General features: G+C 41.7%; 1 protein-coding gene across 1 annotated transcript; it reads right to left on the reverse strand.

Annotated features, from left to right (window-relative positions):
- Positions 1-20237: 20237 nt before the first annotated feature.
- Positions 20238-41877, reverse strand: MMAA (metabolism of cobalamin associated A). The gene is made up of 7 exons (XM_079703982.1): positions 41861-41877; positions 32715-33218; positions 29972-30094; positions 27005-27175; positions 24128-24213; positions 21796-21945; positions 20238-20537 (listed from the first exon to the last, which is right to left on the reverse strand). Exons 2-7 carry the CDS (start codon positions 33157-33159, stop codon positions 20250-20252), a joined length of 1263 nt encoding a protein of 420 aa, XP_079560108.1. The 5' UTR covers positions 33160-33218; positions 41861-41877; the 3' UTR covers positions 20238-20249.
- Positions 41878-72089: the final 30212 nt, after the last annotated feature.

A 72089-nucleotide genomic window follows, 5' to 3' on the forward strand; every position in this document is an offset into this window, starting at 1 on the left:
TAGTTATTATAAAATAGTTATAGTTATTATAAGATATTGGCTATATTTCCCATGTTGTGCAATATATCCTTGTAGCTTATTTTATACCTAATAGTTTGTACCTCTTAATCCCCACCCCTATCTTGCCCCTCCCCTTCCCTCACCCCACTGGTAACCACTAGTTTGTTTTCTGTAGCTGTGAGTCTGTTTCTGTTTTGCTCTATTCACTAGTTTGTTGTATTTTTTAGATATAAGTGATATCTTATTCCACATATAAGTGATAACAGTATTTGTCTTTCTCTGTCTGACTTATTTCATTTAGCATAATAATATACTCCAAGTCCCTCCATGTTGTTGCAAATGGCAAAATTTCATTCTTTTTTCTGGCTGAGTAGTATTCCATTCTAGATATATACCACATCTTCTTTATCCATTCATCTGTTGATGGACACTTAGGTCTGACAACCCAGTTTTAAATATATGAGTGAAGGACTTGAAAAAGCACTTTTAGAAAAGTTACCTAAATGGCCAATCAACAGGAAAAGGGGCTCAGCACCAGCAGTCACCAGGGACAGGCCAGAGTGAGATGGCACCAGGCACCCCTCCCCCCCCCACCGAATGGCTAAAAATTACAGGCTGTGGCAAGATGGCGCTCCTGCTGATGAGTCAAATCTACAATCACTTTGGAAAATCGTCTGCCGGTGTCTACTGAAGCTAAACCTGCAAACATCCTATGAGCTAGGGTGCCTCTCCTGGTATATACCCAACAGAAACGAGAGGCTATGCACACCAAAAAGTTGTACGAGAATATTCATAATGATCTAAATGGAAACCTACCATTGTCTGTCCGTAGTGGGACGGACAAACTGCATGTCATACAACAGAGTACTGCACAGCGGTGCAAAATTGCAAGCTACTGACCGCTCAATATGGGTCAGTCTCTCAGGATATGATGTGGAGCGCAAGAGGCCAGACCCCAAAGCATGCACCACAGGCTTCCATTTAGGTATTCGGGTAATATTGGAGATGAGGCAGAACTAGTCTGTGTCATAGAGATCAGGGCAGTAATTACCTTCAGGGCTTGGCATGGACTGGAAGGGGCCCAAGGAGCCACCAGGTCACTGGAACTATTTCACACCTTGGCCTGGGGGGTGGCTCCACAGATGTGGCCGGTTGTATTGTACAAAGACGGCTGCGTCCATTTCTCCCTTCCCACAAGGTTTTCACAACGTGGACCTGAGGCTCCTGTTGAGGTGCGAGGTGGATAGTCCCTCCCTTTGAACGTGAGCAGACCTTTGTGATCCCTCGATCAATAGAGAGAGGACCACGGAAAGACTGTGCGCACTTCCGCCTGGACGCTCCAGCGCGGAACCCAGCCTCCAGATGCCGTAACGGAGCCCAAACCATCCCGAGGAGGGGCCACGTGGAGAGTCCGCGTCAAGAGGTTCCGGCCGGTTCCTGACCCGCAGAGCCCTCACACCACAAAGGGGCTTTGTCCACCGCTTCTGGCGGCTGGTGAGGCAGCGCTGGTGATGGGACCGAGTGCCCACATAAAGAGTAGGTGAAATGTGCACTTGGGGTCTGTGCACTTAGCTCTGTGTAGGCTACAGCTCAACTTTTTAAAAAGAACCATCCAAACCCTCCTGAAGAATAAAAAGAAGGCAGTGAGGCTTACCCACCAGTTGAAAGGCTATCTGTAAAACTACAATCAAGGGTGAAGTGCGGTGACTTCCCTGGCAGTCCAGTGGTTAGGACTCGGCACTAGTGCTTCAAGGGGCATGGCTTCCATCCCTGGGTGGAGAACTAAGATCCCACGTGCTGCACGGTGCAGCCAAAAAAAAAAAGGGGGGGGAGGGGGTGGGATGAAGTGTAGTGTCAGCCCAGGAAGTGACACACTGGACAATTGAACAGGACACCGAACCCAGAAGGATACACACCCATAGATGGGCTTTGATAAATAAGAGAAGTGGCATGATGGATCCTTGGAGAAAGACATGCAATGAAAGAGGCAGGAAAACCCCAGGACAAAAAATTAGATCCTTTATTACACTCAAAAAGCATCTCCAAATGGATTAAGAAACAAAATGTCAAAAGCAAAAGTTTAAAACTTTAGAAGATACATGTGAATATCTATGTGACCTCGGGATAGGAAAGAATTTCCTAAACAACACACTCACAAACCTTAACCATATAAAAGAAAAGATTGATACACTTGACATTACAATTAAGGACTTTTACACAATAAAATATAACTTAATGAAGGTGAAAGGACACGCTGCAAACTGGGAGATAATTCTCACTGTACCCAAAACCAACCAAAGACAAATGTCAGAATTTACAAAGAATTCCTAGGGGTCAGGAAGCAAAAGCAAACAACCCAGCAGAAAAATGGGCAAAAGACAGGAGCAGGCACTTCCAGGAGAGCGGAGGGGCCCACAGACGTGGAGAGAGGCCCTCTGTGCTCACTGTCACTAAGGGACACGTGTCACAGTGAGATGGAATTTTGCACACATTTGACTGACCCAAAAAAATGTGTTGATAATTGAAAATGTCAGAGAAGACGTGCATCACCAGAACTCTTGCCAAGTTAAAATTCTGCGTTCCCATGATCCAGATTCTACTCTCAGCTCTCCTCCCAGGAGGGTCCCCTGGGTGTGTGGACAGGAGGCCTGTTTGTCAGAGCGAACGTGGGAGCAGCCCAAAGGCCCGACAACAAGAGAAGAGAACGGATAATGTAATGATGTAATCACACAACGAAAAATTCTACCATGGAGACATTCACTATCTACCGCTGCTCGCAGAATATAAACAAAGCTCAGGAATGTAATGTTGAATAGGAAAAATCAAGTCCCAGAACTAAAAACAAAATGAACACCAAGTGCAGAATCATGTTTACCTCAGATGGAGGCGGAAACGATTGAGGTACTGGCTGTTCCAGTTCTTGGACTGGCTGGTGGTGCAGAGTGTTCCTTATATTTTTACTATAATCTTAAAGGAAAAGAGCATCCAGCAGGGACCAATGCAGAGAGTGTGTGGCGAAGCACAGATTTCGATAAATCCAGCCTGTGCACGTGAGGTCTGGAATCTACTAAAATATTTGTTGCAAAGAGGGGGAAGGCTGAAGAGGCAGTGTACAGAGGGATTTTAGGGCCATGGAACTGCTCTGTATTATACACATCATCACACATTTGCCCAAACCCCAAAGTGTGCAACACTAAGAGTGACCCTAATATAAACTATGGACTTCAGGGGACAATGATGCATCAGTGCAGGTTCATCATTTGTGACAAATGCACCACTCTGGCGGGGATGTTGATGGTGGGGGAGATTTGCGTGTGTGAGGACAGGGCGTGTATGGGAAATCTCTATACTTCTGCTTCATCTTGTTGTGAACCTAAAACTGCTCTAAAAAATAGTCTAATAAAAAAATTTTTAAGAGAGAGGGCTGGGACAATTTACAATAGCCAGGTCATGGAAGCAACCTAAATGCCCATTGACAGACGAATGGATAAAGAAGATGTGGTGCATGTATACAATGGAATATTAACTCAGCCATAAAAAGGGACGAAATTGGGTCATGTGTAGAGACGCGGATGGACCTAGAGACTGTCATACAGAGTGAAGTAAGTCAGAAAGAGAAACAAATATCATATATTAACACATATATGTGGAACCTAGAAAAATGGTACAGATGAACTGGTTTGCAAGGCAGAAATAGAGACACAGATGTAGAGAACAAACGTATGGACACCAAGGGGGGAAAGTGGGTGGAGGTGGTGGTGTGATGAATTGGGAGATTGGGATTGACATGTGTACATGATGGATATAAAATGGATGACTAATAAGAACCTACTGTATAAAAAATAATTAAATAAAATAAATTTTTAAAAGAAGGAGAGAGAGAGAGAGAGGGCTGGGGAGAGAATTGAGGAGGAAGAAGAGTTGCTATTAAATATTTTATGTTGTTTGTGGCTTGACCAGCCAGCGTATCCTCCTCTCTAAATCACAAGTGCTGTCTGTGTCAGAGGACCCAGCTATATCAGGATCCAGCCCACCCACTCCAGGGAAGGGCACCTGTGAGACACGCCCAGCTGGTCCTCAGCACCAGGTGAGGGAGAACGTGGACCTGAGTGCCCTGAAGAGCCAGCCCAGAGCACATCCCGTGTCACACTGGTCCTCACAGCACCCACACAGCAGTTGTCACCATCCTACGCCTCAGCTGAACAGGAGAGCTGCCTCTGCCCCTGCCCTCACACCAGAGGGAGACACTTCAAGCTTGGTCACTTCACTCTCAATGAGCCAGAGTCCTGGAGGGACACCTAGCACCTTGGTTTAATTCCCAGAGCATCCGCCCTCCAGCTTTGCAATCAGGGCTTCCCGGGAAGTGGGAATGCAGGAGTGAAGGCCTCTGCTCAGCCCACCTCCCCTCTGGCCGTATGGGCCACTGTCACTGGGACATAAGGCCTTGCTGGAATCCCCTGGGATGGTCTGGCTGCGGCTGAAAGATTCTGCCCTGGCTGGAGGCTGCAGGCGACAGAGGCCAAGGCAGCCCTGTGCCCAGAGCTGCCCCCTGCACCTGGCTGCACTTCATCTGCCCCTGATAAGGGGCGAGGTCCAGGGGGTGGGTATTAATGGGCAGCTCTTGACCAGGCTTTTGTCTAAACATGGGCTGATTATTCTAATGAGGTATTAATAGGTATTAAATAAAAGAATTTCATGGTTAAGTAAGTTTAGGACAAGTTGGGATAAACATGTTTCTTTGCTGTAGGACTTTAGGGCCTTTAACATTTCAATGTGCATCGTGAATCTTTCCAAGGGGGCAGCATTTCCTAAACTTATTTGACCACAGAACTCCTTTTATGGGGTGGGGAGCATCTCTGAGTATTGCTGTTGTGTGGAACAGTCCAGGAAGTAAAAAGGCTAGAGGTCTCTATAGCTAAGACAATGGCTGGTCTATAAGTCTCTGGAATTTACTAGATCTTGACTAGATCTCTAGCCTAAACCAATGACAGCCTGGCAAGAGGGTGACTCAAGCAGTATTTTTTTTTTAATTGAGACGTAACATCAAACAGTAAAGTAGACAAATATACTTGACATACGTGTACATCTATGTAACTACCACCCAGATGCACCACTCTGTCTCCAGTCGAAACAGCACATACACACACACACACAGGTAACTACCATTTCGATTTTTATCACCAGAGACTAGATATGTCAGGCAGAAACTTACTGATGCCATTCCAAGACAAAACCCAGGGAGAAACCAAGTAATAGAAAGGCCAAAAACAAGCAGAATTCTCTTGAGAAAAAAGATCCCATTTGAAACTTAAGCTTCCATCTTAACAAGAATCTGTCTCCTGCCCATAAGGTGCCAAATTCTGGTATTTGGATGTGTGGCCAGCAGCTGACTGAGTGTACGTAATGTGTTATAGTTAATAACTGTTTGTCAGTTATAATAATATTAATTCTCAGTCCTTGATCTTGCAGTAATTTCTTCATGCTTATCAAGTGTAGCATTTGGAAATTTTAGTAACTTGTCAAAAACTGTGGTCTACAGTCTACATGGTCTACAAGACACAGAAAACAAGGAGCCAGCTGCAACCAGAACTGGATGGAATAAATGAAGGGTAAAGTGCAAAGGAACAGGAAAAGGAAATTGATAAAATTAGGGAAGAGGAGCCTAAAGGGAAGGATCATTTTTCTTTCCTTTCCTGAAATTTATTTTTGGTTATGTTTACTATATGAAAACTGAAACTGCTTATAAAGTGTAAACACTGTAACCCAAATTTTGTTTAATAAAAAGTATATGTATGTGTATGTATTTATAAGAAAAGGCCTAGGGCTTCCCTGGTGGCACAGTGGTTGGGAGTCCACCTGCCGATGCAGGGGACATGGGTTCGTGCCCCGGTCCGGGAAGATCCCACATCCCGCGGAGCGGCTGGGCCCGTGAGCCATGGCCGCTGAGCTTGCGCGTCCAGATCCTGTGCTCTGCAACGGGAGAGGCCACAACAGTGAGAGGCCCGCGTACCGCAAAAAAAAAAGAAAAGGCCTAGTGGGCTCTATACAGAGATGTTAATACTTATAGCTGAGTAGGAGGATTGCATGTGATTTTTATATTTTACATTCCTTTCTTTATTTTCCAAATGTTTTACAATGAATATATGTAACTCATAATCAGAGCCAAGATGCTATTTTACAAAAATGAAAACAAATGGAATGCATCCATATATAATCAATCTCCCTAATCTTACAAAGAGTCTCTTTTGAGTTTACATTTATTTTTCTCTTCCAGTTCTCTCTGGAGTCTAGGCCATAAAAACAAAAGCAAACAAAAAACAAAAACAAGAAACTCTATGGCAAAAAGGCTGGAGTCAGTTCAATCAAATATGATGCTTCTTAGACTTTTTCTCCCTCTAGTTCTGGGTCCATAATCAAGGGAAAGGAGAAAATAAAGCACAAGGTCTTCAGGGGTGTGTGTGTGTGTGTGTGTGTGTGTGTGTGTGTGTTTGGTGGGGAATAGAGAATAGGGAAATAGAAATAGATCAGGTATATTGTGGACCCCAAAGTGAGGAAACTTGAGTTAATGGATGCTGTTTTCCAAGGAAGCCCTGTCTGAATTGATAAAGGAAGTAATCCACAAATTGTGTCTCACACTCTCAAAGAAACAAACAAAAAGACTCACAATAATTGTAACTAAAAAAATGAGCCATAATAATGGTCGAGGCTTTTGAGATCTCATAGCAGGTACCTCCTGGGATAAACAGCATATAGCAAGCAATAGCTGATTTCTTTGATTCACTCAAGGTGAGTGTTGGGGGAAGTAGACCCCCAAGCTGAACAGGCCCATCTTTCCTCTATTATAAAATTAAGCCATTGCCATACCATTCTGCTTGGACAACACTCTTCATCTCAGATAGAACCATTATTAGTATAATCAAAAGTCATTTAGAAGAATATCCTAAAAGGTATTTCAAAGTCCTATTCTTGCTCAAGTAACTTGAATCTTGGGAGAGTTCTCATGTATAGGATAATAATAATTGGTGACAACAGAAGCAAATATTTATATGTTCTAGGTACTCTTCTAAGCCCTTTATATACAATAACTCACTTGATCCTCACAACAACAACCCTGTGAGGAAGGTACTGTTTTTATCCCCATTTTACAGAGGAGGAAAGTGATCCACCAAACGTCTGCCCAACATCACACTGCCAGGAAGAGGGAAAACTGGTGTTGAAACTCAGGCAGTGTGACTGCAGAGGCTGGACTCTTTAGACTATTAAAACTACTGCATCTTTAACTTGCTTTACTCTCCTTATCTGTCATCTTCCCCCATCTCTCCCCAATGCCCGCCCCGCACCCATTGTCTGGTCCCACACCTGCTGGCTACTGCCTTCCCCATCAACCCAGTCCAAAAGCATCCCCAACAACTTACATAGTAATAATTTTCATATTCAGAGAAGCTTCTAATCGATGACCTAATAAATGTGCCCTGCAGAAAAGACCAATGAGTTTTAGTTTTTATTTTTCTAAATGAACAACTAATTTGTGTTCCCAAGCTGAGGTCCGTAGACTTGTTTATGAGGAAAGAGGTATACGGGCCTCCTGTTACACACATCATTTAATACTTTGAAGATTCTGAGATCAAGTTTAAGAATGATACATCAAATATTGTCAATTAAATATTAATATGCAAAACGCTGGCCACCCCCGAAATTTTCCAAGATGAGAAGAGAGATTCTAGGAAGCCTATTACCCATGCATAGTTCCTAACTGGGATTCTAAAAACAATTCTCTGTTAAAAAGAGATCAATCTCTTTTTTCTTTTTTTAAATTTATTTATTTTTGGCTGTGTTGGGTCTTTGTTGCTGCGCGCGGGCTTTCTCTAGTTGCAGTGAGCAGGGGCTACTCTTCATTGCAGCGCACAGGCTTCTCGTTGCGGTGGTTTCTCTTGTTGCGGAGCACGGGCTCTAGGTGCACGGGCTTCAGTAGTTGTGGCACGTGGGCTCAGTAGTTGTGGCGCACAGGCTTTGTTGCTCTGCAGCATGTGGGATCTTCCCGGATCAGGGCTTGAACCCGTGTCCCCTGCATTGGCAGGTGGATTCTTAACCACTGCACCACCAGGGAAGTCCTTTTTTTTTTTTGTATTTTATTTTATTTTATTTTTGGCGGTGCTGCGTGGCTTATGGGATCTTAGTTCCCTGACCAGGGATTGAACCTGTGCCCTCAGCAGTGACAGTGCAGTGTCCTAACCACTGGACCACCCGGGAATTCCCCAAAAAGAGATTAATCTTAGTGGATTAGAGTTTCTAAATGCTTGAAGACAGATAATAGGTAGATGAACTCCTCATCGCTTTAAACAAGTTGAATCCTGCCTGGAGGTCATGGCGGGAGTGGGTGGAAGGCATGAAATAAAGTTGCTAAAATGTTCAGTTAATGCATGTTTTATTGGTGAGCAAAGACCAGAAGAGAAATCCTAGGATTTAACTGACAGACCCTTCATTCTCTCTCTGGTCTCCAAGGGGGATTTATTTGCCTATGTGTTGTCTTAGTCAAATAGGAATCTAAGTTCTACTTCCTTTTTTCTGTTACTGAGTCACACCACATGCTGATTTGGGGTCCACAGGTTTAGGGATGCACAGGAATGAATGTGCACAAGACCTGGGAAAAGGCTACCCTAGCCCTAGAATGATCAAGATTAATACTCCACCCCACCTCCTTTGGACACTTAATCTGAACGGCGGCACATTTATAACGTGCACAGGCATTTATAGGCCTGTTTCTGCATTTCCGGGGTTACGCCTTGAGCTAAGAGACATTCAACCACATTTTGTCTTACAAAATTGTAGGTATCCCAATAAATGCAATTTTAGGGTGCTCCGGAGAATTGGATTAATTCAATGTATTCATGCCCTTTCATGTGCCATTCTTTGTAAGGACGGTTCAATATGTAGCTATGTCTCTTTGTCCCTGTGGCTATGTATGAGTTTTGCTCAGAATCTGTTCACTCGTCCATTCATTCAATAAATATTTATTGTGCATCTACTCTGGGCCACTGAACACCACCACTTATTATTTTGCGCCACATTAGCCTACTTCCTACAAATACAATGATGTATGATATACCGATGGCATTTTTCCTGCCACCCTGATTAGGATTCGTTCACTAATCAAGAGCTATTTAAGTAGAGAACTGTGTAAAAAGGCAGCATAAACAGCATACAAGTTTAATTGGGTACACTTCATAAATATTGGGAAGTATGCAAACCACATACAGTGAACTAACTTTTGTTGTTCTGAGATGCAAATACGCAGTACAATTTTTCAGCAGATTATTCAGGTGAAATTATTTTGAGCTAAAAATTCATATTGCAAATACCATATGATAGGGCATGATGCTAGAAGCTTAATGCACATGATAAAAATTTGAATAGAACCAGAGTGAGTTTATAAGGGCACAACACTTTTATATACTCCAGCCCTCCCACACTTTCTGGGGGGTTTCACACATTCTCTCCTCCAGGCAGAATACCCTGGAGCAGCCAGACATTTCACGATCACTTTACTGTTGCTCATGGCTAAGTGTTTTAAGTTGCCTCTGTAATATCCCTGCTCCCTCTTACAGGAAGCCCGCCACACAGACCTGTACACTCTAGGTCCTTTGGGATAGTCAAAGCTGGATACTGAATTCAATGCCAAGATGTGGTAGAAACTGTGGAATGTAAACCGAAGCAAGGTATCTTGACAAGAGAAACACTAGGAATCTTTTGTGTTCCTTTCATTTTATGCATTTTCATTGTATTGAGGGAAGGCAGAATTGGAAGGTCAAGGCTATATTTTTATCTGAGTTGGAGGGGGGAGTGCAGTAAAAGCTTTGCAGAACTTTCCCTCTTTGTGTTAGGCTCAGACAGCAGTTGACGATTATATTAGTTTGCTGGGGCTGCCTTAATAAAGTACCACAAACTCGGTGGCTTAAAACAACAGAAATGTAATGTCTCAGGTCTGGACGCTGAGTCTGAAGTCAAGGTATCAGCAGGACTCAGGCTCCTTCTGCTTCTGGAACACATAGGAGGATCCTTCCTTGCCTCTTCTAGCTTCTGGTGGCTTCCCGGGGATCTTTGGCATCCTTTGGCTAGCAGCTGCGTCACTCCAGTCTCTGCCTTTCTCGTCACGCAGTATTCGCCCTGTGTGTCTTTGCCTCCACGTGACTGTCTTCCTAGGAGGACACCAGTCACATTGGATTGGGGCCCATCCACCTCCGACATGACCTCCTCTTGGCTAATCACACCTGCAACAATCTTATTTCCAAATAAGATCACATTCTGAGATGCTGGGGGTTAGGACTTCCAAATACCTTTTTGGAAGGACGCGATTCAAATCATAACAAAAATGAGGGTGTATGATAGATACCGCAGGGGCAATAAAATGTTCTGAGAGTCACTGAGTAAAATGGTGTCTGTGTTCTCTATTATGCCAAGGGCCCCATGTGACTGGAGCTAGTGGGAAGAAAATTTCTGGAACCGGCAACGGCACTGGTCTTAAAAAGAGGTGGTGTGACTTCTTAGATTTCTATCCTAAATAAAGATGTAGTATTGCAGCAGATCGTTAGTAAATAATGACATTTCTAGAATTAAAAAGACTGATAACAGTCTAAGGAAGAGCAGGAATAATTTAAAAGATGATGTTCAAGAGGCAGTATATTTTTCTTAATCGCTTGTTTCTAATCCATGTAATAGATCACTGAGTAAAGAGTTAGTAAGAGGTAGGTTTGAGTCTTGAGTCATACTGGCTGCTTCAGCAAATCACCTCACCCCTCTGAGACTCCTTTATCCACCTAGTAATTTGTTCTATAGTGGAAGTATACATCATGGCCTACCCCACCCACAAGCACCAAGAAACAGTGCCTTACTAACTGTCCTTGCTGAGTAAGAAGGAACCATATTTATACGTTATTCCACCCTCTGAAACAAAGATTGAGGTGGGCAACTGATTCTGGGAAGCCCACCCAGAGACTTCCTTCAGTGACTTCTACTGCCTCCAAATGATGAACAGGCCAATCATAATTCTGTCAAGAATGTGAAATTGGGAAACAAGAAACTAGGAAGTGTTAAAGGAAGAACTAGAGCTGTAAAATAATGAGATAAAACTGGAGCTAGAAAGGCCTTTGATGGGGCTTCCCTGGTGGCGCAGTGGTTGGGAGTCCGCCTGCCGATGCAGGGGACATGGGTTCGTGCCCCGGTCCGGGAAGATCCCACATGCTGCGGAGCGGCTGGGCCCGCGAGCCATGGCCGCTGAGCCTGTGCGTCCGGAGCCTGTGCTCCACAACGGGAGAGGCCACAACAGTGAGAGGCCCACGTACCACAAAAAAAAAAAAAAAAGAAAGGCCTTTGATGGTCTTCATGGAAAACATTCATAAAGTCTAGAATGGTGCAGAGAAAAGAGAAAAGCAGAACTGTCATGACTGAAATTTCCTGGTTGGTATGTGAGAGTTGCCTCCATTCTTTTTCCCTTTGGTTTTCTGCAGTTTGAATATCATACGGCAACGTGTGGGTTTTTCTTTTTGTTTTTGGTATTTCTCCTCTTTGGTGTTGTCTAAGCTTCCCAGATCTGTGGTTTGGCTTTTGTCGTTAATTTTGGATAGTCCTCGGGCATTAGTACTTGAAATAATTCTTCTCTCTCTTCTTCCAGTATTCCGATGACTTGTATGTTTCATCTTTTGAAATTGTTCCACAGTCCTTGGATGTTCTATTTCTTCATTCTTTGTTTATCTTGAATTTCAGTTTGTGAAGTGTCTAAGGGCCTATTTCCAAGCTCACTGATCCTTTTTCTTGGCTGTGTCAAATCTACAGATGAGCCCACTGAATGCACTCTTCGTGTCTGTTACAGTGTTTTGATTTCTAGCAAAATTCTTTGCTAGATTCTTTCAGAGTTTCCATCTCTCCACTTACATTACCCATCTGTTCTTGCCTGTCATCTATTTTTTCCTTTAGGGCCTTTAATATATTAATCATAGTTATTTTAAATTCCTTGTTTGATCATTCCAACATCTGTGCATCTCTGACTCTGGTTCTGATGATGAAGACTATGTTTTTTGGGGACTTCCTTGGTAGTCCAATGGGTAAGACTCTGTGCTCCCAATGCAGGGGGACTGGGTTCGATCCTTGGTCAGGGAACTAAGATCCCACATGCCCAAGTGGCACAGACAAAAAATAAATAAATGAAAATTAAAGAAATAAAGTAAGACATCATTAAAAACAAAAAAGACAATTTTTTGTCTTGCCTTTTGGCCTCCCTTGTAATTTTTTGTTGAAATCCAGACATGACGTATCCAGTACCAGGAACTGAGGTAAACAGGCCTTTAGCATGAGGATGTAAGCTAATCTCAGGGTTGGGGTACATGTAATGGTTGCTGGAAGTGCCAGAGGCTTCAAATCCCTCTAGCATCCCTGCTTTTGTCTCCCCCCTTGACTTTGGGCTTCCCTGAGTAGTCCTCCTCAGAGAGTCTGTGTCTTGCGACTCTTTCAACTGTAATCTCGTTATTATATTGGAGCCCTGTTAGTGTGACGGTCACGTGTTGGGGAAGGAGAATTTTATAATCTTCTGATTAAATGTCAGTCTGTTAAGTGGTCCTGCATCCGTGGGCTTTGATCTTTACAAGCCTTTCTCCAGCAGTGCAGCTTCTCCCACCCCTACTTCTTATTCCATTCACTGGCTACAGAGTTTCCAATATGTTCAATATTTCCTTAAAACCCTGACGCCTGTTGACGATGTCCCCCTCCCCACTTTAGGTGAGAAAAAAAGCACTAGACGGGATGGAGTGGGAGGAATGCCCTGGCCCCAGCTGGGATAAGGCGTTAGCAACGTCCTTTTTCCTGCAGAGTCGGTCTTACGGAGAAGGCTCTGGAGTTTTACACATGATTACTCTTCACCGGCTCCTGCTCGGGTCATGAGGGGTTTTTCTTGCATCTTTGCTTCGTGACAACACGGTTTCTGGAGGTAAAAGCCCACGCAAGTGGGGGGCTCCCGTAAGATCGCGGCCCTCAGGAGTTTCTCACTCTCGTATTAGTTCACACTCAGACTTCAGTAGTTCTACAAAATAACCACATTAGTGTCCCTACCAGTTTACGGCCCCAAAGGTTTCTGCTCCAGGCAGGCAGATCTCAACTGACTCTCTGGATGCACATGTTTGTCCAGATTTGGGGGTGGTGGTTTCTCTACGAGTCCAAGAAAAGTCATTGACTCTCAATTTGGCTTTTTCTAAGTTGGAAGGATGGGAGTAGAGATTCCCAAGTTCTTTACATGTCAGAGTTTAAAATCAGAGTCCTTATTGTCTCCATTCTTGAAGTTTGACTCCTGCCTTTGGATTTTCAGGAGACCTCCACATTTCAAATAAGTCTGTCTTCTCTTGAGTTTGTCTTGAGTAGGTCAACCATGCAATCAAAAGACCTCTGTCGGGCTTCCCTGGTGGCGCAGTGGTTGGGAGTCCGCCTGCCAATGCAGGGGACACGGGTTTGTGCCCTGGTCTGGGAAGATCCCACATGCCGCGGAGTGGCTGGGCCCGTGAGCCATGGCTGCTGAGCCTGAGCGTCCGGAGCCTGTGCTCCGCAACGGGAGAGGCCACAGCAGTGAGAGGCCCGCGTACCGCAAAAAAAAAAAAAAAAAAAAAAAGGCCTCTGTCACAGCCCCTCTTCCTCCTCTTACCCACTCTCCTCCTCCTTCCTCTTCTTTTTCTGTATAAAAGGGGTGGTTAGGTTAAAATAACTCTAAAATATCCTATTAATCAGCTAGACATAAAAGGGAAATAATACCTAAACAATACCATACTTTGTTTAACCATTCCTGTTTAGGCTACTGATCTTTTCCTGTTTTCAGATGCGTCTTCACTATAAGGAAGGGTAAAAATAACCTAGGGGAAATATTTGGAAAACTGGATTAGGGAAAGATATTTTCAATAAATAAGAGTGTTAGAGTACTCACATAAGTTTGAAGATAAGTGACAGCTGGCTGTATGAACTTCACTTGTGTGTTCAGGTGGTATGTTAATAATTAAGTAATTAAACCTTTTCATGAAGATCACACTTTACAATAATACATCAATAACACTCATTTATTTATATCTCACTTTATTCAAAAACAGATTAAAGCATGTTTAGTAGACATCTGTTTTGTCTGCCTGGCATTCTACTTTATTCTGTGACTAACAACTCACTTATCTTGGAGAATGGGTCTTCCCCTAACTCCAGATGTTTCCAGTCAGTCATAACACCGTAACACCCCACACCACTGGCCACGGAGACAGACCTATGACTTGTCAGGCAGGCCAGTCTGTTTCCCCAAGACTCTCAGAACTGGATCTCTGGAGACAGGGGAAGTCCTTCCCCTGGACCTGAGTGCTGCTGGTTGCTAGTTCTCCAGCTACGTGGAGAATGACGTCAAAACACAGAGAGGGGGGCTTCCCTGGTGGCGCAGTGGTGAGAATCTGCCTGCTAATGCAGGGGACATGGGTTCGAGCCCTGGTCTGGGAGGATCCCACATGCCACGGAGCAACTAGGCCCGTGAGCCACTACTACTGAGCCTGCGCATCTGGAGCTTGTGCTCCGCAACAAGAGAGGCCGCGATAGTGAGAGGCCCGCGCACCGCGATGAAGAGTGGCCCCCGCTTGCCACAACTAGAGAAAGCCCTCGCACAGAAACGAAGATCCAACACAGTAAAAATAAATTAATAAATTAATAAACTCCTACCCCCAACATCTTTAAAAAAAAAAACAAGAAAAAAAAAAACACAGAGAGGAAGAGATGGAGAATCCTAGCTTCATTTGTGGCCCTGAAGCTTGCTGCACCCCTACGCTTCTCCCTGAATGATTAAATGAGCCAATAAATTCCTCTTTTTGCCCAAGCTAGTAGGTTTCTATCATTTCTGGACAAGAGTCCTGACTAATACAGAGCTGACGTTAAGTTTTGTTTTGTAATGTCTAAAATATTATCTTCAACCATAAGCAGAAAAGTCTACTGGAAAAGAAATACCTTGAGGCACCATTCCCCAAAAGAGCAAAATCTAAGATATATGAGGTTACAGAGAAGAAAGGTCTTAAAGATAACATACTGAGCAGGATCTTACCATCTGAATTATGTACAAATTCCTTACCCATTCTATACCACAGAGGCATCCATAAATAAAGATAATACCTGAACTATCTTATGCAAAGTATGAAATAAGGTTCATAAAGTACTCTGAGCAACTGGAAAATAGTATTTTTTAAAATCTAATGTATATAATGTATCACATTTAGGCTCAGTGAATTCAGACAAATTTCTTAATATTCCTATTGCTCAATTCCTGTAAAATGGGAGTCATAATACCTTTAAGGGGTTGTTGATAGAATATTAGCAATCATATATATGTGAAGCTGGGAGATCACGACTCAGCTGAAGATGATACTGCCAGACAAGGAGAGACTGCCAACTACCCAGGCATCTTTGCAGGGGTTGATAGACATTTTGAAAAGGGGGCTTGTGTGGGGGAAGTTTTCTGCAGAGATTGTGGGCTTGTATGCTGGGGGAAGAGACAGGAGAGCTGAGCTCAATGAGAGATGCTGTGGTAGCTGGTCCCGACCCCAGCCCTATGGACCAGCCCCTGTGAGAGGAGAGGCAGGGATCCTGTGCTCTGTGAACACAGCACTAGTTCGGCAACTTAGGAGTTTCACAGTTTGGGACCATCTAAGCAGGGCAGCGTTCTCCTACAGGAACAGCAGCAGCTAAAACGGTGGAGCCCAACAGAAGCCTGCGGGGAGTAAGCTGCACCCAAGAGTTAAGCTTGTTGGTGAATCAGTGAGGAATCCCTAGAACTTCCAAAAATACTTGAGGGGTCTGTGGTCCTGCCTGATGTGACGGAATCCTGAGTCAGCACAATTTGGGTGTAAAAGTGACTTTATTCGTAAGAAGAGAGTGTTGATCCTTGAATAGTTAGGTTCTATACGTAACAAGATTTGGCACCAAAATATGGGCCCAATAAATGGCCTTAAGATATCATCCTAAGATATCCCTTTGTAGAATTCTAACCACACCTCAAGTTAGCCAGGTGGACGGTACAGAGCTTGGAGGACGAGGTTGCATGATTGCCTCTGTGTTGGTTAAAAGCAACATCAACTGATTAAGCACTTAAACTTGCTGAGAGTAGAATAGTTACCGACTTAGATGTGCCCTCACCTCGTTCTGTCAAGAAGCTGAGGGGGCTCAGCAAAATTACCTGCCCCCAGGGTACCTCTATGCATCAATTTTCAGGTAAATATTAATGTACTTTGACTCACAATAGCATCATCTACATTTTACATGACCAAGTTGAATTTTTTCTGGAATCAAAAAAAAAGCATCCAATATGGTATAACAGCTTTTGTGCCATTCTAATATCCTGTTATCAAACATACCACTAATGACCATAAAGTGTACTTACATAAACCTCATGGGGCAGGAATTACAAATTCATGTTGCATGGGTTTTAAAAGTTCATAAATTTAGTAACCAAGTCACCAAAATACTACAATGAAGGAAAGAAAACCAAATAGTCTAGAGTCTCATTCTGAAGTTTCTTCTTCAAGGAAAATTTCGACTTGCTCATCATTTTCCAAGTCTTCCCTGAATAACGATGCTGACATTGAGCGAGTTTTCTAACACACGACATGCATGAGTCACAGTGGCACCCCAAGATGTACCCCTTAGGTGAGGAGAACTGGACTTTATGAGGAGTGTCATAAAGTTTGCCTTAGGAAGCATTTGTGCTTGTGGAGCCCCACGTGGATTGCTCCAGGCGCAGCTGAGCTCCACCATCTGCATGGATGTATAGACCACAGGAGTTGCTTCTCTTCTCGAAGCCCTTGCAGTTTACCAGCTCTTGGCAGGAGCATCGTGACTTCTATGATGGCAATCTACTGGGTGAGTGCAATGGTAGAACTGTTGTCACTGATTCTTCCTGTTTTGTTTTTTTCCTGCATTAAAGACTGAATTACATAAACACTGAGGATCCCATGTATGTTGTTCATGAGCTTTTGTCTTCACTGTATACTGGGTAATAGCCACAAGAGCTTAGGGAAAGAGGTAATAGCCATCCTGGTGATTATGAAGAGACAATTCCCTGCTAGGTTGCACTGGGATAGCTACTGTTAACTGCGGCTGTACCTATACAAGAAAGTGCAGTCATTTTATTGAAATTTGGTATTGTTTGAGCAAAATGTCTGTCAATTTTGGAGCTCAGTTTGGAACACAGCACATTTTTACCCACCTACGGAAATTAATGGTAATTATGCTTTTGACAAAAGCGAAGTCAGGTTTATTTTCAGAAAAGAATTATCCTTTTAAGATAGAAGAAGATGAACTCATGTAATCCTTACAACAACTCTAAGAGGTAGCAACTCTCCATCGTTAAATATTTATTTAGCACTTACTACGTTCAGGTACTCTATGTGTATTAACTAACCTAGTCATTTCAAGAACTCTGGGTGAACACCACTGTCAACCCCTTTAATAATAAGGAAACTGAGGCACAGGGAGATTAAGTAGTCTGGCCAAACTAAAATTAAATGACCAGAATCTGTTTTGTAAAACAAAGAGTGCTTACTGTAACATTTCTAACAACACCTACCAATTACTGAGTGCCAAGCAATTTGAATACAGTATCTCATTTAATTATTTCAACAACTCTGTAAAGCAGCTATTCTTACTCTAATTTTACAGATGAGGAAACTGGTGCATACAGAGGAGAAATAACCTGCCCCCGAATCATATGGCTGGTTAGTGCCAAAGCTGAGATTTGACTCTGCGGGTATCTAAACCTGTGCTTTTGACCAGGTCAGGGGTCCAGCACGGTAGAATTACAGGTGGAAAGGAGCGATGGAATTTTTTTTTTTTTTGCGGTACGCGGGCCTCTCACTGTCGTGGCCTCTCCCGTTGCGGAGCACAGGCTCCGGACGCGCAGGCTCAGTGGCCGTGGCTCAGCGGCCCAGCTGCTCCGCAGCATGTGGGATCTTCCCGGACCGGGGCACGAACCCGTGTCCCCTGCATCGGCAGGCGGACTCTCAACCACTGCGCCACCAGGGAAGCCCTCACCTTTCTTTTTTTTTTTTTTTTTTGCGGTACGCGGGCCTCTCACTGTTGTGGCCTCTCCCGTTGCGGAGCACAGGCTCCGGACGCGCAGGCTCAGTGGCCATGGCTCACGGGCCCAGCCGCTCCGCGGCATGTGGGATCTTCCCAGACCGGGGCACGAACCCGTGTCCCCTGCGTCGGCAGGCGGACTCTCAACCACTGCGCCACCAGGGAAGCCCAGGGGCGATGGCATTTTTGAGCTTAATAAAAGGGAACATTAAGTTTTTTTTAAGGCCACAAATATTTTACTATATTATACAGCTTCCAGTGTAGCAAATAACAGAAATAAAGGTAAATAATGCCTTGGAAATCGGTCTCTATATCATAGCCAATGGTACAACAACAACATAAGAAACACAAGGGAGGTTTTCTAATGCTTTTTATGACTATATTTATAACACTTAAAAGCAGTTCAAACTGAGATGAACTGCATAGAAAAATTTAGGGCTAACAAATGCCACCCTTTCTCTGCCTTGTTTGTAATACAGTGCGCGTGTGCCCCACTGTGGCTTCCATTGTACCACAAATGACAGGTTTGTCATTCCCTGTAACGGCTTACTAAGGGAAATTATGGAATTCCTTCTCTGATTCTAAAAACAGTTTTTCATCTGATAGGGTGGCTTAATAGTGGTCCTTTTTGAAATTAGATGAATTGACTGGATGACCTTTCCAAGTTTCTCCTAATCCTCAAATATGAGGTAGGTATGCCAATAACACAAGCCTTTTTAAAAAAAGGTTAAAAATAACCTAAAATAATCATCAAGAAATTCGATTCTAGATAGGAGGCTTAGTTGCAATGAAAGCTGACATACTGTGTCAAATATTCTCAGAATAGAATATGTTTGAAAGTTCTAGAATGACATTTTGTGCAATGGAGAAATTTTATGGTTAGAAATAATTTTATTCAAATGTACACAGTTATAACTACCTTCAAATAGTGTAAAATATATTCAAAGAATTAACTAGAATGGGTGCTTTAAAGACTATCATAAAATATCACAAGAGCATGATGGTAGTAATAAGCTCATGGGAGAAAACTGAACCTTTTATAAGGTTTGTACAGCTTCACAGACTCGTAACTTTAACATAATAATAATAATGGCAAGAGGACTCTCAGTATTTCCCATGTACCATCATGACAGCAAAACGAGTTTCCTGAGTTATCTCATTCATCCTCATCAACCCTATAAAGTTAATATGTCAATTCCATTTTACCAGGGAGGAAACTCAAGCTGAGAAAGGTAGGTTATTTGTCCAAACTCACACAGCCAATAAGTACTTGGTCTGGGTTTAAAGTTTAAACCCACCAGTCCCAACGCCAGAACCCAAGCCCTTAATCACTGTGCCACGCTTCCTCCAGAGGACAAAACTTGTTCCTCACCATCGACAATAAAGGAGATTTTTAAGATGCTAATATGAAGTCAAATGCCCAAGAAGGAAGAGAAGCAAAAACCTTTGATTACAGCTCACATTATTTGTGGCTGATTTCCCCAGTTCCCTTTGGGCTCTCCTACCTATCACGGGGAGTCCGCAAGTCTAGACGACAGACTGTAAAACTGTGCTCACATCTCTACACATTCCAACTGTTTTGTTACTCGTGTACATGGCCATTTCAGAAATTCCTAGGTAGTCTGGCATACTAAATGTCGATCACGATTTTCACCTCTTAGAAACCCACTGTGTATTATTCTAGCCTCAAGTAAGACTTCAAAACTGTGGTCACTCTTGCTTACATTTTGTCTGGAAACTCAGAGAATAGAGAATCAAAGAAAGCGTTTTAAGGTACATGACCTTTTTCTGTCCTCCTCAGCTTTCTCTGCTCATGACTGATGAGAAGACACCATCCTACAGGCCACCGTATAAGAACAGAAAGAAACGGAGCTGAGTAACGTACAGCAGTTACCTTACAAATGCTGCTGACTGCCTGACCTTTGCCATCCGTATCTAACGCTCTTCCACTTTCCAAGCGCAGTTCACAGATAAGGAGGCCGAGGGCACCACAAGAGAATTACTGAAAATATAAGCAAGCAAGTGACTTTTAATATTAAAATACTTTATTAAAATGAAGTGCATCCTATCCAGTAACTTTATATGTATGAAAAGATATATAAAGTTATTGGATAGGGTGTACTTCATTAGTCTCTGCTTTTAAAAGCTTTCAACAACAGGTCTGCTGCTAGCCCTGGGGACAGGGCGCCGCTGAGAACCCTTTTTTCCAGAAGAGGAATCTGTTCCCGGACTCTGGGGTGGGTCCTGAAATGTTCTACCACATTTTCCTGAATGAGGTTCCACATCCAAACTTTCTGCTGCTTCTGTCTCTTGGCAGTCAGCTCCCCACTGGCAAGCATCACATCCTGGAATTCTTTCATTGTATCCCACATTTCAGTGATGCCCTCTCCACTTCTGGCAGAAATACGAATTACCTGTTGAAAAGGGAAGAACCAGAACTATTTCACTTAAAACGATAGAAGACATTGTCATGGGGACTCTGGCATTGGCCAATTAAGTCTTACAGTCTATGGCAATAGGTAGGCGACAAAAATGAGACCTTTTATCATCCTGTCAAAGTAGACACACTGAGAAATATACTAAGGTAACTTACTAAGGTTACTAAGGGCCAAGCAGAAATAAGACACTGATCCAAGGTCGTATTTTTTAGCTCAGAGGTTTATTTTGACTGGGGATTGCTCGAATGGTCTTCAGAGACCACAGGGATGAACTGGGAAATGGTCACTAGGATGAGAAGGGCAATGCTACGTAGGCTTCCCTGAGGCCTGAGAGCAAGAAAATGAAACTGAGCTGAGAGAATAGCCCCGTTCCCTCCGTCAAATTGCCTGGTTCAGCAGGTGCTACGAGCATGGGTATCTGCATGGACAAGACAGCTCCAGACGCAGCACAGACAACGTGCCAGGAGCCGACAGCAAGACGCGTTGTTCTCGTTATAGTGATTATAGGTTACTCTTTTTTTGTTGTTTTTTTGTTCTTTTTGCGGTACGCGGGCCTCTCACTGTCGTGGCCTCTCCCGTTGCGGAGCACAGGCTCCGGACGCACAGGCTCAGCGGCCATGGGCCCAGCTCACGGGCCCAGCCACTCCGCAGCATGTGGGATATTCCCGGACCGGGGTACGAACCCGTGTCCCCTGCATCGGCAGGCGGACTCTCTACCACTGCGCCACCAGGAAAGCCCTAAAGGTTACTCTTTAATAACACAGGGCCCTGTTACAGATAAAGCTTCCGCATCGGTATTACTGCATCACTTACTACGGGGTTTTTTTTTCCTTATCGAAAACATCACCCGACAAGCAGAAAGTGAAGGAAAGTTACCACATCAAAAGCCTGTTCTCTCTTACTCAAACTCTAACCTAGATAATCAAGCCATTAATTGCGCCATAATCTTCAGGATGGTTCCTTGCAGAATGGATTTGTCATCACATCCAAATGGCTCGAGCCAAGCATTAAGCAATCAAATGTATCGCCTCACATCTAGTTTTTGGCACCTAGTGGTTGAAGGATTATACTTAAAATCATAACTACACACTCTGTGGCTTTGCCACAATTTTTAAAATTATACTCTCACCTACAAGCAAAGATTTATTATATGTCTAGCTTGGGACTCACATCCTCTCTCCTAACAGGCACAGGCCACTCAGGGTGAAAACTGCAGAACAGAATGCAAGCTGACCTTTGGTCTCCAGACTCCTGAACGCCTGCGGAGTAATTTCAGCGCGCTCACATACTCTGCTTGTATCCTTCGAGCTGGCACGACCAAGTCTCCATCAGATTTGGTTATAGCCACCAGATCTGCCATCTCAATTATACCTCTTTTAATACCCTGGTGAGAACAAGAAAAGAAAGTGATTCATCTGAAACATTTCATGCCATCAAAAATGGGACACCAGTTACTGCTAAGGTTTTGAGAGTCATAACACTCTTAACTTTTTCTCTGCACCCTCCCAAGCCCTGGGTCCTAGGAATCACAAGTATTGACAGAAATTACTCAAAAGCACTGACTCTTGGGATTATGGAAGTCATCTGTAATATCTCTTTCAAATTTGGAGACTAACACGCTGAAATACATTCAGAATTAGAGTAAATATATCATCCAGACACAATATGATTGAGTGGCAGGAGACAGTTCTCACTGCCTGGTGATAGATTCCACTTCTCCGGAGCTAACCCTGCAGGATGCAAAGCCATCCATCATTCAGGTGCTTAAAAAAGAAAACACCCTCGTCACTAACATGTTCATTTCCAGAAACAGAGTCTTTGAAGTTTTCCTTTAATGTATGTAGCAATTTTTTTTTGATTTGCATTTGAGGAAAAAAATAACCTGATGGCGAAAAATGCCTCAATCTCTTGATTTAAATTATGTTGCATGAAAACAATAGAAAAATCCTAAGGCCAAACCTTATTTGGAAAATGAAGATTTTGCTATCTAAGATTAAAATTTCTTTTCAAATATTTTAAAACGTAACTTTCAATGGTTAAATTCTAATAGTTAATGTTTCTAAACTGCAGCATCCAGAGTCTGATGTCACTAGTTTTTCAGAATTTTTCAACTGAAGGAGAGGTGTTGTATAATATAGAATTTGGGGACTTCCCTGGTGGCGCAGTGGTTAAGAATCTGCCTGCCAATGCAGGGCATACGGGTTCAAGCCCTGGTCCGGGAAGACCCCACATGCCGCGGAGCAACTAAGCCCATGCGCCACAACTACTGAAGCCTGCACTCTAGAGCCTGTGTGCCACAATTACTGAAGCCTAGAGCCTGTGCTCAGCAACAAGAGAAGCCACCGCAATGAGAAGCCCACGCACCGCAATGAAGAGTAGCCCCCGCTCGTCGCAACTAGAGAAAGCCCGTGTGCAGCAACGAAGACCCAATGCAGCCAAAAATGAATAAAAAAATAAAAATAAAAATAAAGCATTTGTCCAGTCTTTATCCAAGGTTCCTGGGAGGAAACTGCTAAATCCTTGGAGTTCCCTGAGTGATAGGAGTGACCTTTTTGTTCGCCATGGGTGCCTGGGACCATACCTGGGTTTATGCAAGATCACTCAGAATGGGGGCTGACCACAGCAGAAGAACAAACCACGTGATTAGAGGGTTGGGCCTTTTGAGCCATGCACTAGCAGCCTGACCTCCTCTGGAGAGGGCGGGGGCTGGAGACTGAGTTCAATCATGTGGACAGTGATTCGGTCAATCATGCCTGCATACTAAAACCCCAACAAAAACTGCAGACACTGAAGCTCAGGAGAACTCCTTGGCTGGTGATACACATGCATGTGCCAAGAGGGAAATGTGTCCTGAGGACACAGAAGTTTCGAGTTTGGGACCCTTCCAGACCTCTCTCTCTGTGTCTCTTCATTTGGCTGGTCCTGATTTTCATCCTTCATAATAAAACTCTAACTGGTACCGCAGTGCTTTCCTGAGTTCTGTGAGTCATCCTGGTGAATTGTCGAACCTGAGGGGTAAGTGGGAACCCGCACATCTGCAGCCAGTGAGAGGCATGGGTGGCTTGGGAACCCCCGGGCCTGCTGCTTGTGTCCAGAGTGAAAGCAGTCTTGGGAGGATGGTGCCCTCAGCCTGTGCAGGCTAAGTCCAGGGAGCTAATGCCAGACTGCACTGCAGGAGGAAAGGAAGAACCCTTTCTACAGCACATAAACTACGACAGAGGGATCCCAGTTAAAAGCAAAGGAATATCTCATGAGGACCTTTCAACCAGCTGTAGCACAAACATCCATGTAACAGTGGTCTCTTGGCTGGAGCTATCCCCCCATGTTGCAGGTGGAAAGACTAAGTTGTGTCATTAGCTCAAGGTCATAAGTTCTACTACTATAAGTTGGGGGAAAAAAAAAATAGAGAGTTTGCCTTTGACTCGGGTATTTTAGCCAACGTGAATGGTGTTTCTTTCCCTACACTAATGTCAACTTAATTTACAAAAAACCCACAACATTGGGAATTTGTACTTTCAGAGATGTACGCTTTGTGTTTTGGGGGGTGAAAAAGTCAAAATAATTACCTGCAGTTCATCTCCTCCTGCTGGTGGCAGTAGTAAAACAAACATGTCAACCATGTCAGCGACAGCAAACTCCGACTGCCCCACACCTGGAATTTTAAATCACGCGTGAACACTGAAACACTCACAGGAATTTGACCTCCTCGACTCCCCTGACCGCCACCTCCACTCCAGTCCGTCTGCGCAGACTCGCCATCACACACTCGACCTGATCCCACTTTAACCACCACCTCTGAACAGTGTATTAAACGCCACTGCCTCACCTGATGAGCAAAGCTGTGGTCCTCCCCACCTCTCCCCGGCCCTCGTTCCCACCAGCTCAGTCTCTGACCGGATGGAGAACGTGAAGACCTGCGCTCCCCCCTTGGTCTCGCTGCTCTATCTCGGCTTCCCTTTCGAGGGCGAGCAGCTTGAGCGCCTGATTCTAACCTCAGACCATGTCTGGCAGCTTCCTTGCCTTCTCCTCCTTCTATCACCCTGCAAAGCCCACCCGTGGATCAGTCCTACTGCCCGTGTCTCTCCTCCGTTAAGTGTCCTGGAGAAATCCCTCAGCTGTGTGGACAGGCGCCACCGGAGGGTCATGGGCTCCAACATCGGCTACATCTTCCTCTTGGTACAGGAAAAGCGATGCCCCTGAACGCCCTCGGGCAGCTTCCTTCCTGTTTCCCACAGTGGCTACTACAGATGCTCACTGTCCCATAATCTCCCCACATGACGATGACGGGTGACCGCGGCACCTGCTTCACAGCCAAACAGATGCAAGGACGTCCTCAGCCTCCCCCCGCGACCCCACAGAGAAGCAGAAACAACACTCACCCCGCCCTGCTGCCTCCTCGCCAGGCCCAGTGTCAGAAGCACCGACTGAAGACTGGCCTCTCCTTCCTTCCCACCTCCCCTGGGCTCTGGCTCGGCTTTATCTCCAACCTCCCCTTGTCTACAGGCTCCCGTCCCTCAAACATCCCATGAGTTGGGCTCAAGTCTTTCTCATCTGAAAACCAAGCACAACCAGAAAATAAGAAGACAAAAACTCCCAACCTCCTGCCATCATCACCGCGTTGTTCACTTTCTCTTGGTAGCAAAATGTCTGGGAAAAAGGCAATGCATGCCCACTGTCCTCACGCGACTACTTCACATTAACCGCAATCCACTTACATCTGACTTCCACACGCCCCACTCCACTAAACCGCCTCTGCAGCTCTCTCCTTCCTTGGTGGGGCAGAGACTTCTGCTCGCCCACGCAATGTTCATTCTTCCCTATTTCCTCCCCCCAGGTTCACCAGGGGCATCAGTGTCCCAGGTGAAGGACCACATCACCAGACCCCCCCGAGACCCCCCACCCCACATCACCAGTCAGCCAGAGATGTTAATGTGTGAAAGCAAAAGTCACTAGATGGCGTTTCCAGGAAAGGTCTTTCAAGAGGGCAAAGCCAGCCAGGAGGTATACGGCTTCCGACCCTTCCTTATTCCCCCTTCTTACTTCCTTCCTTCTACCTGGAACAGGGAGGTGAGTTAGAGCTTCATCAGCCGTCTTTTATCCATGGGCAACCCTGAGGCTGGAAACTAAGTGCTGAGAATGGAGAGCAGGGGGAGCCCCCCCCACCACCCGGGGCTGTAGCACCACCACGTCCTCTGGGCCTGCCTGCCTCCAGGCTTCTTTTATTTACAAAAAACACAAATACACAAAGAAAACCCACCCTCTTCCTTGTTTGAGTCAGAGATAGTTTGAGTCGCTGAAACACGCAGCCCAACACAACTTTCAGTTAGTATGTGTGATTTTGTGGTCCTCTTCCCCCTTGATTCTCCTACCACTACTCAGGCAACTTTTCCTCCATCTGCCCTTAGGCGATGGACTCCTGGACTCTAGCCCACGTCTTCACTCCCTGCCTTCGTGCTCCACGCTCTAAGGATCCTGCACAAAATGCAGCGCCCTGACTGGGCCACATTCACTCACTCTTGTGTGTTTCAGTCAAGGCCCCTTAGCCCATACTTTACTTAACTCCAACCCTCCCTTCAAAACTGAGTTCAGGGGCTTCCCTGGTGGCGCAGTGGTTAAGAATCCGACTGCCAATGCAGGGGACACGGGTTCGAGCCCTGGTCCGGGAACATCCCACATGCTGCGGAACAACTAAGCCCGTGTGCCACAGCTACTGAAGCCTGCGCACCTAGAGACCGTGCTCCTCAACAAGAGAAGCCACCGCGATGAGAAGCCTGCTCACTGCAACGAAGAGTAGCCCCCACTCGCTGCAACTAGAGAAAGCCCGTGCGTAGCAACGAAGACCCAACGCAGCCAAAAAAAACAAAAAAACAAAAAAACACTGAGTTCAACTGTCACCTCCTCCCTAAAGTCTTCCCTGATCCCCCAAATCTGAGTCAGGTTGTGTCACAAACATTGATCACACAGTAATATAACAAATTGTCTCTCCACGGGAATGTGAAGTTCTTGGGGTTTCCTTTTCAGTATTTTCATTGTGTGTAACCACGTGCTAGGGATATAAAGGTGAAATAAAACATGAGGTGCCCAACTACGCTAATCTTCTTAGTGAATACTGCAGACATATGACTCTGCTTAAATAAAATGGGTGTTATGTTAAAGCGGTGTTTCCATAGGTCATCCTAAGGCTGACAGTTCTCCTCCAGCACTGAAAACGTACCACCTTGTATAACAGTTATCCAGACGCAGGGCTCACCTTTCTTTTCGTTAAGGGTAAGGATTATAGCCTATATACTCATATCTCCTACAGAGTCTGAGATAGCTTATATTTAATTACCTCTTTAGTAAGTATCTGCTGAATGAACAAAATGAAACTAGCCGTCATTCATCTTTATACAGCATTCATTTTAAGAGTATTTTATTGTTATAGAACAGAAAATCACACTCACCCACGGTTTCAATAAGAATTATGTCATATCCGCCTCCTTCGCACAACAGAATAGCTTCGTTTGTGGTCCTTGTCACGCCTCCTAAAGTCCCTCTAGTAGGAGATGGCCTGATGTACGCGTTCATGTCTCTTGATAACTCAGTCATTCGGGTTTTATCACCTAAGAGTGATCCTAAAACACACAGTTACATTTTATAATCGTGGAACACCTATAAGGGCCAATTATCAATCAGCCAATTCCTAGGGGAAGTGCTTTAGGACATTTCTCCCCAAACCTCAAATTGTATTTCATATTGTTAAGCTTTTTTCCAACACCATGTATGTAATGATGCCAAGTTAATCTATTTAACGTGTTAAGCCCCTCAAAACCTATAATGGCTCCCACTGGCGAGAGGTTCAAATCTAGATTCTTCAGTCTCGCATTGGAGGCCCTCAGAATGCAGCCTACCTTACCTGTCCCACTTCAGCTTCACTAATCCCCAAATCAATCTTCCATTCCAGTTGGGGTGGTTTCTTTACTGTCCTCTTAACGTTGCTGTGTTTACGGTTCTCAGCTGGGAGTGATTTTTTCCCCCAGAGGATACTTAGCAAAGTGTAGAGAGATTTGTACTTGTCACAACTGGAGGGAAGGATGTTCCTGGCATCAGGTAGGTAGAGAGCAAGGATATTGCTAAGCATCCTTCCATGTGCAGGACAGCTGCCCACAACAAAGAATGTCATTAGTGCCAAGGCTGAGAAACTCTGCTTTAACTGAGTTGCTTGTCTATAGGACCGTGTCTTACGTATTTTGTACACTGGATGCTTGTTCCCAGTAGGCAATTAATGTAATGCCTGTGGAACAGAACCGTTGCTGCTTCCGTGTGTACTGCAGTATTTTGGCAAACATCAGTACCTGCAAATTCTAGAAGACTGAAAGCCCTGGAATTAGTGAAATTACCTTTACCTTCTTTCCTTTAGCCACGTAGTAACATTTGAAGGTGTAGTGCTGTTCTAACCTGAATTTTAATTTCTGCTCAAGAGCTAACCTTTCTGAAGCTGCTGCTAAACACTGAGGAGTCCCTTAAAGATATGATCTTTTCCCTGATGATTCCAGTTTTGACTTCTCATAGGTTCTAATGCCCCAGCATATACCTACCACAGACCTCAACTACCTTATTTACTGTACATAAAACTTTGTTCTAAAGTAATTTTCTGGGTGGAATCATCTCTGTGTAAGTCAACAATCTGCCAAAGCTACACTTTAAATTATTATCCTATAGACCGTAACACACCGAACTAAACATTTATGAAATTACTCTCCCATATAATTGTCTTTGCCAGTGAATCTAAAACTGGTGACTGCAGAGCCTTAGGGAGGTCTCCAAGCTCCCACTGCAGGGGGCCTGTGAGTCCAAAGCACCACAAGGATTGACTACAGGCTTGTCAAACTTCAATGGAAAGCTATATTCAAATGTATCTACTGTTACAATGAAAAGGTAAGAGTGTCCTGTTTATCCTTGCATAGTTTTTTCTTTCAGAGTCTTTGTATTTTTACCTGAGAAAAGGGCCTTCATTTTTGGTTTGAGAAAGGTTAGGAACCACATAGCTATGTAACTTCAGTCAGGTTATCTTATGTCACCATTTCCGCTACTCTTATCTCAAACTATTGTTTTCTTTTGCTATTGCAAGTATTCTAGAGTATTATGAAGGTGGGGGGAAAGTCTCTGCACCTGTGTGAAAATGAAGGTCACTATAAATAAATTCTTTGTTCAAGTGCTTACCTTTCACAAAATTCTTATACTGTAAAAAAGGATAATACACTGACATGGATTTAATCTTGAACTTTGCGAGTATAAATTTTACTTTACGGTTAACCCTTTCATTATACTGAATCAAAAACTGTGAATGTTCTCAGCTAAATTTCTCAATGGATGGTAACAGGAATTGTTGTCCACCTCTCTACTGACCTAAAGCCCCTGAAATATGATATCATATTTATTTTTTAGCATTAAACCCACAGGATATAATCCAAACCCTTCCACAAAGCACCCTGTATTTCCCCCTTCACAACACACATCACATTGTAATGGCCTGAGTGCACCTTCTGTTTCCCTCATGAGATATAAAGCTCCATAAGGCCAAGAGAACTGCATCTTATTCAACATTAAACAACATAGTACCTTTTTTGTACAGGGCCTCACCTACGATAGGTGCTGAAATACTTGTTAAATGAATAACTGTCATGTGAGATGCTTCAATCATATAGAGGGGTAAGGGAAGAAAAAGCTTTCCTGAGTATTTATATAGTATGATTTATGTTTCCCTTAAATGATCCTTTGGGGAACTTAGTTTATTCATTTTATCTCTGATGAGCTGCAAATTAAACTTTGAGTGACTGCAGGACCTCAAATCAGTAATTGCTGAGCACTGTGTGCAACGTACTAGGCTAAGTGCTGCCAGGAACAGAGGATATCACATGGTCCCTCTAAGAGCTTTCTGTTTAACTGAACATGTAATATAAACAGGTGACAAGTTAAGTAGAGCATGAAGATTTTTTTTAAGCTTGAGAAGAGACGTTACAATATGAGGAAATTAATGAGTAAGAAGCCATTTTCTGAACTGCGTAGGGGCTGATGGAGCCAGGAAAAACAATAAAAGGAAAAGGGGCTGAGCCTCAGGTGTGATAGACAAAGGGGTGAAATTGGCTTTTGATCATCTGCAACTTCTGGCACTTGCTCTCCTAGTTCTCTACGTACCCAGGCTACTCCTAGGTTACCTGTAAGCTAACCTCCCCTGGAGAACCCGATGCCCCAAACACCTCCCTCAGCCTCCACCTCATACCCACCACCTCCCTTCCTTCACTGAGACCAAACTCAGCGAGAGGTTAGAAGACACCCGTCTGTGCAGATTCCCCCTAAACTGCAACAGAGAGCCAGCTCCAGTCCACAAGCCCCTGCTCTGCAATTTACAAAACAGCAGCAATACTCACCACCACTAGTACAAGAAGAAGGGTCCACAGCCAGCACAGATAATTTGTGCCCTCTCTCAGTAAGCATTTTTCCAAAATATTCTATAAAGGTTGACTTCCCAGCCCCAGGAGGCCCAGACAATCCTATGGTGGAGACAGAATTTGTAACTTAATGAAATAAATGAAATCAGCACCATGATGAGTTCTATTAAAATACTAGACTACCTTCTACTTCTCCTAATTTATTAAAACCATCGTTAATGTAGTTTAACACTTCCTAAAGCGGTAAACGAAAATCTACCTATTTATCTAGTCCCTGAGTAATAGGGATACAGGAGGGAGAGAAGTCAGAGTTCCAAATGTTCACCAGATTCACTTTTATAAAATTACAAAATGTGATTTGCCTTTTTAGTATAACGTAGAGCTTTTGGGGCAGACTTCATTGCCTATGTTGTTCATGTGCTGAATTTCTCCAACATCTGCCCACCTCTCATCATGATCAGGAATGATTCCACCCAACCCGATTCTGTGCATGCTATGTTCCCGCTGGAAGAACAACTCATTACTCCAGAAATTCCCAGTGATTGAGAAAATAACTTTCTACTTATGAAATACGATTTTTTCATCTCACTCATAACTCAAAGAAAATAATATAAACTGAATCCTGAAAAAAAAAACTTTTTTTTTATCTTAAGAAAGGCAGAAAATTCCCCTGCTTGGAGAGTTAGCAGAGCATGGCAGGCAAGAACACCAACTCTGGAGCCAGTCGGCCAGTTCTATTTCTAGCTCAACCTCTTACGAGCTGTGCAATCTTGGGCAAGTCACGTAATCATTCTGTACCTGAGTATATTCTGCCATAAAATGGATATAAGAGCACCTATTTCTTCAGGTGACTGGGAGGATTAGATGAGTTAATTTTGCAATATGTTTAGAACAGCACATGGCATCAAGAGATATATATGTTCAATAAAATCTATAAAACATAAGCACTTAATTGTAACTACATTCAAAGGATGGATGGCATATGGTATGCTTGGCTCCATACCACAATTATCAGGGCAGGTCTCTGTCTTAATGGGTGCTGAATAAACATTGGTTGCTTTTATTTACCATGGTGATAAAACAACTGCAACAAAGACTCAGGTTTACCTGGCCTCCTAAGGTCCAGATGGAAGAACCAGAATAGTGCTGCAAATGTAGGAGTTGCTAGTTATGTATGAGGTGCTGGTTAACTCTAGGTATTTCTGGACATTTTCTCTTCAAAGGTTCTCTTCAGCCTAATAAGTAAATACTTTGTCATACCTGGAATTTCTCTTTGGGAATTTGCTATTTTGTCCACAATACATAAAGAGTATTAACACCCAGCGCAGTACTCTCAAAAAGAGAGTCCCCGCAGTGAGGGCAGAAGAATAATGTATGGGGAAAATGTAGACTAGTACAAACAGCAGCTGGTGAGCTCTTTTTGAAATTATCTTTAAAGCATGAGGCCCCATTACCCTAAAAATCTAGGTTTTAGGCCCCATACTACAAATAAACTGAGACGTAAGTCATGCCAATCCACTTTTAAGTATATTTACTTATTCCTCACACAATTTATGCACTTTATCCACCATTTTAAGTTGTTTATAGTGGGAGGGTTGGTTGGAATCACCTAGTTTACCATCATGAAAGGCGCTCGTTCCACCCAAAACTTGCTTAATTCCTTCTGGTCAAACACGTCTAGATTGTTCTATAATGCACAGCTTTGAAAACATAACAAGCTTATTTGCAATTAGAGAAACAGGTCAACTGTTCAAGAAGTGAACACCTAATATTTTTAGACAGCAAATGAACATGGTGTCTCCTTTAAAATGCATTTTGGTATTGAGCTGGCTGTGCTTAGAGCCAAGCCATTTCCAGAAACTCTAATAAACAAGTATCTGAGGGACCACCCTGGTGGCGCAGTGGTTAAGAATCTACCTGCCAATGCAGGGGACATGGGTTCGTGCCCTGGTCCAGGAAGATCCCACATGCCACGGAGCAACTAAGCCTGTGCACCACAACTACTGAGCCTGCGCTCTAGGGCCCGCGAGCCACAACTACTGAGCCTGCATGCCACAACTACTGAGCCCACGTGCCTAGAGCCCGTGCTCCACAACAAGAGAAGCCACTGCAATAAGAAGGCCGCGCACCGCAACGAAGAGGAGCCCCCGCTCACCGCAACTAGAGAAAGCCCGCACGCAGCAACAAAGACCCAACGCAGACAAAAATAAATAAATAAATAAATAAATTATTTTTTAAAAAAGTATCTGAAAGAAGTGAGACTTGCTTAGAGAAGAGACTAACGAAACACCTAAGAAGTAGAATTCTGAAATGTGATAAGGATAATTATGGTTGCTATAACCACGACAGCAGGGAAATCACTTTAGACTGTTAAGCAGAAGTTCTACTGAGAGAAAGGAGTAAACTGGTGAACAGTTCTTCCTGCACGCGTTTCTGTTCTGGGAGCCACAGCAAGATCCCTGCCAAAAGAGGAATCTCACCTTATTCTCTTAAAATACAGAGCCTTCGTTCAAATGGCCATTGCAATTCCCACCACGTAACAAGACTAATATTTACAAAGAAAAGGCATTCAAAATTCATTCCAAAATTCTGCAAGGACAAAAAAATCCCCATTAGATCATAAGCTATTTAGACTTATTTTAAAAGAAGAGAGAATTTAGAAAAATATTTACTGGACGGACAAAAAAACAAAACAAAAAAACTCCAAAAAACAAAGACTGACCCACTCGAAATGCTAGTGGTTTTCCTTTATTTAATTTTTCTTGTTCTCTGTGGTGGACTAACACTTTCTGAAGAAGCACCTGGGCTAACTCTTTCTTCCTGCTGTGAGTTGATTCTATAAGAGTTATGGCCTCTGCCAAGCAGGCCCTTTGCCCTTGGATTAAACCAGTATAAAGCTCAGCCACAAGCCTTTGTTCTTTATCAGAAAGTCCTTGTGTTTGTTCCTTTAAGATTGTTTGTAGACATAATTTTCTTGTTAAACCATTTGACGGCAGCATCCACTTGGCATGATGGAGTCCGAGAGAACTGAATGGCTGAGTACATGGGATTCCTGATCTGAGGTGAGTACTTGAGGGTAAGATGAAGTGGTAACGTCGGTAAAGTGTTCTTAAAAGGACTTTAAGGAAGTCCCGATGAGGATGTTGGAGCAGCATGGGAATATTCATTTTGCTTGTAACTGAAGAAAATACTGGACGTTTTTTGGTTCAGTGCGATTCGTGACTCCCTAAGAGAAAGAAAAACATATTTTGCCAGTTCAACATGCAACTAAGATACTGAAGTAGTAAAACTGCAAGCTTAGTGTTCTCCCTAGATTCTAAAACACACCTAATCAGGGGTTTTGGCTGTACAGAGGCATGAAAGTTTCTTCCCAAACTTAAGAGCAAAGACTCCCTCCTTGTCCACAGTTAATATTCAGAGTAACCCAAATCATGAAACTACTGCTCTGCTGTGAAGTCCAGTGCACATTAAAATTTTCTTTTAAACTAAAACAAACATACTAAAAAATAAAAATAAAAAAACCCAATAGAGTAGAAATTCTATGTCATGATTATTTTCTTCCGTCTACAAACCTTACATCCATCATAACGATTTCCTCAGATCGAATATACCCTATTCCGAAGCTCATTCAAAAGGTTAAAAAAAGTCCCTCTGATGCTGGCCTTTTATTCATCTCCATAAAAGAAAGGTGATTAGTAAGGCAGGCATTCAGGCAAAAGTTTAGATCCATGTATGTATTCAATAGACTCACCGGGCACACAGATATACACAAAGAATGGCCTAACATAAGCACACAAGCCACCACCACAAGCCTTCGTGTGAAATGAACTGTGAGGCCTGTCTGGAACCTCATCCAGGGCATCTCAAAGTACGGTCAGAACCACCTTGGTGCGTATTAAAAACACGTATCCCCAGCCCTAGGAATCAGAATCTCCGTGGGTAAGCGCACTAAAGTTTGAGCCACTATGGAATTGGATGAGGACCCTTCACTTAGATTTACTGATATTCTCCGCTTCAGACGGTATTAGACAATGAGGGCTGAGAGGGTCCCCTGAGAGTCAGGAGAGTGTGGAGGTTATGAGCCAGGGCCACTCTGCGTCTCTGCCACTTACGCTATAATGTCCTGGGGCAAGTTACTTAATTAACCACTCTGTGCCTCAGCTTCCTCTTGAGTTAAGAGAATAGAGAAGAGACTAGGAAAGCTAGAACAAAATGAGTTAATCAATATAAAAAGCTGGGAACGGTGCCTAGCACATAGTAAGAGCTCAATAAACGTTAGCTCTTATTACTACGACACCAATTTATAAAACTTTAGTAAAAATTAGGTCATAGACCTAGCTTCCAGTGGCAAACTAAAATTTACAGACAAACAATACATAACGCCTACCAAGTCGGCACTTATGATTATTTGAAATGTTTGGTTTTCAAGTGCCTTGTAGCACATGAAATAAATGACCTTGTGGCTCCCAAGTCCCTCTCTAAATTGTGTTCCAAGGCCAGCACAAAATTAATTTTAGCTAAATAATGTTTTATTAGGAAAAAGAAGAAACATTTTAAGACTTTTTTATTGTTAGAAATATAACTGCTCATCATTTTACTGTTAGTCTTCTAAAAGGACAATTTATTTTAAAATGTGTAAAAATGTTTCTAAAAAACAACTTAAAAACATCCACTACCGCCCTTCACATAAACACACAAAAAGGCATTTAAAACAAAACAAAACAAAACAAAATTAAGAGGTGCTCTATTCTGGAAGCTGTCTTTCGATACCACCTTTAAACACACTTCTTTCTCATCCATACCACCACCACTGCCACCAGACTAGAAAGTGCACAGGCAAGGCTATTTTCTGAGCAGGTACTACCTTCCAGGTCCCAGGCTAGGTTGGTTACAAAAGTAATAGCGATAATAATGTCTTTGAGGGTGGTGACAGTGATATTTTATTATGTTCCAGTCACTGTACTATAAACTTTTTTTTTTTTTTTTTTTTTTTTTTTTTGCGGTACATGGGCCTCTCACTGTTGTGGCCTCTCCCGTTGCGGAGCACAGGCTCTGGACGCTCAGGCTCAGCGGCCATGGCTCATGGGCCCAGCTGCTCCGCAGCATGTGGGATCCTCCTGGACTGGGGCACGAACCCGCGTCCCCTGCATCGGCAGGCGGACTCTCAACCACTGCGCCACCAGGGAAGCCCCTGCGCCACCAGGGAAGCCCTAAACTTCTGTATTAGTATTCTAAGGCTGCTGTAACAAATTACCACAAACTTGGTGGATTAAAACAACAGAAATTTATCCTCTCATGGTTCTGGAGGCCAGAAGTCAGAAATCAATGTGTTAGCAGGATGTCACTCCCTCCAAAGGTTCTAGAAGGGGACTCTTCCCTGCAGGGGTCCTCAGCTCACGGCTGCAACACTCCAATCTCTGCCTCTGTCTTCACATGGCCTACTCGTTGTGTCTCTCCTCTGTGCAGACATCTGTTGTTGAACTGGGACCATTCAGATAATCCAAGATGATCTCACCTCAAGATCCTTAACATAATTACATCTGCAAAGACCCTTTTTCCAAATAAAGTCACATTCTCAAGTTCCAGGGATTAGGACGTGGACATATCTTTTTGGAGGCCACCATTCAATCCACTACACCTCCTTAGGTGGACAGCCTCCTTATCTTACCCTAAATGTCGTAATCCCAGCACTTCAACAGCTCACAGAATAATAAACACCATGTCCAAAGAAAGAACAATGTGCTGTGGGAACAGACAAGGTTACAGAAACTAACTCTCCTGTGGGAGGAGAGGGTTCAAGTCATGGAGGAGACTATTTCAGGGCTGGGTCCGAAAGGTTAAGCAAAGCTGAAGAAGGATGAGGCAGGCTTTCTAGGCTGAGGACATACTTGTACAGAGGCCGAGCTGGGACCTGGTCTCTTCCCTGCCATATCAGAGAAGACTGAGTAATTCAGTGAAGCAGAAACCTGGCATATATACATATGGAACTAGTGACAAAAAGTGAAGCCCGATCAGGATGTAAACTGAGGCCAAGGAAGTAGATTTTGTCTTGGTGGAGGAGAAAGAACAGAGATCTTCAGGGAGGGCAGTGACCTAATCAACTTTGGTTTTTAGGAGATAACACTAGGAGCAGCGGCAAGAAGTCAAGAGTGACCAGGGCTTCCCTGGTGGCGCAGTGGTTGGGAGTCCGCCTGCCGATGCAGGGGACACGGGTTCATGCCCCGGTCTGGGAAAATCCCACGTGCCGCAGAGCGGCTGGGCCCGTGAGCCATGGCCGCTGAGCCTGCGCATCCAGAGCCTGTGCTCCGCAACGGGAGAGGCCACAGCAGTGAGAGGCCCGCGTACGGCCAAAAAAAAAAAAAAAAAAAAGAGTGACAGATCCTGGTAACATACAGCCCAGCCTAGCAAAGACCCAAAAGAGATGATGGGGACCTGGACCAAGGCAAGGCATTAAGGGACGGAGAAGAGAAGCCAGATTCAAGACCCTCTTGTCCACGTTAGGATCCCCAAAGCTTGCCATGGAGCCTGGCGCGTTGCAATTGTTCAAAAAAATGCTAATCTGAACTTATTTCATTTCCCACTTGCTTGTCACTCAAGAGTTTATGAACCATCTTCAAATACTTTATTTCACTTTATTCTCCCAGACAATTCCATGAGGACAGTTGTATAGTTATTACTATTCTCATTTAATAAAGGGAAACCAAGGGTGAGTTAGGTGACTACAGTCATAACCAGTGGCAGGGCCGGGACTCAAACCCAGGTCTTTTGACTCTCTGTGGCATTTTGTCTTAATAAATCGTTTTAGAATAAAGGATAGCTCCTTTGGCTAAGAGGGAAATAGATATTAGTAACTCTGCCCCTCCCAAAGTGGAGCAAAGAATGGATTAGATTTAAAACATGCCCTTTTATTAATTCCAGATCTTGGTGTCAACTCTAGATTCCCGTATAAAAAGAGGAGTGGTGTCATGCCACATTAAGGGAACACCAAACAACCCTCCACATTTGAGTATGGAATGATTATGGCAGGCTGTTTATCTTCATTTTGTTTCTTTTTCTTTCTCTCTCTCTTTTCCCCCCTTAGGCCAAGATGAAAAATTAGTTTACATTTTCTGTGCAAACCTTATCAGTAGGAGATCCCAATAATGTATTAGGTGACAGAACAGACCAAATTTCTAAAACTTTTAAATGTTTTCTTGCTCCACAGAATAATTCACACCTGACAAGGAAGTGCACAACATAGTTAAACTCATTTTAACCACATCAACCAGATTTTAAAGGAGTTCGTAAATTTTTAAAAAGCCAGTATAACTCTGCCTTGTATGGACACCTTTCTGCCCTTATTTACATGTCACAGGCAGAACAGACTAAGTCTACTAGAGTGGCAAAGTCATGCAGGTGGGGAGAAGGACTTCCCACCCGCTCATGTAACTAAGCAGCTTTTCCTGCTTTCTTATGGAAAGAAATCTAATAACTTGGCCAATAATCAAATCAAACTGTTTCAATGAATTTTCACAACTCTTAAGAGTATGGTTTCATCCTACAATTTTAAACTGAGCACTACCGAAATAAGAGAAATTTTGCAGCATTTACAACACACAGTAAGATACCTCAAAGCACCGCCATTCCTAATAAACCAGAATGTCAACTTATTAATATATAATGAAAAACATCAAGTAAGCAAAAATACTGAAGTAGGTTGGGTAAGTGCATCCCCTTCCCTGCAAGAGGGTTCATATGGACAGCAGCATTTTAAGGTGCTAGTTTTCCACATTTGTTTTCCTCCAAAATATCTTTTATATCCATTCCATTCTCTCCACCATCATGTCCACATTACTACAATGACTTTCAAACTCTGATCAAAGTCCATAGGAAGAAATACACTTACATCAGTCAACACACAGGCATATATATAACTAAAAGTTTCATTAAACATTATTTAACCCTATTACCTGTGATATCCTCTAATACTCTTTTCTATTGTTTCTTAAAATGCAGATTGCAATCTACCAATAGGCAGAAACTACTATAGCCATTTCTATGGTCATTATTAACCATCTTCCTTCCATACTACCACTTATCCTCACAAAATGTAAATCTGACAATATTACTCCACTGCTTAAAACACTTTAAAAGTTCCCTCTATCTTAAAAAAATTTTTTTCTGTGATTTATCTGTTCATTCATTCAGCAACTATTTATTGAGAATCTACCATATGCTGGGCACTCTGCTAAGGCCTTGGAATACACTCGTGTACAGGTCCAACATGGCTCCTGACATCATGAAGTTTACAATCCAGCCAAGACAGTCATTACATAAATCTTTCATACTCTTTATGAGTGCTCTTATCCACTTCCACAACTTAACTCATCCCCCTCCTCCACTTTTACCATCTTGCTGTAACTATTCTGATCTGCACAAAGGTTCCAGAAAAACCCACACTCTTTTATACATCTTGGTCCTTGTCCATGATGGTCCTTCTGATTGGAATGCCTTAATCATCTCACAGATTCCTCCTCAGCTGTCAAGACCAACTCAAGAGTCTCCACCTCTGTAGACAGTTCCCTGGCCTCCCTTCTATACCCCTTCAGTCATCATTTCTATCTCCTGTCATCATGTACTGGTCACATCCCTCTACTGCAGTGCTAATTACATCACTTTGTGACCATTCTTTAAGATGTCAGTCTTGCCTAGACCGAGTTATCGTTTTATCCACAGCATAAGTTTATGGCTCACAGAATAAACAAATGTATTATAGTTTTGTATGGGTCAATAACTCCATTATGCTGATTACTCAGTTGATCAGTGTTTGAAAACTTACATTTTTCTAGATTTCACAGTATAAATATATTTTTAGGACTTCCTTCTTAAAGTCCGATTTCAGTATATGGATGTTTTCCTTCATTAAAAATTTGCTCTGCAGCAGCCAGTCTGACTTGGAATATTTGTCTTGAAATTGATCCAATGAATATTCTCAATTTCAATAACTACTCTTGGCAAGAAAAAGCATCCAGGATTTCCAAAATCAATACATTAGGTCAGTGTCTGCGGCACAGCACAGTTCATACAGGCGAAGCAGTGTTACACCATGTGTTTCTATTCCTCAATGTTAATCACTTTTGATGTGAAGATAAGCTGTCAGATGCCATTAAACTGGTTACCATCTCCCATCACCCCCCACAGGAGGCTTTACTTTCTTCTTTTGAAATAATCTCAGGAAATTTTGGTAGAACAGAATGACTTTTTAAACAAGCAACTTTTAAATAGGTCGCTGTTAGAGCAGAGTAATACAGAACACATACTGAATTCACGCAGGGAATATTCTAAAGTTCTCTGTCCCCTTTACCTTTTATCACTCTGTTAAGACTCCTATTTCCCAATTTCTACTTTTAGGTTTCAATCTTCTGAGGAAGTCTTGATTTTTCTAAATTCATCACCAGTCCATGTTCTGATTCATTCCACTGCTACTACCCTAGTTCAAATCTGAACTAGTCTTAAGGGGCTCTGAGACTAGCTATGGGACCTGGGCAGTCTCTACTATTCTCCATATGAAAATATTAAGACTTACACATCAGGGTCAAAGCGAGTATGAAATGAAATTGCGTGCATGAGAGGGCCTGGCATCAACAGGTGTTAATCAACTCTAAGGAACCTTCTTTTCTCTCTTCCCCAGTCCTCCATCTTGGACATCACAGCAAGACTCATACTGACCCATGAATGTGATCTCTTTACTAATCCACCTCAAATTCCTCCAATAGTTTCCCACACCCTAGGACAGTAGTTCTTAAAGTGTGCTCCCCTGGGCTTCCCTGGTGGCACAGTGGTTGGGAGTCTGCCTGCCGATGCAGGGGACACGGGTTCGTGCCCCGGTCCGGGAAGATCTCACATGCCGCGGAGCGGCTGGGCCCGTGAGCCATGGCCGCTGAGCCTGTGCGTCCGGAGCCTGTGCTCCGCAACGGGAGAGGCCACAACAGCAGTGAGAGGCCCGCGTACCGCAAAAAAAAAAAAAAAGTGTGCTCCCAAGACCAGTAGCATCTCCACCAACTGAGAACTGGGAAGAAGGGGAAATTCTCAAGCTCCACCCCAGACCTTCGGAAGCAGGAACTCTGAAGATGGAGGCCAAGCCTGCCACCGTCTCACAAGCCTGCCAGGTGATTCTGATGTAAGCTCAAATGTGAGAACCAGTGCCGCAGGATAAAGTCCAGTCTGGTATTGAAGGGTTTCCCAAACCAGTTTTCCTCCGTTTACTGCACTTGCCTTCTCAGACCTCTCCTAAGGAGAGTTGACTCATTATCTTCCAAACCTGCTGTTCACTTTCCCCACTGAGATTTTACTCACTCGTTACATCCTTCCCCTCCATGACACCTCTCCGTTTCAACCCAGCTTAAACCCCAGTTTTCTTTTTTTTTTTTCTTTTTCTTTTTTTTTTTTTTTTTTTTGCGGTACGCGGGCCTCTCACTGCTGTGGCCTCTCCCGTTGCGGAGCACAGGCTCCGGACGCGCAGGCTCAGCGGCCATGGCTCACGGGCCCAGCCACTCCGCGGCACGTGGGATCTTCCCGGACCAGGGCACGAACCCGTGTCCCCTGCATCGGCAGGCGGACTCTCAACCACTGCGCCACCTGGGAAGCCCCCTAAACCCGTTTTCTTAAATCCCTTCCTGACGATCAGTTTCCAGGAATTTCTTGCTCTTTTGATTCCAATTATTTCTGAGTACTCAGGTGATAATCTGCAGATGTCACAAACTGCCTGCTCCTGGCCCACAGAGGGTGTGTGAGTGCATAACTGCACTGGTTGCCAATAATACTAAAAATCAAGAAAAAGCACAAATAGATTTTTGGCCTGTGTTGGAGAAAATCATATCTGTGTATGAGGGACCCACATTCCCACATGGCAACAATCAGCTGAGGGGTACTCGTTTCAAGCATTCACCAGCACTTTCCATGCCAAATAAAGGATTTTCGATATCTTCAAATATCTCAAACTGTAACTTACATTTCTTACCATTATATAACTTCTCACGTTTCTTTTGTCTCTCCTAATAGAATACAGCCCTTAAAAGAACTGAACTGTCTGGTTCTTATTACCTTGCATACAAAACAATATGAAGTTTTTATTACATAAAAGAACATTCTGGACATTGTAGACCCCAAAATGATCAGGAATCTGAACAGGCTTTCGGGAAACTTTTGGTTTTCTACCAACTTGGAAAAGCTATAGTAGTGTTTGTTTTCCAAAGTATATGTATTAAGGCACAACTCTCAAGATAATTAAATTTTTTCAGGCCATTTTGGCTTAGATTGTCTTTCATTTTCTAATGATAAAAACAAATTATCTGAATACAGTATGTCTGCTGGAAGAGACCTAGTCCGCGCCCGGCACAGAATTTGACAGAACCTAGATGCTGTTTGTGACTTTCAGTCTGAACCCTATTTTTATATCCTGGATTTTATTCCATAAAAGATGAGTTTTAATTTCCCTCTTTGGTAGTAGCTAACCTGGATTATTGTGCCTTTTTCCGACCCATCCTCTGGTTAACCATTCGCCAGGTTTGGCAGCGGCAAGGGACCAGCCACCTTGCCAAAACTGCCTTACTGTGGCACAACGGTAAACTCACAAGCCTGTCCAAAATGATGAAAATTTTAAAATGCTGTTTAAAGAGAATTTCCTTTCTAAGGAGAAAACCAACCTCTGAACCCATTTTGCGGACGCCTGCTTGTCCACACACTTCCCGCACCCCCGACATCATCCAACTCAATAATAGTCTCTTCTTCCTTCCCCCTCCCCAAATCCTCCAGGGGGCGCCCCGGCGACCCGAGGCGGGAGCCCCGCCAGACTCCGGACGCCGCGCGCAACCCCCAGTCTCTACTCACCCACCCGCGATCACGGAAGTACAGCCTCGCCCCGCCCCTTCCGCCGGGCCGATTCGCCCCGCCCCGCGCTCGCGGGCGCGCAGGCGCAGTGCCCACTGCCGGCGCGTGGGGCAAGAGGAGCGGCCGGGGACCGGGCGGCGGCGTGGGGTGTGGCTTGTGTCCCGGCCGACTTGCCCGCGAGTTATGAGGCGGAGGGCCTGAGAGCCTTGAAGGCCTGCGGGCCCGCGGAGCGTAGGGAGGTCCGCGGGGCGCCGGGCAGCCGTCAAGGAAGTGCAGCGGGGGAGGGCACTTGACGGTGTTCACGGGTAGCTTTTGCTCTCCTCTAGCTCCAGATCGCCTCCGAAGGTCGAGGGTAATGTCCATCCTCTCCCGGGCTTGGCGCTCCGCGAAGCCCGGGAGATGGAGCCCGAGTCCAGCCCGGCCCCCGCATCCTGCGGCGGTCCAGAGACGCAGACCTCTTCCTAACTCTCACTGGAAGCTAAGAAGTATGGGGTGAAGGGCGGGACATGGGGACGTTTGACAGTCTGGTGAAATTAAGGGAACTCAAACTCCGCAAAGCAATTTCCAACCTGTGGGAGTAAATGCTCAGCGTTCTGTACAACTCAAGCTTTTAAAGCATGGCGTGGTTTTAAACGGCGGAAGGGCTCGCGGTTTTTTCTCTTAAAAGTTACCCATTTGTATTGATTAATATTTCGTAAGTTGTACCAAAAGCAAGGACTCACGCTCACCGCCCTTGGAAAGTCGTCGGAGGGGGCGAGGCTCTTGCCTGAAATGGGGGTGAAAACGAACATGCTTAATATTTGCTACCTCACTGCGGCTAAGAATGGTAACTCATTTTTTTTGAAAAGCTGTTGAATCCTGTAATAAGTAGAAAAACCTGAGTTTGAGTTTCAGGACTTTTAGGAAAAACTGATGTCTCCCAAATGTTTGCTGTAGTGTAATAAAGACAGCATCATAAGGCAATAGCAAAGGATCAAATTACGGCGAATAGAAATAATCATAAATGGGGGCTATATTATAATTAGTGTCTGGAGCCGAGCCCCCAGTTCCCACATATGATTTGCATAATTGCATGCATTTGGGAGGGGTTAGGCATTTCTCAATTACTTGACATGAATTGGTTCTTACTGAGTATGGAACAATAAAAAATGAATTAGTCTTCCTTAGCATCTTTATTATTATTATTTAGACTAAAAGACCGCCCACCACTTATATCCCAGAGTAATTGTAGACCCAAGAATAGTCAATTACAGAAAGTAAAACAGGCTAAGTGAATCAGGGGGGTCTGGTGGAAAGAACACGTAAGCACTCAGACCTGGTTTTAGATCTCAGCTCCTGAACACAGTAAATAGAATAAGGATAGAACTTGGGAGAAGTTACTTCCTTTCTTTAAGCTTGGGCTGCTCACCTATACAATGTTTTGTGCGGTTTTTTGGGGATGTGTTAAACTTGATGAAAGCTGAGTTTGCATTACCTAAGGAAATGAAGTTTGTAATTTAAAAATGATTTACAATCTTTACCTGCTTTTTAACTTCAAACTCTTAAACATTTTAGTGCATTTCACCTTTTTTTTTCCTTATCCAAGTGTTCTCTAAAGCATGTTCCTTGGAACATTAGTACTTTGCAAAAAGTTAATAGTTGCTTCAAGGAAAAAATTTCTAGCATCAATACTGAGGAAAACACAAATTATTGGAAGTACACTGATGTAGCATTCTTGCCAAAACGTTTAGCCTGAATCTGTGAGGAAACACTCAGTTAAGTTAAGAATGTGATTTGTTTGGACTTTTCGATAATGTCAATATCATGAAAGACAACGAAAGACAGAAGGACTGATCTCCATTAATGGGCAACCCATGATTTGGATAGGAATATGGATTTTTAAAAAGTTATATAGGACATTTTGTGGACAGCTGGGGAAATTTGAACATGGAAGCATAATAGATATGTTGTTAACTTAGATTTCTCAGGCATAATAATATTGTGATTATTAGAAAATGGCTTTTGTTCTTAGGAGATGCATGCTGAAGTATTCAGGGATGAGGTCATGATATCTGCAAACTGCTTTCACATAGTCCAGGCCAAAAAACAAAAAGTGTGTATGCAGAGAGAAAATATGGCACTGTGTTAATTGTGGTTCTTTCTTTCAGATTTTCTATAGGTTTGAAATTTTTCAAGATTAAAAAGTTGGGGAAAATGTAGCTAGCAATTATCTTTTAAAAATGTATTGGTTATGCTTATTTATAGGAAAATGCAAAATTCATTTATATACTAGTTTTCTTATAATCTGTAGGATTATAAATCTTATAAACTGTAGGAAGTCACTTGAGAAATGATCTCATTCTTCAAGGCATGATTGAATCTGTACACTGAGGTCCATTGCCAACCAAAGTAATGTTAAGGTGTATCTACCCTGCTCCGTGCTGTGTATTCTGCGTTAGAATTTTAGCATAAATGAATTCTTGTAATCTGTCAGTTGTTTTGAAAATGTTCCTTTATTCCTACAAGTATTTATTGAGTGACTACTATGTGCCAGGCACTGTATTAGATTCTGGAGATACATCTGTCATCAATACAGATAAAGCCTCTGGCCACATAGAGCTTATATTTAGGGAGCAAGAAAAAAAGAGTAAACAAGTAAATACATATCAAATGATTAAAAGTGCTATTTAGAATAATAAACAAGGGTTTAGGGGTTAGGGAGTGCCAGGTAAGGATGGGCATATATTTTATAGAGGGTGGACAAAGAAGAAGGCCTCACTGAGAAGATGACGTTTGAGCGGAGACCTGAAGAAAGTGAGGAGTGAGTTGTGGATATCTAAGGAAAGCACATACTAAAAAGAGGGGACAGCTTGCTTGGCATGCTTAAAAGATAGTAAGGAGACTAGAGTGAATGGGTGATAGAAGCAAGAGGGAGAGCAACAGGAGATGAGATCAGAGAGGTAACCAAGGCCAGATTACATAATGTGATTTCAGGGCGCTTTATCTTCCTTTCTTAAGAGAGTTATCGGGCTTCCCTGGTGGCACAGTGTTTGAGAGTCCGCCTGCCGATGCAGGGGACACGGGTTCGTGCCCCGGTCCGGGAAGATCCCACATGCCGCGGAGTGGCTGGGCTCGTGAGCCATGGCCGCTGAGCCTGCGCGTCCGGAGCCTGTGCTCCGCAACGGGAGAGGCCACAACAGTGAGAGGCCCGTGTACCGCCAAAAAAAAAAAAAAGAGAGTTATCATCTGAGATAGATGTAGTGCTGTAGTGCTAGAACATAGTAACTGTTAGCTGTTGTTACCAGATTCATTTTCTATTACTGTTGTAGAAAAATTACCATAAACTTAGTGGTTTAAAAGATCACAAATATTTTAAAGTTCTGCAGGTCTAAAGTCCCACACATGTCTCACTGGGGTAAAAGCAAGATGTCAGCTGACTGCTTCCTTTCCAGAGGCTCTAGGAGAGAATCTGTTGCTTTGCTTTTTCCCCCGATTCTAGAGGCCACTTACATTCCTTGGCTTGGGGCCCCTTTCTTCCATCTTCAAAGCCAGTAACATTGGTCAAAGAATTTTAAGGATGTGGGTGATTAAATTAGGCCCACCCAGCTCATCTCTCCATCTCAAGGTTCTTAGCCTTAACCACATCTTCAAAGTCCCTTTTTCCTCATAAGGTCATTTATTCACAGATTCTGATGATTAGGGTGAGGACACCTTTGGGAGGGGCCGTTCTGCCTGCCCCAGTCTGCCCTCTGCCTCCCAAAGATTCACATCTGTTCATATGCAAAATCGATTCACCCCTTCTCTAAGTCCCTCAAATTTTCAACCCATGACAGCATCTCATCTAAATCTCAAAAGTCCCAAGTATCATCTAAGTCTAAATTTGGTATAGGTGAGTATAATCCATGCTGGGGCAGATATCCCTTTCCATCATAGACCCGTGAGACTAGGAAACGAGTTCTCTGCTCTCAGAATACAATGGTGGAGGAGAAGACACAGGAGAGCAGTTATAACCATTTCCATTCAGAAAGGGAGAGAGTGGAAGGAAAAAAGGAGTCCCAAGTCCATACGATTTCAAATCCAATCTGGCAGTCTCCATTAAGTTTCAAGGCCTAGGAATAATCCTCTGTGGCTCTTGGTTCTGGTCTCTGGGCGAAAGGCTTCATCCTCTGGGCACTGAGAATTAGGGCATGGATGTCTTTGAGGGACTACTATTCTGCCTATGACAATCAATGTTATCATTAGATTTAGTTTTATGTTTTTACTAATCTTCATTTAGCACTGGTTCTTCAGATCTTAAGCTCCTCCACTAGCCCCAGTCAATTGATGAATTACCTTTGCAGAAATACACAATCAGTACCTGAGGAGCTCACCATTTTAAGGAACTTTATTGTATATCATTTCATGATAAATGCAAATATGCCATCTGATTTCTCTTAGATGGAAAAGAATACACTCCCATTTTATACATAGATCATATTTTTATATGCAGTTAATTTATTCTAGAATTATTGATTTCTTACAGGCCCAAAGGTAACTATATTATGTTTCATTTTATGCCATAGGCAAAGTTTTACAGCTTCTAAGGTCATAATTCTCGCCCTTTGAGGATGCTGGAAACCCGTTTCTGCCTCCCAGCAGGTGGCACCAAATCAGTACTTGATAAGGTGCTGTAAAATCACTGTAATTTTCTCATCCTGGTAAACATTTTTCCATGTTGCAGACTGGCTTTTCCTAGCTAGAAGAACAAAAAGAATATTGCCAGATTATAAGAATTTATATCAGTTTATCAACTAGTTGGGACAGTATATTTATGTGACTAAATTTTCTTAGATTGTTATATTAATATTGTCCCTTGTCTCTCACAGAATCAAAAATCCATTTGTAAGCAATTTTGTTGGAATAATACTCAGTAATGCCCATATGTTATCTCCATAGATAAACAATACTAATTGATTAGAGCCATTAATTGGCTGATATCCATCAACACAGCGTAGTATTTTAAAATTTATGGGATACAGATAAAGTATTCTTAGAAGAAAAATTTATAGCATTTTCATTCCTTTATTAGAAAAGAAGAGTTAGTGATCTAAGCTGAGGTCAGCAAAATGATCCATGGGCCAGATCTGGGGCAGAGCCTGCTTTTGTACACCCTACAAAGCTCTTAACAAAATTAATCAAAAAATAAACAGACAAATTACCAGTACATGGAATGAAAGATCACTAAAGATCCTATAGACATTAAAACTCTGATTCTCTAACAGAGCTGTTTTGTCCCCAAGGAACACTTGGCAGTGTCTAGAGACATTTTTGGTTGTCACACTATCAGCATTCAGTGGGTAGAGGCCAGGGGTGCTGCTCAACATTCTACAATTCACAGAACAGTCTCCCACAGCAATTTTCTTGCCCCAAATATCAATAGTACTGAGGTTGAAAAAGTCTAATTAAAATCATGAAAGGGGAATATTATAAACAAATTTAGGTCAGTATAATATAATAAGTTAGAATAAATGAACAAATTCCTTGAAGAACAAAATTTACCAAAACTGGCTAAGAATAAATAGAAAAGCTGAGTGGTTGTACATTTACTACAGAATCTGAATTCATAATTAAAAACCACTTAACAAAGAAAACTCCAGGCCCAGATGACTTCAATGGTGAGTTCTTTCCACGTTTAAAGAACACGTAATGTCCATCTTTTATAAACTCTTTGAGAAAATAGAGGAGAGAATACTATCCAACAAATGGTATAATGACTGCATAACCCTGATAGAAATATCTGACCAAGACATTAGAAGAAAAAAATCACAGACCACTATCACATCTGTGAATATGAATGCAAAAATCCTATACAAAACACTAGTAAATGGGACACAGCAATATAGAAAAAGGATAAAATACAATGGCTGGGTTTTTCCCAGCATGCAAGGTTTACCAAATCAAACAATGTAATTTAATGACAATAAAGGAGGAAAAAAATGTGATCATCTCAGTGAATTCAGGAAAAGCAATTCGACACAATTTATTTCCATTTAATGACACAAACAGTCACAAAATTAGAAATTAGAACTGAGTTCATATTATGAAGATATCTACAGCTACTATAAGACCAATAGCTACTATCATGCTTGGTGGTGAATTAGTCAACCCTAGGATTAGGAAGGTGAGAATGTCTGCTCTCACCACTTCTATTCGACGGTGTATCAGAGGTCCTAGGTGGTACAATAGGCAAAAATTAACAAAAATAATAGAAGGTATATAGATTAGAAAAGAGTAAAGCTTTCTATTTACAGTGGTCTACATAGAAAGTCTAATTTTTAAACTGTTAATTGCCTTTAGATTAATAGATTTATCTAAATTAATTGTCTATTGTTTAATATTATTTTTTACATTTATTTATTTTATTTTTTGGCTGTGTCGGGTCTTAGTTGCGGCACGTGGGCTTCTCTCTAGTTGCAGCGTGCGGTCTCCAGAGCGCGTGGGCTCTGTAGTTATGGCGCGCAGGCTTAGTTGCCCCACGACATGTGGGATCTTAGTTCCCCCACAAGGGATCGAACCCGAGTCCCCAGCGTTGGAAGGCGGGTTCTTAACCACTGGACCACCAGGGAAGTCCCTAATTAATTGTCTTTAGATTAATAAGTTGTCCATGTAGAAAATCTTTTAAATCTACTAGAATTGGGCTTCCCTGGTGGCGCAGTGGTTGAGAGTCCGCCTGCCGATGCAGGGGACACGGGTTCGTGCCCCGGTCCGGGAAGATCCCACATGCCGCGGAGCGGCTGGGCCCGTGAGCCATGGCCGCTGAGCCTGCGCGTCCAGAGCCTGTTCTCCGCAACGGGAGAGGCCACAACAATGAGAGGCCCGCGTATCGCAAAAAAAAAAAAAAAATCTAGTAGAATTAATAATTGAAATTAGTGAGCTCATAGGATAAAAGGTAAGTATATGAAAATCAATATTTCTATATATTAGCAAGCAGCAATTAAAAAATGAAATTTTAAAATGTACCATTTATAATAGTATTATAAATACCTAGGAATAAATTCAATGAAAGGTATGCAAGACCTATGCTCTGGAACTACAAAACATTGCTGAAATGAAAGAAAATCTAAGTAAATGGGGATATATACCATATTAGTGCACACAAAACATATACCACATTCTGGGCAAAAACACGTCTGAATTCATTCATAAGGATTCAAATCATGCAAAATTTGCTGTCTGTCCACAATGAAATAAAAATAGAAGTCAATCATAGATTTCTGGAAAATTCCCAAATCTCAATAATCAAAGGCATAAATTTTCAAGACTGCTTGCCTCAGAAGTTCAGGTTGACACTGAAGACACTTTTCTGCTTTGCACAGCCAGTTGAATGACATAGGAATTGATTACGAACATATTAATGCCACATTCTAACCAACTGCGCTAACCAGACACCGCCCTGAGACTGGGTATGCTGGGAGCAGTGGCAGACGGCTGTTGCACACTAGAATACTTCACTGAAACAGTTACAGCATATTTAAAATTCATAAAAGTGTTCCATTTCTTGTTTTCTTTCCCTCACAGTCTGGAAATGCTGATGAAAAATCTGGGAACAAGACTGTGGGTGTAGTTGACAAAACAGAAAATCTGTTCCTGGACAGCTTTTGATGAATTTAATAAGTAGGTAATGAACATAGACTACATTTGCATAATGGCATAACAAAAACTTATTGAATGAGGCTAACCGTCTGAGGAAACTACAGTTTGAAAACTGAATGTAAGATTATGGTTCTGGGGACTTCCTGGGGCGCAGTGGTTAAGAGTCCGCCTGCCAGTGCAGGGGACATGGGTTCAAGCCCTGATCCCGGAAGATCCCACATGCTGCGGAGCAACTAAGCCCGTGCGCCACAGCTACTGAGCCCGCGTGCCACAACTACTTAGCCCATGAGCCCACAACTACTGAAGCCCGTGGGCCTAGAGGATGCTCCGCAACAAGAGAAGCCGCTGCAATGAGAAGCCGGTGCTCTGCAATGAAGAGTAGCCCCTGCTCGCCGCAACTAGAGAAAGCCCGTGCGAAACAGCAACAACGAAGACCCAACGCAGCCAAAAATAAAATTTATTAAAAAAAAAAAGATTCTGGTTCTGGCAAGATTTCCCATTCTATTCAATCATGATGCATTGTTTTAAGGTGGGGGGCGGAATACCCCACATACTTTATTCTCACTGATCTTAAGTATCTTTTCATCCTATTTTTCTAATCAAATAATTAAAATTCATTTTTAATAGAAAAATGTCCAACATCCAGGTATGTCCTAAGTGTATCTTTTCCAAGGATTTATAAAAGTAAACATTTCTCTTTAATAGAACTTTGAAAGGATTTGGGGCTATAAATCATTTTTAATGTTTAAAAGTTTTTTTTCCACCCCTAAAAAGGATTTTAAGTTACTCCCCCAGCCAACTGTTTATTTTGACTGTAAATTATGGTTAATTTAGACAGATAATTTTCAAATTTCACTTTGTAGGTAGAGTTTAGAAGACTTTTTTTTTTTTCACAAGTTCCCTTCCTTTTTTCTATAAAAGCATTTTTATTTAAATGTTTCTTTCAACATCAACATTTTGTGGCTTTTACCTTCATGCTACTTCTGATCATTCTAAAAATAATTATGCCATTTTGGTATAACTTTCTAAAAATCTCAGGGGGATTATTCTTTCCTGATACTCTTTCTATCCTGGGTTAGAATGTAAAAGGAAAACCAAATGTGATGGTTTGTTAACAGCTAATGATAGCTGCTTTATTGAACTGTTTGATGGCCATTGTGCTATTATCATAATAATAACTGCTTCTCTCAACATCCCTGTGAGGTAGATGCTCCTGGTATCCCCATACTCAGGAGTAAACTGAGGTTCAAGGAGATTAACCTGACACACAAGGTCATATCATTATAAGTGGTTTGAACCAGGGTTTGAGCTCATGTCCTTTACTCCAGTATCCACATGCTTAATCACTGGTGTTTATTAGCTCCCATTTTGCTGTAAACTAACAGAGTTATTCCAGATCCCCCAACTTATCATGACCTCTCTAATTTCAGTGTTATCTCTATGTAAGATGTGATATGGCATCCTGTCTCACTATACGTGGCAGATTTTCCAATGTGATACACAATTTCACCACATGATGGTGCCAATGAAGTGAGAAGCCATGTGATCCTAGTATTTGATATTAGGCTCAGACCAAAATATAAATGTCAACAGAATGTAATTAAAGGTGTTAAAAAAATAAGAAATTTTTTTAAAAAGCAGCCATGAAGAATTAGTCTAAAGTGTCTTTTTAAAACATAAGGAATGAAAAGATCACAACTATAAAAAGGATAGGAGTAAATGACTCATAAAAGTTAAAAATAAAAAGATAAAAGATGAGCCTTTGTATTTATAAAGAAGTATGTGGGACAGATGTCAGAGGCTTCCCACAGGAAGGAAAACACCAAAGGAAATGAATTAAATGAGAGCAGGTGACTTACCAAAAAAAATAATAAAGAAAGAAAGAGACCAGCTGTATAGTGATGGAGCTCCAGGGTCAAATGGATGCCTGTTCCAGTAAGATTCCACAGTAAGTGCAAATGGGTTAGCAAAAGCCAGTGACTAAAAGATTCTAGAGAACCTTTAAATAGACATCACTACTTCCTTTTCCAACCAGGATAAGCATTACTATTTTTTTCCCTGAAATATCAAAGATATAACCTACTGTGGAAGGAAGAAGCATTGCTTCTCAGAAATTTAATGAAGCAAATCCTATACATTCTGTTAATTACAGTGATTCTAGTGACTCTCAAAATGTGGTCTGGGCACCATCAGCATTACCTGAAGTTATTAGAAATGTAAATTGTTTGCCCTGCCCCAGACTTACTGAATCAGTAACTCTGGGCAAGGGGCTCTCCAGGTGCTTCTGATGCACCTGAAAGTTCAAGGTCCATTGTATTACTGGAAAAAAAGAAAAGAAATTCATCAAAGCATTATTAACAATACAAAGATATTGAAAATGATATTCTATCGTTAAAGGAATATTTAGTAAACAGTAGAATGTTATCGAGGCATTTAAACATGAGCTTGATGGATAGTTTTTAAGAATGGAAAATGCCTATGATATAATACTGGAAAAATCAGAATACAAAATTGATCTCAATTGTGTAAAAACAATTCTTGAAAAAAAAGAAGGAAACAGGCAAAACTACTTAATAGTGGTTGCGTTGGAGTGATGGGATTATATGTACCTTTTTTTTTTCCTGCTTCTTAATATTGCAGATGCTGTTTTCAAATTTTCTATGAGAAACCATTTTATTCCTATTAAATTCCTATTTTATTCCTATATTTTATCAATATAATGATTAAGGAAGAAATAAAGAGAGAGAGGGACTTTCCAAAGTCAAAATACTAGTTAGAGATACCATTCTTGCCCATTTTTTCCCCTAAACATATGGTTGCTAGGAAAAGATGGACACAGTGACCATCTAAGGCATAAAGAAAAAACACAGTCGTCATGTTACCTACTGGAGAGACAAGACACAGAAAGACCGTAGTTGACATGTATTCAACTGCAGCGAAGTTGATATGTATTTAGTTTGAAAGAGGTACAGGGAATAAAAATTTGACAGAGAAAATAATCTTGTTACAGACACTAACCATGTGCTTTACTCTTTCCAGTATCATTAGTTAGTGAAAATATTAAATATTCTAAAGTAATGTAAAGGAAAATGTCTTCAAATTTAGAAAAGCATAGGCTTAAACATGTTATCCCTAAGAAGATTCATATTCTATACCTGTGTCATTTGAATTAATGACCTGAAAAATCAAATATGAAAAAGAACCCTCAGATGACTATAATTTTAAAGATTGGTATCTATGTATCCACATGTCAACTATCTGTTTATGTATATCTTGAATGTTAGACCCGATGTATCACTACTTCTTTTTGACAAGGATCTATAAAATATGTTAAAATTGATATACATTAAGCCACAAAAAACTCAGTAAATTTTTTAAAAATCTGAAACTAAACAGGTCACATTCTCTAAAAATAATAAAATACAATCAAAATTAATAATAAATGGTCAGGGACTTTCCTGGTGGCGCAGTGGTTAATAATCTGCCTGCCAGTACAGGGGACATGAGTTCGAGCCCTGGTCCAGGAAGATTCCACATGCCGCAGAGCAACTAAGCCCGTGAGCCACAACTACTGAGCCCGCGTGCCACAACTACTGAAGCCCGTGCGCCTAAAGCCTGTGCTCCACAAGAGAACCCACTGCAGTGAGAAGACTGTGCACTTCAATGAAGAGCAGCCCTTGCTCGCCACAACTAGAGAAAGCCAGCACACAGCAACAAAGGCCCAACGCAGCCAAAAAAAAAAGAAAAAAAAAAAAGATGGATTCAGAGAGCACATGTTTAAAAATAATAATAATAATAAATGGTCAAACAAGAAGGAAAAAAGCAATCCTTTGGAAACTGAGGAAGGAAATTATTCCAAATAAGTCTTAGAACAAAAATGAAATCAAAACCACATAGAGAACCCTTTCCTGTCTGAGCGAAGAACAGACGCCCTCCGGCGACCTACACGCAGAGGCGGGGCCAAATCCAAAGCTGAGACCCGGGAGCTGTGAGAACAAAGAAGAGAAAGGGAAACCTCTCCCAGCAGCCTCAGAAGCAGCGGATTAAAGCTCCACAATCAACTTGATGTACCCTGCATCTGTGGAATACATGAATAGACAACAAATCATCCCAAATTGAGGAGCCAGGAGTCAGTACTGTGCCTCTGAGGTGGGAGAGCCAACTTCAGGACACTGGTCCACAAGAGACCTCCCAGCTCCACATAATATCAAACGGCGAAAATCTTCCAGAGATCTCCATCTCAACACCAGCACCCAGCTTCACTCAACGACCAGCAAGCTACAGTGCTGGACACCCTATGCCAAACAACTAGCAAGACAGGAACACAACGCCACCCATTAGCAGAGAGGTGGCCTAAAATCATAAAAAGTCTGCAGACACCCCAAAACACACCACCAGACGTGGACCTGCCCACCAGAAAGACAAGATCCAGCCTCATCCACCAGAACACAGGCACTAGTCCCCTCGACCAGGAAACCTACACAACCCACTAAACCAACCTTAGCCACTGGGGACAGACACCAAAAACAACAGGAACTACGAACCTGCAGCCGGCAAAAAGGAGACCCCAAACACAGTAACATAAGCAAAATGAGAAGACAGAAAAACACACAGCAGGAGAAGGAGCAAGATAAAAACCCACCAGACCTAACAAATGAAGAGGTAATAGGCAGTCTATCTGAAAAAGAATTCAGAATAATGATAGTAAAGATGATCCAAAATCTTGGAAATAGAATAGACAAAATGCAAGAAACAGTTAACAAGGACCTAGTAGAACTAAAGATGAATCAAGCATCGATTAAAAACACAATAAATGAAATGAAAAATACTCTAGATGGGATCAATAGCAGAATAACTGAGGCAGAAGAACGGATAAGTGAGGTGGAAGATAAAATAGTGGAAATAACTAATGCAGAGCAAAATAAAGAGAAAAGAATGAAAAGAACAGAGGACAATATCAGAGACCTCTGGGACAACATTAAACGCACCAACATTCGAATTATAGGGGTTCCAGAAGAAGAAGAGAAAAAGAAAGGGACTGAGAAAATATTTGAAGAGATTATAGTTGAAAACTTCCCTAATATGGGAAAGGAAATAGTTAATCAAGTCCAAGAAGCACAGAGAGTCCCATACAGAATAAATCCAAGGAGAAATACGCCAAGACACATATTAATCAAACTGTCAAAAATTAAACACAAAGAAATCATATTAAAAGCAGCAAGGCAAAAACAACAAATAACACACAAGGGAATCCCCATCAGGATAACAGCTGATCTCTCAGCAGAAACTCTACAAGCCAGAAGGGAGTGGCAGGACATAATTAAAGTGATGAAGGAGAGAAACCTGCAACCAAGATTACTCTACCCAGCAAGGATCTCATTCAGATTTGATGGAGAAATTAAAACGTTTACAGACAAGCAAAAGCTGAGAGAGTTCAGCACCACCAAACCAGCTTTACAACAAATGCTAAAGGAACTTCTCTAGGCAAGAAACACAACAGAAGGAAAAGACCTACAATAACGAACCCAAAACAATTAAGAAAATGGGAATAGGAACATACATATCGATAATTACCTTAAATGTAAATGGACTAAACGCTCCCACCAAAAGACACAGATTGGCTGAATGGATACAAAAACAAGACCCATATATATGCTGTCTACAAGAGACCCACTTCAGACCTAGAGACACATACAGACTGAAAGTAAGGGGATGGAAAAAGATATTCCATGCAAATGGAAACCAAAAGAAAGCTGGAGTAGCAATTCTCATATCAGACAAAATAGACTTTAAAATAAAGACTACTAGAAGAGACAAAGAAGGACACTACATAATGATCAAGGGATCGATCCAAGAAGAAGATATAACAATTGTAAATATTTATGCACCCAACATAGGAGCACCTCAATACATAAGGCAAACACTAACAGCCATAAAAGGAGAAATGGACAGTAACACAATCATAGTAGGGGACTTTAACACCCCACTTTCACCAATGGACAGATCATCCAAAATGAAAATAAATAAGGAAACACAAGCTTTAAATGATACATTAAACAAGATGGACTTAATTGATATTTATAGGACATTCCATCCAAAAACAACAGAATACACATTTTTCTCAAGTGCTCATGGAACATTCTCCAGGATAGATCCTATCTTGGGTCACAAATCAAGCCTTGGTAAATTTAAGAAAATTGAAATTGTATCAAGTATCTTTTCCGACCACAATGCTATGAGACTAGATATCAATTACAGGAAAAGAGCTATAAAAAATACAAACACATGGAGGCTAAACAATACATTACTTAATAACGAAGTGATCACTGAAGAAATCAAAGAGGAAATAAAAAAATACCTAGAAACAAATGACAATGGAGACACGACGACCCAAAACCTATGGGATGCAGCAAAAGCAGTTCTAAGAGGGAAGTTTATAGCAATACAATCCCACCTTAAGAAACAGGAAATATCTCGACTAAACAACCTAACCTTGCACCTAAAGCAATTAGAGAAAGAAGAACAAAAACATCCCAAAGTTAGCAGAAGGAAAGAAATCAAAAAAATCAGATCAGAAATAAATGAAAAAGAAATGAAGGAAACAATAGCAAAGATCAACCAAACTAAAAGCTGGTTCTTTGAGAAGATAAACAAAATTGATAAACCATTAGCCAGACTCATCAAGAAAAAAAGGGAGAAGACTCAAATCAATAGAATTAGAAATGAAAAAGGAGAAGTAACAACTGACACTGCAGAAATACAAAAGATCATGAGAGATTACTATAAGCAACTCTATGCCAATAAAATGGACAACCTGGAAGAAATGGACAAATTCTTAGAAATGCACAACCTGCCAAGACTGAATCAGGAAGAAATAGAACATATGAACAGACCAATCACAAGCACTGAAATTGAAACTGTGATAAAAAATCTTCCAACAAACAAAAGCCCAGGACCAGATGGCTTCACAGGCGAATTCTATCAAGCATTTAGAGAAGAGCTAACGCCTATCCTTCTCAAACTCTTCCAAAATATAGCAGAGGGAGGAACACTCCCAAACTCATTCTACGAGGCCACCATCACCTTGATACCAAAACCAGACAAGGATGTCACAAAGAAAGAAAACTACAGGCCAATATCACTGATGAACATAGATGCAAAAATCCTCAACAAAATACTAGCAAACAGAATCCAACAGCACATTAAAAGGATCATACACCATGATCAAGTGGGGTTTATCCCAGGAATGCAAGGATTCTTCAATATACGCAAATCAATCAATGTGATACACCATATTAACAAATTGAAGGAGAAAAACCATATGATCATCTCAATAGATGCAGAGAAAGCTTTCGACAAAATTCAACACCCATTCATGATAAAAACCCTGCAGAAAGTAGGCATAGAGGGAACTTTCCTCAACATAATAAAGGCCATATATGACAAACCCACAGCCAGCATCGTCCTCAATGGTGAAAAACTGAAACCATTTCCACTAAGATCAGGAACAAGACAAGGTTGCCCACTCTCACCACTCTTATTCAACATAGTTTTGGAAGTTTTAGCCACAGCAATCAGAGAAGAAAAGCAAATAAAAGGAATCCAAATTGGAAAAGAAGAAGTAAAGCTGTCACTGTTTGCAGATGACATGATACTATACATAGAGAATCCTAAAGATGCTACCAGAAAACTACTAGAGCTAATCAATGAATTTGGTAAAGTTGCAGGATACAAAAAAAAAAAAAAAAAAAAAAAAAAAAAAAAAAAAAACCACATAGATTCTTTACAAAAGAAAGATATGAAATAATAAAACTAATGGGATGCATACAAACATGAACTCAAAAACAAATTCATTATTAAATATTTTCAATATTAAAAAAAGCCTAAAAGTAAATGAACTAAGCATTCAAATCAATAAGTTAGAAAGAATTTTTAAAGAATGAGAAAGGAAATAAAGGTAAAACCAGAAAATAAAGGATTATGAAATAAAAACTATTAGAATTGTAAATAGACCAAGAGTTATATATTTGGAGGAAAAATAATACAAAAATACCCTGGGAATTTCTAATTAAGGAACACACACATGCAAGCACACATTAATATATTAAGAATGAGAAAGGGAATAGAAACACAGGTTGAATATAATCTTTTTTTTTAATTATAAAAGACCTCCATTTCCCATAATATGCAAGGCTACATTACTTAGAACAACCCTCCCAGCTGGAGGGAGGAACAACTTAAAATGATGGATAGCACATAAAAGCAAGTTCTTTAAAGCAACAGGCACTTGACGGGATCATAAGAAATTTCCAGGCCAAAATCTAAATAGAGAAGGGACCCCGGAAATATAAGCAGGGCACTTGAACGGCTTTTGCTAAACCAGGGAAATTTTGGCTTTAGTAGCTTTGTAGAGCATGGAAAAAGAAATGAAAGCCAAGGGTTTACCCAAGGTGAAGATCTAAAAGGAGATCCTTACCCCATAAAGCCAAGATACCAAAGGGAAGGACGAGCCAGCAGTGAACATGCCCACTTCTGCAAGGAAAGTTGCCTTGGCTCTGACCAGAGCAGGGATGGGAAATAAAAATCATTTCTGAAAAGTTGTAACCATATAAATGCTTCAGATCAACACTGATGGATCACAAAAGCATAATATTTAGTGAAATAATCTAGATATAAAATACTTTATGCTATATGATTTCATTTATATAAAGTTCAAAAATAAGCAAATTAAACTATAATTTATGGATATTACTTGGGTGGGAAAACTATTTAAGAAAAAAAGTAGAAAGGTGATTTTTTTAAAAGTCAGTACAGTCTGCCCTCCATATCCATGGATTTCCAATACTTGGATTCAACCGATCTCAGATCAAAAATACTTGGAAAAAAAAATCCAGAAAGTTTCAAAAAGCAAAACTTGAATTAGCCATACAACTATTTACCTAGCATTTACATTGTATTAGGTATTATAAGTAGTCTAGAGGTGATTTAAAGCATACAGGAGGATGTGTGTAGGTTAATGTGCAAGTACTGCACCATTTTATATAAAGGACTTGAGTATCTGAATATTTTGGTATGTGTAGGGGTCCTAGAACCAATCCCCTGTGAATACTTAGGGACAACTTTATTATGGTTGCCTTTAGGAGTTGGAGGGGGTTGTGTTTGGGAAGAGGAATGAGGTAGGCTTCTGGGAATCTGAGAGCATTCTATTTCTTGACCTAAGTAGTGGTTATATGACTAGTTATATCACTTTTTATTATTTATTAATCAGTACACATATATTTCATGTACTTTTCAATGTTTATATTATATTTCACAATAAAAATATTTTTTATTATACAGGTCATGTTTCTCTGACATTTCAATTCAGTTAAGCTGAGAGGGCAATAAGAAAGTAGTAGAGGGAATTCCCTGGTGGTCCAGTGGTTAGGACTCCACGCTTACACTGCAGGAGCATAGGTTTGATCTCTGGTCGAGGAACTAAGATCCCACAAGCCACACAGCACAGCCAAAAAAAAAAAAAAAAGGAAAGAAAGTAGTAGAAAATTCCCATATGTTTGCAAAAAAATCACTGGAGAAAATGTTATAGTGAAAATTAGAATATACTTTGAAGTGAATAATAGTCAAAATAGTACATAACAAAAAGTGATGGGATGCAGATAAGCTGTACATAGAAGGAAATTTACTGCCTTAAATACTCAGTATAAGAAATGAAGAAAGGGTGAAGATTAATGAGTTATATACATCATCTCAAGAAGGCAGAAAAATACTAACAAAATAAATTCACAGAAAGTAGAAGGAAATAGTAAGAAGACAAGCATAAATAAATGAAATAGAAAACAAACATACAATGAAGAGAAACAACAAAGGCAAAAGTTGGATCTTTGAAAAGATTAATAAAATTCTAAATCTCTGAGAAGAGTGATCAAAAGCAAATAGATATGGCACAAATGATCAATACAAATAATATAAAATAGAATATAAGGGAGGTTAAAGATACTATACATAATAATTAGAGGGTATTGTGAACATTTTATCTGTTATGTCAACAGATTTGAAAATTTAAATGAAATAGACGAATACTTTAAAAATATAACCACAACTTACACAAGAAGAAATAGAAAACTTGAATGGTCCTATAACCATTGAAAAATCTGAAACAGAAGTCATATATATTCCCATTAAAAAAAAAACAAACCTTCAAGCCCAGATGTTTTTATCAGTAAATTTCAGCAAACAATCAGAAAAAAGGTATCCAATTTCATTCAAACATTCCCAGAGAATAGAAAAAAGGGAAAACTCCCATACTAATTTTAATAGGCTACAATAACTTGGATATGAAAATCTACCAAAAACTTTTCAAGAAATGTATTTACAGGCTGGTCTGAAACATGAACTTAAATGCATAAATCGTAATTGAAACTAACATCAAATACATCAATGTATGAAAAGTACAGTAATGCAAGACCAAGTTGAGGTTCTCCCAGAATGCAGATTTGGTTTTAATTAGAAAGTCAATTATTGTAATTCACCACATGACAATTCATAAGAGAGATACTGAAAGCCAACATAAAACTTAAGGCTTATTCCAGAAATACAAAGATATTTGAATGTTGACTATTAAAGCTACATCAGCTTGGTCATGTTAGGCAAGCATCTTATTCCTTGTTTACTATAACTTTAAAAATATAATCAAGAATGAATGATAAATGTTATCAAATGTCTTACTTTCTATCTAAACAGATGGTCATATGGTTTTTCTTTAATGATCTATCTGATTTAACATCTTACATTATATTTATAAGGTATAAATACTGACAAGGTGTGACCAAACTATTTTTATTTCCTTATAGTATTATTGTCTACCAAGAAAATTAATTTTTTTTTTTTTTTTTTTGCGGTACGCGGGCCTCTCACTGCTACAGCCTCTCCCGTTGCGGAGCACAGGCTCCGGATGCTCAGGCTCAGCGGTCATGGTTCACGGGCCCAGCCGCTCTGTGGCATGTGGGATCTTCCCGGACCGGGGCACGAACCCGTGTCCCCTGCATCGGCAGGCGGACCCTCAACCACTGCACCACCAGGGAAGCCCAAGAAAATTAATTTAAAAACTATTAGTTAGAGAGTATCATCTGAGACTCTTGATAAACCTTATCACCAGCAGGTTAGTCTTCATTTTTTTCCCACAGGAACACATGGAGTTAATAAACTGCGACACATTCTTAATTAAGTCCCACTAAGATTTGTGTGTTCCTTCCCAGAAAGTAAATTACACGTAATGCAACACGAGAAGATCATTTAATGTTTAAAATATTCTTGTTAAAGATTTTATTTGTCTAGAAATTATGCTTCTTGCTATTTAACGCTTACAGTTTAGGTATACAAGTTAGCCCTAATGAGGTTAAGGTTGTTTTTGGAAATCACCACTGAACATGTTTCACTGGTAAAAGTCTTTAGACTGAAGGATACCTTGAGCACACAGGTTCTGACCCAAAGGCCGTAGTAACAGGGGTCGGCACCACCCCTTTTTGTGATGAGTAAGGCAGTGGTCCTAAGACACCGCTTCTTCGCAAGAGGACTGGAAGCAAGAAGAGGATTGTCTGAACGTGCTTGATCGTATTTGATGAGGAACCAAAGGGGACCAGAATCCCTTGATTGGTCTCTATTCCTTGGTGTCATAAAATTTCCACACACTGTGACCAGATTTTAGAGCTGGAGTAAGGCCTCACCCAAGAAGGGGTAGCTAGTTGTTAAGTTTGACAAGCTTTTACATAGAAACTTTACTAAGGAAGCCAAAATAAAACAAATGGATAAACACGGATAACTTTCCTTTATAACAGCAAAGCTAGTTAGTAGGCACAATAAAAAATGCCTTATTCACAATATCAAAAAAATTTGTACATCATAAAGATGGCATCACAAATAAATGGGGAAAGGAAGCATTATGTAATCAATGGTCTAGGGAAAATTGGTTAATTAGGAGGGGAAGCAACAGCAAGGCATTATGTGAAGCTGGGTTGTCACTGCTTGTCCTCTTTGAGGTGCCTGGTAGAAAACAGAGAAGACGGCAGATTTTTAAAAAAATTTTTATTGGAATATAGTTGATTTACAATGTTGTGCTAGTTTCAGGTGTACAGCAAAGTGAATCAGTTATACATATACATATATCCACTCTTTTTTTAGATTCTTTTCCCATATAGGCCATTACAGAGTATTGAGTAGAGTTCCCTGTGCTATACAGCAGGTTCTTATTTGTTATCTATTTTACATATAATAGTGTGTATATGTCCGTCCCCATCTCCCAATTTATCCCTCCCCCCCTTATCCCCTGCTAACCATAAGTTTGTTTTCTATATCCATGACTCTACTTCTCTTTTGTAAATAAATTCATTTGTACCCTTTTTTTTTAGATTCCACATATAAGCGATATCGTATGATATTTGTCTTTCTGTGTCTGACTTACTGCACTCAGTATGACAATCTCTAGGTCCATCCATGTTGCTGCAAATGGCATTATTTTGTTCTTTTTTATGGCTAAGTAACATCCCACTGTATATATGTACCACACCTTCTTTATCCATTCCTCTGTTGATGGACACTTGGTTGATTCCATGTCCTGGCTATTGTAAATAGTGCTGCAATGAACATTGGGGTGCATGTATCTTTTTGAATTATGGTTTTCTCAGGGTATGTGCCCAGGAGTCGGATTGCTGAGTCATGTGGTAGTTCTATTTTTAGTTTTTTAAGGAAACTCCATATTGTTCTCCATAGTGGCTGTATCCATTTACATTCCCAAGGACGGCAGATTTGAGAGTCTTCTGCCTCAGTTATCAAATCTCCCAGTAATGTGTGATTCCTAGATCTACATCTATGTAATTTAGTTATTTAAAGGTTGGAAGGGAATACACAGTGTTAGCAGTGGCTATCTCCCAGTTTCATAATATTTTCACTTAATATGCAAAGATCACTTTTTAACTTTTTTCAATGAAAAGTAACATTTAATAATGACAATAGAGACATACTCTGCTTCTGGTTTCAACAAGATGATGATGTAGCCTTGTTTCTCCCTGCCCCTCCCTGCTAAGGACAACTATAAACCCCAGACACAAAGCAAGACACAACCAAAGGAAAACTCTGGAAATGTACAGGGGATGAGCTGATTTAGGACCCAGGAGAGGAGGACATCTAACACTTTCCCCAGTTTTTCTTTGTTTTGTTTTAAATCAGAGAAGTCTGTTTCTAAGTAGCTCTAAGAGCAGGTAAACAACTTTATTGCAAAGAATTTTTAAGCAAAAAAAAAAAAAAAAAAGCCTAAATAAGGGTTGCCAGATTCAGTATTTGTTGTTTATCTGAAATTCAAATTTAACTAAGCATCCTCTATTTTATCTGGCAACCTAACCTAAACTTAAACGCATTTTGAATTTATAGAATTTTGATGGTTACGTCACCACAATTATTTCTTAGGACAGTAGTTCTTAACTTTGATGTCAGATTATAATCAACTAGGGAGCTAGAGTCTGGGGGTCTGGGAACAGGGTATCAGTAATTTTAAAATTGACCCTTCCCCACCCTCTCCACCATCTACCTCTCTCCCAACCAAGTGATCCTAATGTGCAAAGCTTAGAAAAACTGATCAATGTTTTCAGGTGCTTAAATATTCTCTAGTTTACAGAAAGTTATGAAAAATCAAATTTCCAAGATAATTACCGTAATCTAATTTGATGTCTTTAAATACATTATCTTAACTGGACAGTAATATATGTGATATATGTGACATGACCACATCACTCTATAGGCAGCCTGTTTTTCACTACATTTCTCTGGAAATTTCAAGCTTTTTTGCCCTCTCATTTCAGAGAAAAATTGCTAAAGATAATGGTATAAAAGCAAGTAAAAACTCTTCCCTTAAAAAAAAAAAAAAAACTCTTCCCTAAGCGGAGATGAAAAGCAATTCAATGTAGTATTTTTTAAATTGTATTTGGTGACGGACTTTTATTTCAAAGGAGAAGGAAAGAAATTTATAAAAAGCAGATTATGTTAAAAGTATGAGCCCTTGCCTTCTAGCATAATTCAATATTTATCAAATTCTTTGTGTATTTCTGCGGAGCTTGGAAAGAGTAGCTTTGGTCTCATGACTAATATTCAACTGTCTATGATAAATATTCTTAGTCCCATTTACACAAAATTCAAGCGTGCGTATTTTTTTTCCTTTCAATTTCCCAAGAAAGGGAGACAAGACTGAACTGCTGAATGTTTCTTTTTTGATCTTATGTACTATTTCAGCTTGTTGGAATAAATGAGAAATGTCTGCATTCCATTGTCTGTGTTAGCCTGTCTTCCTACTGCTAAGTGTAGACAACTACACTTACAAAAAGATCAAAAGTTGTGAGTTCAATTGCTCCTTCATTTTCTAGTCTATTGACAGTTCTTGGGAATATCAGCCAATTTTGTTGAAAATGGTTTATTATAAACCTTGAAATAACCCTTTCCTATCTCACATCCTAAATCATTATTTCCTCCCTAGGGATAGTTGAGGAGGTGTCTTCCAAATATCTCATGATCATTGGTTAATGCAGACTGCGGATCGGAAAGAGAACTTACCCTAAAACTGGTGGTCTCATGGAGAAAGCCTGGGGCCACCCTGAAGGGTAGGTACTGGGGCACCACCTGGGGTGAGTGCTACACACTCCATCCAGAGCCAGCCCTTGACCTCACAGACTTGATTTATAATCTCTCAGGTAAAGACTCAGGTTAAACACACTCGTACAGATTAATGTGTGTGACCAGAATGCCAATTTATTGATCGGTTATAAAAATATAACATAGACTTGTCAACAATTCTCTCTACAGGCAAATTTCCATTTGAGTCCAAATTTCAATCAGAAGAGGAGTAAGGTGATATTAAAACCTGAAACGGCAGCTCCATTTGGGGATTTTATCTTCTACGTTGCTAGTCACCAGATTAGAGCCAAGTGTTGTCAGATAAAGGTATATCTCTTATCCCTGTGGTGATCTTGCATTATTGATGAACTGATGCTTTGTAAGCTTTTAAATATTGGGTTGGTCAAAAAGTTCGTTCGGCTCTCCCATAATATCTTATGGAAAAACCCAAACGAACTTTTTGGCCAACCCAATAGTTTACTCCAGAGTTTAGCTATATTTTTAACTTTTTTTTTTTTTTTTTTTTTTGCGGTTCGCAGTCCTCTCACTGTTGTGGCCTCTCCCGTTGCGGAGCACAGGCTCCGGACACGCAGGCTCAGCGGCCGTGGCTCACGAGCCTATCCGCTCCGCGGCATGTGGGATCTTCCCGGACTGGGGGCACAAACCCGTGTCGCCTGCATCGGCAGGTGGACTCTTAACCACTGCGCCACCAGGGAAGCCCTAGCTATATTTTTATCTTTTCATATTCTGAGGAGCATCTCGACTCTAAGCCGCATGAGAACAGAAATCTTGTCTGTCTCAGTCACAACTCTACCCGAGAGCCTAGAACAGTGCCTGGAACATAGTAAACACTAACAATGATAATAATAATTGAAAGAGCAAAGCCTGTTGTATCTTAGGTGTTCTTACACTACACAAACGTTGTTAGAAAAAAGAGCATATACTAAGTATCCGTGGATTATTCTGCTTTTTGAGAATAATCTCAAAGAGAATAACTCACAGAGCATTTGCCCTTGAACAATCAATTTAAATTAGACTTCCCCTCCCCCACCCACCCCTTTATTATTCTCTCTCTCATCCTTCTTTTCCTTCAGCACTTACCGTAATCCGTAGTTTGCCATTTATATGTGTTTATTTATTTAAGGTCTGAATCATAAGCTCCAGAAGGCAGGGACTGTGTCCGTTTCATATATCACCTGTATCTATAGCCCACCTGTATGCTGTGGGCTTCATGATATTTAATAAAAATCGCCTTGAATTTTATGAGCTGCATCTATCTTGCTTCTAGGAGAAATCACTAAATGACTTGAGGACTTTGGATATCAGGCTAGTTGGAGGATGAGCTATTCTGGAAGGCAGGCAGCCCTCCCAACACCCCGAAATGCCACCCTATAGGGAACTGCTGGTCATAGGCAGACTGTGGATCGTCAGTGTTCCCAAGCTATCTATAGAAGGAAAGAGCAAGGAAACAATTTAGTTCATGTTCATTTTGTAAATCTGAAAGTTAAGATTAATTTATCATTTGGATAGGAATCTAGCTGCATCCTTAATAATCATTAAAATTTGTTCATCTCAACTAACATTCAGTTAATGGTGCACTTTTGCCTTGACTATTAAATTTTATATATTTAAATGCTATTTACATCTAGCTTTACATTTTTATTGTGTGTTATGATAGGCAATTCACTGAAATAAATCGCTTGCTTAGAGGTAGTTAAATATAAAGGTAGTGATAAAAACGGTAATGTAATAGAACAACAGTGTAAATGTAAACAGTGAACAGGAGTCCAATGCAAATATTGAATGTGAGGCTGTATATGTTAGAACAAGTGAATCTTGATGAATATGTGAAAATTGGATTTTATCAGACCAGCAATCAATTTGCCTCTAGTTTCTATTACATTGTCTCTTACAAAACTTTGTTAAAGAATGGCAAGAAGCCACAGAGGCTTTTGCATTGCTTTCAAAGTATCATGACCTTTCTGATAAACCAATTGAGTTTTTCCTGAACAAGCACAAAATAATGCTTTCTAATATGAAATTGATAAATTTTGTCATTTAAAGGTGGAGAAGAGACCAAAACTAAAGAAACATTCATCAAAGTTGTACACCAAACAAAACAAAACACACCAACCAACCAACAAACAAAAAAACAAATATAGAAGTCACATATTGCTAAAAAGTTTACAAATCCAGCTATAAGGCTAATGATAATTACCATGCTCAGGAAGAAATTTTAATTAGCTACTGGGAATTTCATGATCCAAGTGGAGTGTTGAACATCGTATAATATTAATGGCATTCAGCAAAGAAGGGCCATGTCTATCATGAGTGCATACTGGTAGATATTTGGCCTACATTTGGAAAGGATCAGATGTCCTGAGTATCAGTCAATGCTTGGCAGAAATGGGCAGAAATATATAAAAGGGAAGTGCTCAGTGACCTACTGGTTAGTTTATTGCTCCACCCCCACGCTAGAGGAGATTTTTTCATGTAGTTGACAATTATTTTGTGAACCATGTTGTAGGCTGGAAGGATACTGCCAGCACCAGTTATGAATTCAAGGAGGAAGTGCTTACTTATTTGGATAAAATGCTTGTATCCTTATCCTTTGCTTCCTCCCCAGAACATAGTTGGTGAAAGTAGTTAATACGTTTAAACTGTGGTCACCAAGTGTTTATCTTTTAAGCATGCTTTGTGAAGAAATTGGCAGTAAGTACAAGCCTTCTTTTCCACACAGAAGTAAACTGTTTATCAAGATGAAGGTGTTTCAACAAGCTTTTAAAATCAGGGAGGCAATAAAAGCATTTCTTCATGACACTAGTAATGCCATTTTTTAAAGTAGTTTTTCAAGTAGTATATTTCAATGATATATTCTGTTTTTAAGAGCCTTAGACTATCATGTCAGAGTATAAATTTTTATCATTTTAAATATTGTGGCGCTCAGGATGTCTTAAGAAGATCATACCATAGTATAAATATCTTAATCCACAAGTTTGATTTTAACACGTGATTTTTCATTCATCGGAGAAATCCAAGACATTATGGGATGTGCTTATGTGTTATATCTGTAAAAATAAGATAAATAAAAGAAACTAATTCAAATGCTGTCCCCAAGCCTGGAGAAACACTTTGCAGAGCCAAATGAAATCAAAGTGGAGACCTACTCCATTTACCATCATCTCTGATGTTGCAACAGAGAACCTTCCAGGTATTACATGTGGTGTTTTTTTTTTTTTTTTTAATTCTAAAAATTTTTTTTTATCCTAATGACTGACTGCTGAGAGAGAAACCACAACATACTTCCTGGGTATATGTTTGAGCCGTAGATTTAGAAGTATCAGACAGAGGTTGTGAACAATTTTGCGAGTTCTGATGACCAGTAATTATGGTTAGGATTTTCTATTTCAGTAGAAATGAGTAAGAAAAAATTCTGGAGCGTTCCCTGGTGGCCTCATGGTTAGGATTCTGGGCTTTCACTTCCGTGGCCCGGGGTTCAATTCCTGACTGGGGAACTGAGATCTTGCAAGCCTCGCAGTGTGGCAAAAAAAAAAAAAAAGAATCTGACTGGATGTGGGCTCTAACCTGTGCCTCCTGTGCTCCAACCTGTGCCTCCTGTGCTCCCTCTTTTAGAGGGTTAACGAAACCTCGGTGAGAGATTACAAACACTATTGTCCCTTTCCCTGATACAATAATTATTATTATTCGCTGAAACTATTTTGTTTCAGATGAACCTTACAAACATTATGCGAAGTGAAATAAGCAAGACGCAAATGGACAAATATTGTATGATTCTACTTGTATGAAGTACGTAGAATAATTTATAGAGACAGAAGGTAAACTAGAAGTTACCAGGGATGCAGGGGTGGGGGGAGGGCAGTGGGGAATTCATGTTTAAGGCTTCAGAGTTTCTGTGTCGGGTGATTGAAAAGTTCTAGAAGCAGATGGGAATGATGGTTGCATAACAAAGTGAATGTACTTAATACCACTGAACTGTACACTCGAAATGGTAAATATTATGTTGTGTGTATTTTACCACAGTGAAAAACAATGTTTTATTACTATTTTAGATTTTTTTTTTGCCACACTGCACGGCTTGTGGGATCTTAGTTCCCCAACCAGGGATCGAACCTGCAACCCCTGCAGTGAGAGCACAGAGTCAGACCACTGGACCACCAGGGAATTCCCTTATTACTATTTTAAAACTGTAATAAAAATGCATTTTAACATACCGCACATGGTTAGTCTTGCGTGGAGCAAACGCCCAATGAGCAGCCCGTGCATGTCAGAAGCCAGCTCTGGAAATTCCCACTATGGCCTTTTTCTTTTTTCTTTTTTCTTTTTTTTGCAGTACGCGGTCCTCTCACTGTTGTGGTCTGTCCCGTTGCGGAGCACAGGCTCTGGACGCGCAGGCTCAGCGGCCATGGCTCACAGGCCCAGCCGCTCCACAGCATGTGGGCTCTTCCCGGACCGGGGCACGAACCCGTGTCCCCTGCATCAGCAGGCGGACTCCCAACCACTGCGCCACCAGGGAAGCCCCACTATGGCCTTTTGAAGCATCAGTGCTACAGTCTAAAGGAAGTGAGAACTGATTGGCAAAGGCCAAGAGGAGGTGGCCTTGAAGAATGAAGGCCCGGAGGTGAAAGTTGGAGCCCCGGGTAGTTTGCTGTGGAGAATCCACTCTCCTCTGGAGTCCAAAGAGAAACTGAACGTTTGGTTTCCTCCCCACTGAGAATTCTGTGCAATGTCAGGCAACAGAAGCACACTCGTTGCTGTTTGTCTGATAGTTTATTTCGCACTTTAACTCATTAGGCATATTCAGCTGAAAGCCTTTGGCTGTGGAATTTCTTCTTTAGGTAACTGCAGTAATAGAAACAAGAGGCCTTTGAGGCTTAAAGAGGGGCATCTCCTAGGCCTTTACTGGAAGACAGGCTCCTAGAGCGAGCCATGGAATGCTAATAATTGTTCCATGAAAAAAGGTATCTGTGGTCCAGTAAGTAATTGCTGCTGCAGGTTTCTCCACTGCAGAACTTTCCAAAGTGGTTTTTGAATTGACAAAAGGGTTAGTCCTTTCTTTTTGTTTTTACAATTTTTAAAGGTTACTTTCCATTTACAGTTTTACAAAGTATTAGCTATATTCCCCATGTTGTACAATACATCCTTGAGACTATCTTACACCCGATAGTCTGTACCTCCCACTCCAGGTTAGTCCTTTCTTAAATGTTGCTGACATTGTGGTAGGTCTTAAAGTCGACCTCCTTTATTTTTTTCACAGGGTATTTTGTGGCACATGTGTTCTGGGGAACACACCCTGGGGAAGGTTGGCCCTAAGGAATTGTGATACTGTGATGAGAAATATGTATTTGGCTTTCCTCACCATTTCTGGTGCAGAGCTCTTAAAGCCCCTGGTATTTTCTAAGTGATAAGAATGATAAAGGTGTCTTTTAAAAAATTTAAGTACAGTTGATTTACAATATTGTGTTAGTTTCAGGTGTACAGCATAGTGATTCAGTTTTTTTGCAGATTATACTCCATTATAGGTTATCATAAGATAATGGGTATAATTCCCTGTGCTCTACAGTATATCCTTGTTACTTACCCATTTATCTTATATAGAGTAGTTTGCACCTGTTAATCCCATACCCCTAATTTATCCCTCCCCACCTTCTCTCTCCCCTTTGGTAACCACAGATTTGTTTCCTGTAGCTGTGAGTCTGTTTCTGTTTTGTAGAAACATTCATTTGTATTATTTTTTTAGAGTCCACATGTAAGTGATACCATATAGTATTTGTCTTTCTCTGACTCATTTTACCTCATTCTCTAGGTCCATCCACGTTACTGCAAATGGCAGTATATCATTTTTTCAGGCCCACCCCTTGACTTCTGGAGATCGCATCAGTTGTCAATGGCCAATGATTTAATCAACCCTGTCTATGTAATGAGGCCTCAAAATGATAGGGTCAGGGCTTCCCTGGCGGCGCAGTGGTTGAGAGTCCGCCTGCCAATGCAGGGGACACGGGTTTGGGCGCTGGTCCAGGAAGATCCCACATGCGGCAGAGCGGCTGAGCCCGTGAGCCATGGTCACTGAGCCTGCGTGTCCGGAGCCTGTGCTCCACAACGGGAGAGGCCACAATGGTGGGAGGCCTGCATACCGAAAAAAAAAAAAAAAAAAAAAAAAAAGATAGGGTCAGAGAGCTTCCTTGTTAGGGAACATGTGGAGATTTGGGGATAGTGGTCCTCTCGGAGGGCATGGAGATCTGCATCCTTTCCTGGTCTCTTGCCCTGTGCATCTCTTCCATATGGCGGTTCCTGAGTTATACCCTTTTATAATAAATCAGTAATATAGTAATTAAAATGTTTCTCTGAGTGTTGTGAATTGCTCTAGCAAAGTAATTGAATCTAAGCAGTGGGGTCGGGGGTGGGGTCAGTGGAATCCCTAACCCCTAACATACAGCTGGTCAATCCGAAGCACAGGGCACAACCTGGACTTGCACTCGTGTCTCGTGGGGCAGTCTTGAGGGAATGAGCCCTAAACTTGTGGGATTCTTGGTAGATAAGTGTCAGAACTGAGTTAAATTGTAGTACACACAGCTGGTGTTGGAGAATTGCTCGCTGGTGGGCACAAAACCCATACGCTGGACCTGGTGTCAGAATTAAGAGAATCGACTTCCGGGTAAGATGGCGGAAGAGTAAGACGCGGAGATCACCTTCCTCCCCATGGATACACCAGAAATACAGCTACACGTGGAACAACTCCTACAGAACACCTACTGAACGCTGGCAGAAGACCCCAGATCCCCCAAAAGGCAAGAAACTCCCCACATACCTGGGTAGGGCAAAGCGGAGAGATTCCCGCACAGAGGATCGGTGCCGAGCGGCACTCACCAGCCCGAGAGGCTTGTCTGCTCGCCCGCCGGTGCGGGCGGCGCCGGAAGCTGAGGCTCGGGCTTCGGTCAGAGCGCAGGGAGAGGACTGGGGCTGGCGGCGAGAACTCAGCCTGAAGGGGGCTAATGTGCCACAGCTAGCCGGGAGGGAGTCCGGGAAAACTCTGGAGCTGCCGAAGAGGCAAGAGACTATTTCTTCCCTCTTGGTTTCCTGGTGCGCGAGGAGAGGGGATTAAGAGCGCTGCTTAAAGGGGCTCCACAGACGGGCGCGAGTCGCGACTGAAAGCGCGGAGCCCAGTGACGGGCGTGGGACGCTGGGGCTGCTGCTGCCGCCGCCAAGAAGCCTGTGTGCGAGCGCAGGTCACTGTCCACACCGCCCTTCCGGGAGCCTGTGCAGGCCGTCACTGCCGGGGTCCCGGGATCCAGGGGCGGCTTCCCTGGGAGAACGCACGGCGCGCCTCGGGCTGGTGCAACGTCACGCCGACCTCTGCTGCTGCAGGCTCGCCCCCGCACTCCGTGCCCCTCCCTCCCGCCCGGCCTGAGTGAGCCAGTGTCCCCGAAGAGGCTGCTCCTTTAACCCTGTCCTGTCTGAGCGAAGAACAGACGCCCTCCAGCGACCTACACGCAGAGGCGGGGCCAAATCCAAAGCTGAGACCCAGGAGCTGTGAGAACAAAGAAGAGAAAGGGAAACCTCTCCCAGCAGCCTCAGAAGCAGCGGATTAAAGCTCCACAATCAACTTGATGTACCCTGCATCTGTGGAATACATGAATAGACAACAAATCATCCCAAATTGAGGAGCCAGGAGTCAGTGCTGTGCCTCTGAGGTGGGAGAGCCAACTTCAGGACACGGGTCCACAAGAGACCTCCCAGCTCCACGTAATATCAAACGGCGAAAATCTTCCAGAGATCTCCATCTCAACACCAGCACCCAGCTTCACTCAACGACCAGCAAGCTACAGTGCTGGACACCCTATGCCAAACAACTAGCAAGACAGGAACACAACGCCACCCATTAGCAGAGAGGTGGCCTAAAATCATAAAAAGTCCGCAGACACCCCAAAACACACCACCAGACGTG

The sequence above is a fragment of the Hyperoodon ampullatus genome (genome assembly GCF_949752795.1).
Source record: "Hyperoodon ampullatus genome assembly, chromosome: 1".
NCBI classification, from domain to species: Eukaryota; Metazoa; Chordata; class Mammalia; order Artiodactyla; family Ziphiidae; genus Hyperoodon; species Hyperoodon ampullatus.

Bases quoted from the DNA above. Each gene is read 5' to 3' on its own strand.
- MMAA (XM_079703982.1), bottom strand. From the start codon at position 33,159: ATGAATATTCCCATGCTGCTCCAACATCCTCATCGGGACTTCCTTAAA. The intron at 27,176-29,971 runs GTGAGTATTGCT...TGTGTGTTTTAG, and splicing joins TTCTTCTTGTACTAGTGGTG to GATCACTCTTAGGTGATAAA. The intron at 20,538-21,795 runs GTCAGCTTGCAT...CCTTTTCAACAG, and splicing joins CAGGAGTCTGGAGACCAAAG to GTAATTCGTATTTCTGCCAG.